Source organism: Chrysoperla carnea, chromosome X, assembly GCF_905475395.1.
Source record: "Chrysoperla carnea chromosome X, inChrCarn1.1, whole genome shotgun sequence".
NCBI lineage: Eukaryota > Metazoa > Arthropoda > Insecta > Neuroptera > Chrysopidae > Chrysoperla > Chrysoperla carnea.
In genome coordinates, this window is record NC_058342.1 from 15,002,703 (window position 1) to 15,054,162 (window position 51,460).

General features: G+C 31.3%; 2 protein-coding genes across 2 annotated transcripts; both read right to left on the bottom strand.

Annotated features, from left to right (window-relative positions):
• Positions 1-498: 498 nt before the first annotated feature.
• On the bottom strand, positions 499-11,489 carry LOC123302959 (protein-serine O-palmitoleoyltransferase porcupine). Its single transcript, XM_044886052.1, has 6 exons — positions 11,285-11,489; positions 7,964-8,168; positions 6,562-6,775; positions 4,372-4,675; positions 731-1,136; positions 499-508 (listed from the first exon to the last, which is right to left on the bottom strand). Exons 1-6 carry the CDS (start codon positions 11,487-11,489, stop codon positions 499-501), a joined length of 1,344 nt encoding a protein of 447 aa, XP_044741987.1.
• Positions 11,490-14,771: 3,282 nt separating this feature from the next.
• LOC123302960 (glycine receptor subunit alpha-2) lies at positions 14,772-28,366 on the bottom strand. The gene is made up of 7 exons (XM_044886054.1): positions 28,254-28,366; positions 27,856-28,030; positions 24,811-25,037; positions 23,314-23,396; positions 21,351-21,485; positions 17,920-18,302; positions 14,772-14,927 (listed from the first exon to the last, which is right to left on the bottom strand). The coding sequence occupies exons 1-7, from the start codon at positions 28,331-28,333 to the stop codon at positions 14,772-14,774; spliced, it is 1,239 nt and encodes a 412-aa protein (XP_044741989.1). The 5' UTR covers positions 28,334-28,366.
• Positions 28,367-51,460: the final 23,094 nt, after the last annotated feature.

The following is a 51,460-nucleotide window of genomic DNA, read 5'->3' on the forward strand; positions in this document are numbered from 1 at the left end:
ACAAATTTGGTCTAATTTCCTGCACGGGTAAACATTGATGTTTACGAAAAAACGTTTCAAATTTTTTTCAAAAAAAACGTTTCAAAAAAATAGACAAACTTTGAAAAGCTGTTTATCCGAAACCATCGGTCTTATAAAATTCGGCTTGATCTCAAATTGTAGCAAATTTAACCTTCTTTAAAAATAAATGCAACAGTTTTTGATGAAAAACCAGTCCTTCCAGGTCAAAATCGGAAAAATTTGAAATTACATCAAAATTTTCGGGGTTTTTCTTATTTTCGTCATAATCCGGTCGTTTTCCGAGGTCGAAAACTTGGATTTAACATTGCCTTTAAACAACATATTAAAAAAAAAAACTTGATTTTATGCAAGGTCCAATGTTTAACTTATTGAATTATCGCTCCTTGCAAAAAAAATTTGTTTTCGAACATTTAGCTAAGTCAATTATAAGGAATTAACATTAAAAAAAAAGCGTCGAAAAATTATGGCAAGCGAAATCTAAACGCACCTGAGTAAAACATAATTTGAAATCTCAAAACATTCGAGTTCACGCAATTTAATTACACTAATGTCTTACAAATTGCATACATTAATGCAATGGAATTCATCTATAGCAGTTTTTTTCACTATGATCCAAATAAAAGGAGCGTAAACTACAGCAAATATCAACATTGCATAAATAACACTAACCACCAGGAGCGTATATTACAGCAGCAAATAAATAAAATACTGTATTCCAATAATAATATGACTAATAAATCCAACATCCGCCCATGTTGATATCGTGTGTGTTAGGGGATTTGTAGCACGCATCAACGATATATCCTCAAAAATAACACCTAAGTACGCTAAATGTAGTATTGCTAATCCAGTAAAAAATAAATTCACTAATATTGTTAATGTACTTCGTTTTGTGTACGCATGTCCACAATTCTCCTTGCAAGACGTCACTAACGTACAACTATTTAATGCAGCACTAATTTTTGAGCGTAACATGTACTCAATGTATGTGTAAAAACCTAATGATAACAGTACTAAGGCTAGAGCTGCACTGAAACCGTGCAAGGCTGATGATGCAAGGTACACATTTAATACAGCTACAAATTTTCCTATATGCTGCGAAGGTCGAAACACATCTGTAAAATAATGAGAAAAAAATCAATAATACATTCACTAGTCAAATTGTACATTAAAAGGGGGTGGACCTTGCATGAAATCAGGTATTTTTGTTTTTTGATATGTTGTTTTCAAAATAAAGGGAATCCAAGTTTTCGACCTCGGCAAATGACCGGATCATGCCTACAACTAAGAAAAACTTCGAAAATTTTGACCTTATTTCAGTTTTTGCTGATTTTGACCCGGAAGGACTGGTATTTTATCAAATCTGTGGTATTCTCTTTTAAAACAATTTGAGATGAGGCCGGCTTTTATAGATAGTTTCGGAGATATAGCTTTTCAAAGTTTATCTATTTTTTCAATTTACATGATTTCACGCAAAATTTCATCTTTTAAACCGTTAAAAATAGAACAAAAGTTTAAATGAAAAAATTGTTTCTTATAAAAAAATTAACAACTTTGGTTTGGAACATTTTTTCATAAACACCATTGGTTTTCAATAATCATCAATAATTTTTCGAAAATTTTCGAAAACCAGTGATGTTTACGAAAAAATGTTCCAAACCAAAGTTGTTTATTTATTATAAGAAACATTTTTTAAATTTTTGTTCGGTTTTAAAAACGGTTTACAAGATGAAATTTTGCGAAAAATCGTTTGACTTGAAAAAATAGACTGTATTTTGAAAAGCTGTATCTCCGAAACTATCGGTCCTATAAAAACCGGTCGGCCTCAAATTGTTGCAAATTTAACCTTCTTTAAAAATAAATACCACAATTTTTGATGAAAAACCGGTCCTTCTATGTCAAAATCGGCAAAAACTGAAATAAATACAAAATTTTAGAGGTTTTTCTTATTTTTCGGCATAATCCGATCGTTTTCCGAGGTCAAAAACTTGAATTTAACATTGCCTTTACATTGAAAACAACATATCAAAAAAACAAAAGTAACTGATTTGATGCAAGGTCCAACGTTTAATTTGGTTGAATTAAAAATAGAATTATCAAACAAAAATGGCATAATGATTCGGTCTTTTCCCAAAATTTTTCCATTTATTTTGATGAACTTAAGGTAGTACCAGCATGAAATCACTTTTCGACAGATTTGGCCGAATTTTTTTTCTCGGGTTTATAATAGCTTTATTTATGAATTCCTAAAATTTCATAATTTTTGACCGTTTAGATCGCGAGATATTTAAAGACAAAGTTCGCGATTTTGAGGGTCATGTCCCATTTAAAGCATGTAAAATGTCCGGTCTCTCCAACTATTTTTTATGATATTATTATATATTGAAGAAAAAGTAGAAAAAAATGTTTATACAATACAATTCTAAAAAAAAAATTTAGAAATTAATTTTCACTTTCGAGATATTAATTTTGACGTAAATTGATCGAAATTGGGACGTTGGCATAATTATTTCCCATTTTAAACGGTCAAAATTTCTGAAACTTTGGGAATTAATAGTAAGCATTATTAAATTCTTAAATTTAATTTTTCGTTAAATTCTGTCGAAAAAAAAATTGTACCATTGCTTTAACATAGAAACTGCAAATACCATGCTGGAACATCGTTAACACTGTTTTCTACAAATTTTTGATTAGCGTGAAACATTCTTTGATTGGCGTAGAACTTTATTATTTAAAAAAAATCCTCTTAAATATTCTTTGCCCGAAAAATAAATTTATAAAGGAAAGCGAAAATTTGTTAATACCACTCGAGAGCTTGTTTATTTGTCTTGAAAATGAGTAATAAAAAATTCCCGTGTGTGAATTTTCGAGATATTCACTTTCTAAGCAAATTGACTCTTCTGGATTTAAAACTTTGTTTCATCTGAATTAATCATCGCACTGAATTTTTTTTCATATCATTCGAAAACTTAAACTGCCTTATTTTAAGCCTCACATATTGTTTCTTAAAAATGTTTACCACTCTCCTAATTTTAGTTATTAAACATGTCCAGAAATTTTTCAATATTTTAGGCGTTTTTTCACCTGGTCGCCAATTTATAAAAAAGGCGTTATCTAAACTGTTATCGTGCTCATGAGAAAACTTGTACTTTCTAGTTTTGGAGAAATAGAAATTGTTCAAAAATTTGTATCATCCTCTGTCGTTTTGTACTGAGGATTGAAATGGTGAGAAATTCGAGTACCGTGGTATTATTTCGATTATCGTTGTATTCATTTCAATGAGTATCTTCCAACTTGCTTTTACAAAGCTTAACTTTTTAAATCGATCAATTGCATTTCTATAGATCCAATATCAACTCCAAATGGCTCAATGAGGATTTCGTTACTATTTGCTTTGAGAGGATTTACTATGAATGCTAGAGTGGTTTTGTTGATTTATGATTATTTTTATTTCGGCTGAGATATAGAAATGGTGCCTTCTAGTTAATCGATTCAGAACTTTTTCTTTTTTTTTATACAATAAATAATATTTGCGAGTGGAACTAAAGAGCCTCAGCTTTACATGTGGCTAGAGAACCGCAGGTGACTTGTGAACCGTAGGTTGCCGACCACTGGACTATAGGTTTTCATATTCTACCTGCACTGGGCACATTTAATGCAATTTTCCTAATTTGCATTATTAACATCTAAGTACTTTTTCTTATCCCACTGTACCTGAGGATGAGCAATGCAAATTGGGAAAAATAACAGGATTTTCGAGAAATAAAAGTACCCAGAGCAGGTAGGATGTGACTACCTATAGTCGTATAACATATAGAGTGAAGGATACAATCGCAGTTCTTGAAATTCAATCGTAACTTTAACCATACTTATCTGGAAAACCGCTTTTCTTTATAAATTTTTTGTCTCGCCAATGGATATTTAAGAGGATTTTTTATTAAATTATACATTTTTACGCCAATCAAAGAATGTTTCACGCCAATCAAAAATTTGTACAAAACAGCCTTAAAAAGTGAACGTAGAGTGCATAATTTTTGCTATAAGTATTCATATTCTACCTGCTACCTGCTCTTGCACATGAAAACCGATATGACTATTTACAAGCTTGTTTTTTAGTTTAAAAAAGCTTTTTGAACGAGTTGGTAGCTGCCAAATCGCAATTGACACTTTTGGCTTTAAACTGTAGCATCTTTTTTCGATATTTTTAGCTCTAGAGAAAAAAGCAGACATCCATAATTACAACCTTATGATCTATTTTCGGCTTTATTTCTTACAGTATACTGTTCTCCGATACGCCAGAAAATTCCTTGATTTTTTGATAATGGATAAGATTGAAAATTTTATACTTACAGTGTTTAAGCCATCTATGCATTGGAATATTCCAATGTACAACCACTTGACTCAATGATTTTGGGAATTCAATGGCAGTTATATGTACAACATCCGTATAATGGTAGCCGGATGTAATACTGATTGCCTTCGATAGATGCGATATAAAATAATGGCTAGTTCGAAATAGGAATGCATCACGATAGACCAGAAGCCAATCATTACAATCGTCTGGTATTAACCAATATCCAAAACAGTTGCTGACCAATAAACATGATAAACTTATAAAAACATGTTTTACTGTAGTTATGAATGATGTAAAATTCTGTTAAGAAAAGAAATATATATTAATAGTAAAATTAATAAACTCGCGAGCAGTAAAGTTCCATCACAAAGTAAAATAACCTCAAAATCTCAAGAAAACCGCTGTAACTTCATATTTTCAACTTTCTCTGATAAATTTTCGAAGAATGAAGGAATTGAGTTGAAATTCTGAAAAAAGATGTAACTTATGATCATAAAAAGGCTGCTAAATTTAATAAATTTTAGTCAATTTTGAGAAAAACTAATTTTTCTGAAAAATTTCAACAGCTCGTACAGTTCAGATAAATCATCTGATTTTAACTGTTTTTTAAATTGCAGTTTTTTATGTACACTTTCGGATTGTGCGAACGACTTTTTTTCAAAACCATATTATGAGCCGAAATATTGCAAAACAAAAATGTAAAAAACTCGAAAAAATTCAGATTTGCATCATTAAAAATGAAAATTTCCACTTTTGTCAGGTTTTAAAAAAAAAAAAAAAAAAAAAACCGTATTCAAAACCTGAAAAAAAATGAAAATATTTCATTGCTGTACGAGTTTTTTTCATTTTTGTTTTGCAATGTTTCGGGCTCATAATCAGGTTTTGAAAAAAAAAAAAAAAAACTATCCGAAAGTACATAAAAAACCTGTAATTTAAAGAAAAAGTTAAAGTCCGGTGATTTGCCTGAAGTGTACGAGCTGTTGAAATTTTTCAGAAAAACTTGTTTTTCTTAAAATTGAAATTATGTATCGGACTAAAATTTACCAGCCTTTTTTATGATCATAAGTTACACCTTTTCCAAGAAATTCAACTCAATTCCTTCATTTTTAGAAAAGTAATCAGAGAAAGTTGAAAATATAAGGTAACAGCGATTTTCTTGAGATTTTGAGGATATTTTATTATATTCAGGGTTCGATAGCAGGCAAGGTCGATGTAGAAATTCTTAATAAACAATTCTTATTTTTATTCGTATCAATTTGATTAATAGAAGCAGAGATATTGAAGAAAATGTCACCAAAGAAAACAATGTTGAGATAAACCCGCGTAAAGAAGTTCGCGCGGATCGTTTCGGAACCGGAAAAAATTTGCAAAAAATTATCGTATTCTTTATCAAAATCCGTTAGATTTATTCAACTAATAGTATTTCTATTTAAAAAGGAAGAAGGGTGCTTGCAAGTTGACACCTTCAAAACCAGTTCCATACACCAAATCGACTTATATACATACAAATTTACAAAAAAAAAAAAAAACCAATTTGTGAGAGGATGTGGAGATATGCAAATCCTTAAAAACAACAAAAAACATATACTTTCGATAAAAGAAAGAGGGAAGAAGAAAATAACATGGGAGCTCAATTCGGAATGGCTGTGGAAATACGCAAAGCCTTAAAAACAACGAGAAAATGGTTTTTCTCTCGAGAATTCCTGCCAAATTACCGCAAAAAGGAGAGTGTTATAAGTTCAACGTGTGCATTTGTGTATCTGCGTGTCAGCCAGTGGCATCGTAGTTCTTAAACCGGTTGAGCCGATTTTGATTGTTTTTTTTTTTTTTTCGAAAAGTAACTTGATCGAGTGCTTTAAGCTATTTTTCAAGAAAGCTATTATATTTTTTTTTTTTTTTTTAAGCTATTTTTCTGTTCAGTTTTGAAAGATTCCTACAGTAAAAACCGCATTTTTTGACGTTTTATGGATCTTGCTCATCTCTGTAGCCCCTTCAAATTTCGATAAAGCGTTGAAAATTTATATGTAAGTTCAGCCCCTTTTTATTATTGCACTTCCAGAGTCAATTCAAATTGAGATAGAAGATTGGAACTTTTGATGTGATTTAAATTAGTACCCAGGATTTTCTATTAAATCGGCGGTGGTTTTAAAATTTTGTAAATTTCCCTTATTTTTAAATGTACTTACCAATGAAACATTAATCTTTGTATACTCTTGGAACGACATCCATGGCCCAAATAATATATTCGAAACAGAATAAATGTATCCAAAGTAATGAAGAAACGGTGGCATATTTATAACTTGCTTCTCGACATCAAATGCAATACTGACCGTTTTCATAACCATTATCATTTGAATACTGCTTATTTGACGCCATACTTGACTTTCCACCAGAAATTCGCTGAAATAGTATCAAATTAGATCCAGATATTTCTAAATGTTTTGTAGCGAATCTATAATATTTATGTAAACACGTTTAATAATAACAACAACTCATAAAAAGGACACCGCAAATAAGTCCTTAGCATCTAGATCAAGGGGTCCTCTGTGCCCTTCTTGACCTGTTACCCGAAAGCAAAACCTTTCCGGGTAAGAAATTCTATTTTATGCAGAGAAGCTATAGGATTCTGTTGAGGCCAAACGTCACACTGAAAGTCCACAGCTTCTCTGCTGGAATGAATCCCAAGATCCAAGGTTTCGGACACAAACATTCTAAAACTAACGACCTGTGGGTTTCTGCTGGTGAAAATAACATGTATAAAGATTTCATCGTCCTCCGTACAAATGGGGTCGTAAGAGATCTCCATGTTATGGAGAGGGTATTTCAATCGACAGTGTCCTGTTAATAGTCCCACCACCCTTTTTAACTGTGCTCTAGTGAGTTTCAGGCGAATGACCTAGTGTGGTTATACACAGTTTGGTCGGTCGCATGCCCTGCGCAAAGCCCTAGTAATTAAGATGGGCTTGTCGTAGCCATTCCTTGATTCGGTAAATTACGGAACAACTTTCTATGCAAATGACAGGCTCAGGTGAAAGAGACGTTTCAGTCTCATCGCATATTGCCCATCGGGAATTTATGTTTTTAACCTAGATTTGGAAAGGACCCCGCTAGATTAGATAGGAAAATGGCTTTCTGTGAAACTTTTTCAAACCACCCCAAAATGTTCTTCAGATCGTTCTTGTCAAAAACTCTCACGACTACAAAACTTTTTAACGAGTAATTTTCGAGTTGCATGCGAAAGCCACGAATATTTTCTAGATTTAGTATATGACTAGGAAAATTGCTTCCTGTGAAACTTTTTCTAACCGCCTCCTAGATGTTCTTCGGATCGTTCTGAAAGCTTTCACGACCATAAAATTTTTTAACCGGTAGTTTTCGAGCTACGGGCTATATAACTATAATGTACGTGCAGATTTGATCGCCCGTTTGATTCCCGTTAAAAAATTTTGTATCCGTGAGAGCTTTCGATCAGAACGATCGGAACAACATCTTGGTGCGGTTTGAAAAAGTTTCATAAAAATTATTTTCCTATTTAATTTGCGAGACTCAAACTCAAATTATAACAAAAATTGAAAGATTTTTACTTACCATAATAGCAAATATGAAAAACAATAAAGCGCCATCGAATATCCTTTATATTTACTGTTCAAATAATGGACTAATATTATTAAAAAGACATATGTACTAATCCCCAAATATATGACATGCGTAAACGTCGCTATATTATTTTTATACAGCGTACCAAAGCCGCAAATACAGGATACCACGTGCGTCCATCGATTTGGTAACACATCTGTAAAAACAAAATTGTATATTAAATCTCTTGGAGGATATCAAGTTTAATTTATCATCGCGAACAATGTTTGAGAGGAAATTAAAAGGTAGGAATCAAACCCAAAATCTTTTCCACCGACTCCAATATAAATCTACTGACGAGGAGTCAATTCATCAGTTAGACTGTTTTTTCAATTTTATTTTCTCGATTAGTAATTGTAGTGATTATTCTAACCTCTCACCAAAAGGTGAGCTTATGAGATATTTGTACCGTGGCGTATTCTATCACTATATATCTGACACTCCTCATTATAGGGCTAATCGTGCTGGCTACTAACGAAAAATAGACTCACTGTCTAAAAAAGTACCGCTGAGGAAAAAACATTCTAGATATACAATATTAAGATATAATTTTGTTCAGTATGCAATTTATGTATCATATCTGTAGTAACATTGCCTATAAATAAAAAGAAAGTAAACTACTGCTAATATTTATCTTTTTATATTTGATTTCTTTGTTTTTAGCCACAGGTACCACGCTGTGGAATTCCTCACGGGTCGAGCTAGTCTCACGTATTTAAATAAGAATGTAATATTATTTAAAATCAAAATCGATGGAATAATTTGTATAATATAATTTTAAGTTAACCCTAATCTTCAAAAGACATGTATATAAATTTGACAGCTGTCGTACTATTAGTTAGTGATATATATCATTTTGAGTGAAGAAATTTGCTGTTTCATCAAGACAATGCAAACAAGTCAATGAAAACGATGGCAAAATTGCATGAATTGGGCTTGAAATTGCTTCAGCATCCACCGTATTCTCTAGATCTGACCCCCAGCGACTTTTTCCTGTTCTCAGACCTCAAGAGAATGCTCGCTGGAAAGAGATTTATCGCCAATGAAGAAGTAATCGCCGAAAATGAAGCCTATTTTGAGGCCAGGCAAATCATATTATAAAAGTGATATCGAAAAATTGTATGACCGCTATAATCGTTGCATCGCCCTCGAATGCAACTATGTTGAACAATAAAATCGAATGACATCTAATGTGTTCCCTAGTGAGTAAACAGTGATGTTTACAAAAAATGTTTCAGACAAAAGTTGTTTATTTTTTGATAAGGAACATTTTTTACATTAAAAATTTTGTTCTATCTCTAACGGTTTACAAGATGGGTCCTATGGATCCAAGACCCAATTGACGTATGTTGCTCATTCGACCTCACTTCTTTTTTCGTTTTTGAGTTATCGTGTTGGCAGACAGACGGACAGACAACCGGAAATGGACTAATTAGGTGATTATATGAACACATATACCAAAATTTTTTTCGTAGCATTAATATTTTTAAGCGTTACAAACTTGGGACTAAACTTAGTATACCTTGCATATTACATATATTATGCATGGTATAAAAATATATTTTACTATGTAAACCTACGAACTTTTCAGCCCAACTGTTATTTATGCTCATTCATTTTAATTTCAAAGTATTAAATTACAGGTCAAAAGTTTGATATGTCAAAGAAGATTTTTTTTTTCAAAGGCACTGAGAATATTTTGGGATGATCAGCTGCCCACCTTAGGAAAAATCTCCAGTTACGCCAATTATTTTATTCTTTAAAATTTTAATAAAAATTTATTTTTGTAAAATGCTGAAATTCGAGAATCTCTGTAAACAATAATTTTTGCATAAAATGCAAAAATAATTGCAATTTATATATTTTTTGTAAATAGTGACAAGGTATTTAAAAATTATGTTTCACCTTGTATACCTAATTGTGTTTTTGAATAAAAAATAATAATCAATGTTTGTATTTTATTTCAATTCTTTCGAATCAGTCAAATTATACATGGAAAGGGGGGTGAACCTTGCACCAAATCAGATATATTTATATGTTGTTTGCAATGTAAAGGCAATGTTAAATTCAAGTTTTCGAACCCGGGAAACGATCGGATCATGCCGAAAAATAAGTAAAACCTCAAAAATTATGACTTTATTTCAGTTTATGCCGATTTGAACCTGGAAGGTTTGTTTTTTCATCAAAAACTGTAGTATTTATGTTTAAAGCAGATTAAATTTGCAACAATTTAAAATAAGACCGGCTTTTATAGGACCGATAATTTTGGAGATACAGCTTTTCAAAGTTTGTCTATTTTGTGAAGTTACACGATCTACGCAAAATTGCATCTTGTAAACCATTAGAGATAGAACAACAGTTTAAATGTAAAAAATGTTTGTTATAAAAAAATTAACAACTTTGGTTTGGAACATTTTTTCGTAAATATCACAGTTTTTCGAAAATTGTCGAAAAATTAGTTTCCAGAATTATTTTTATGTTTGTTTTTTCTAGAATGTTTCAAAAGGCTTTTAGTTGAAGCTACCTGAAAATTTTCAACTCCCTATGTTATATAGTTTTGGAGAAAATTGACACCAAATTTTGTCCTAATTTGCGCCGTCACGGTTTCGTAAACATTGGTGTTTACGAAAAAATGTTTCAAACAAAAATTGTTTATTTTATAAGGAAAATTTTTTTCATTTAAACTTTTGTTCTATCTCTAACGGTTTAAAAGATAAAATTTTGCGATAAATCGTATAACTTGAAAAAATAGACAAACTTTGAAAAGCTGTATCTCCGAAACTATAGACCATCGATCCTATAATAATCGGCATGATCTCAAATTGTTCCAAATTTAACCTTCTTTAAAAATAAATACTACAGTTTTTATGAAAAACCTGCCCCTCTAGATCAAAACCGGCAAAAATTAAAATAAGGTCAAAATTTCCGAGGTTTTTCTTATTTTTCGGCGATTCGGTCGTTTCCCGATGTCGAAAATTTGGATTTATTATTACCTTTACATTGCAAATAACATATTTAAAAAAAATGATTTGATTAATTAACTCCTACGGCTATAAAACATAATTTTGCAATACTCTGTATTAATAGAAAACAGATTAAATATTTGAAGTCAGTGGCGGAACTAAGAAAATTGGAAAATTTTTATTCAAAATCAAACTATATTATTTAAAAAAAGGACTAATAAGATCAAAGGACTAATAAAGCAATGCGTATTCCTAGTTACACCATTGGTAAAACTAAAAAAGGTTTTAATATTGAAAATAAACTACTTGCAATGTGATAGACGATAAATTAATGCCCAAACTAAAAATCCAATAACAGAAACAAGTGTTTTTTCTAAAACAGGAAAAGCACAATTATTTAAGGAACTTAGAAAACTTTGATGTTCGATTAAATGATTAATATTTGGATCCTCATCGTAATATTCCATGTCCGGATCCGTTTCATAAACGTATAAATTTTCATCAAAATTATCCATTTTTCTAAAAAATATACAAAAAAAAAAATTTAAGTATTCAACCCAAAAAAGGGTAACAGCGTGGCGATCGAATTGTACTTCCCCTTATAAAAATTCCCTTACTGTTTTTGTATCATAATTTGAAAAAAAAAAAAAAAAAACTTCGAAAAATAAAGAAATATCATTTTGCGTCATATCCTGATAAAATTTATTAAGATAAATTAAACCCAAATATGATATTTTTGTGTTAAAATTAGTGCAGAATATATAAATTCCAAGATACTGATGAAGAAACAGATTTGCGAAATTCAATTATAAGAGACTCGGGATATTTTATAATTTTTTCTAACCCACATTGAAATTTCCTAACTTAAAAGAATATCAAAATCCGCTGACTTTTCTAGGTTTTCCAGATCGATTGCCACTCTGGTAAAATATGTTAAAAATTTACCTTTACATTGAACTGAGTCATTTAATTAGGAAAATAAACAAACCGGCTTTTAAGAATTTTTAGGTTAAAATTTTTACTAACGTTTTTAAATCTAATACGAAATTAGAAATATATTATTTTTTGTAAGTAATCATATTTAAGTTTTATTTTTAGTTTTTATTGGAAATAACTAAGAACATTTTAGTCAAAAATCTAAGTTATAAAATTGGGTTAAGTGTTTATTATTTTCAAATTGGTTTATTATTTTTTTTTTTTGTATGTATTTAGAATAAAAATTGTTTTAAATTTTTAATTGTGCGTTGAATTAATTGTTAATTTCAATTTTCTTCTTTTTGTATTCTTAAAAAATGCATAAATTTATTGAAAATTAACTTTTTAGTAAGAAAAAAAATTGTCAAAACTAAAAACATTTAGGTCGATAATACAGATTTATTATATGTCATTATCCGTATATTCTATATTTGGTTTGAATCTCTGTTGAAATTGAAAAATAAAAACGTTGCAGTTTTTCACGAGTTTATTATAACAGGATGGTTTTATTGTATTTACATCCCCTTAATATTAAAAGGATTATATATAAGGAGTTGAAGTAGATCAAGGATATCAAGTTTCAAGCCTCTCTTTCGGCCCTTTATTTTTAGTTTGTTTCATTGCCTACTAATACTGAATAGAACGTTTGGTTTAATGGGAAAAGCACGTAAATCTGTTTTATTTTACGATTGAACTATAAGTTTCTCTGATATCGACTGAAATTGCTCCGGGTTATCGCACTTTATATAAAATTTTGAGCGAGAATTCAAATTTAGATGCCTAATCGTCAAATGGATCTGTTTTTTTTTGCATTTTCTGGGTTAAATTTATTCTAGAAAATAATTTGTATCCAATTCGGAGATATAATAATTGTTCTTATTTTCTTAGAGAGATGGTGCCAACCTTAGAAAATCAAGAAAACCATCCAAAAAAAGTTTGTTCCGGATTTCGAAAATCAGGTTCATTTAACGATTGGATGAATTGATTTTGAGATGTCGCCTAAAATTTTGTGTGATATAATTGTATTTCGGTCTTCGGAGCGGTTCTTTAGATATTGAAAAAATACTCATAATTTAGTACCTACACTCAAAGATGTTACAGATTAAGAAAAAGGTAATAAACCGCCCACTTTTTGCTAAATTCTGGTGGAATGTGTTTCTTAGGTTTCAAATATCATTCGTAAATCATGAGTTAGTTACGACAATATTTGTATTTGTTAATAAACAATAAATTGTTAATTAAATGAAACGGTTCATATAAAATTTAACTGAAAAAATTAATAAATAGCTGCAACTTGTATTACGCATATGTTATACATGTATAAGATTAGTAGAAAATCTAAAAAAATTTTGCCAATAAAAGCTTAACTTTGTTTGTACAGTCTATATATATATAAATATATATCAAAGCATATTAATTTTAGTCCCAAGTCAAAATTTTGGTATAGGCGTTCATAAAATCACCAAATTAGTCCATTTACGATTGTCCGTTTGCCCGTTATTCCGTCCGTTTATCCGTCATTCCGTCAAGATGTAATTTTTATAGCGTGCTCAGGATGTAAAAACTAAGTATGAGTTCGTAAATGAACAACATAGGTCAAATGAGTCTTGAGTCCGTGGGACCCATTTTTAAACTGTTAGAGATAGAACAAAAGTTTAAATGTATGAATGTTAATTAAATGTTATAAAAAAATAAACAACTTTTATTTGAAACGTTTTTTCGTAAACATCATTGTTTACCCGCTAGGGTGAAATTTAGGACAAAACTTTTGTGTTCTTTTCTCCAAAACTATAAATAGTCCAGGAGGAATCGGCGGAGAGTACCGAAAACTATTCCACCTCAATTTTTTTATGCGATCCTCTTCAAATTGCCCTCCTAATGATATAAATGCGTGTTGCCATGGCGCAACCCGGTGCCATATTGTTTAAACCGAAATTGTTTAAACAATTGCAAGGAATTGTTATTTTTCAACCGGACAAATTTTTTTTATATTCTTTATTGAAATACCAATAAAAAAGGTCCTATGACTTTTCACGATAAAGTTAATATTTTTAAAGATATGAATTTTTAAAGGTTCGAAAAATCTCAAATTTGGGTACTTTCGACCCATGAAAAATATATTTAAAAAAAACATAATGTCTAAGTAATATCATACAAAAGATAGTTAATAATATTGTTAATAGAGATTTAAAAAAATTTCATTGTTTATATCTTTTTTTTAATTGTTAATTTCGCGCCATGGCAACATGCATTTATATCATTAGGAGGGCAATTTGAAGAGGATCGCATAAAAAAATTGAGGTGGAATAGTTTTCGGTACTCATGCGCCGATTCCTCCTGGACTAAAAAGATAGGGAATTGAAAATTTGCAGGTAACTGGCAGCTTCAACTAGTGATCTTGTGAAATATTTTCGATAAACGAAAAAATTCTAGAAAACATTTGGCGCTCGATAGAGTACTTGTGTTATTTTTTTAAACTCTTCAGATTTAGAAAAAATTATGCAAGCACTGACATTCAAAACTTTCTATACAGGGTATTTCAGGAATTAACACTTTCAATTGTTTGTTTTCACTTGTTTTTATTATTTTTATAGATAAAATTAAAATATACATAAAAAAATTGTAACAATTAATATAGAACACATATTGGAATTTAAGATCACGAGCAAAATCTTTGAAACGTAAGTCGAAATTATTTTAGTCCATGCAATGATGAGCACATTTCAATCGATTTTACTCCCTAATGAAATATTTTTCCAACTAAAAATTGAATCTAAAATTGATCTAATAAAAAAATTTAATGGCAGTGAAAAAATATTTTTTCACGTTAAAAATGTACACCAATATACTATATTTAAAATGAAAAATGAAAATGGAAAGAAAAATCTAGACATTTTATCAATGTAAACAGCAATTTCACGTCCATTACAGAATGTTTCGTATTGTGGTAATACTAATGATGGTCTAGGCTCCACATCCTAGAATCAGATAAAATCACTTTTTAGAATATGATCAGTTCTTTATCATCCTCCATATTGCATTAAATAAAGCACAAAGTGTGAAATTAGGCAAGTGAAATTAAGCTATAAAATGTTCTCAATCGAGTCGGTTCGATTGTTTAGGGGCTACGACGCCACTGAGAAACACACAGACGCACACAAACACTTTAAACTTATAACCCTCCTTCTGAAATCAATATCAAAGTGATGGTCGAGGACATCAGATGAAATGAAAGGGATACTTAGAGAGCTATCATTTTTTGGGACAAATTTTTGGAAAAATTTAATTGAAATGGAAATATTTGAGTTGACTTATTTCTTTTGAATTACTTAATTATTTTACCATTTCACTTTTCGAAATGAATGGAGCCAGGTTTGTCTCACCATTCATTTCCATAGTAATTATTTATATGTTAAAATTATATGCCATGCCTTTTCCAAACTGAATCAATTTTGAAGATCATCGCCAATTTTGTAGTCTTTTCGGCTACGGAATACTAATCTCGACTTGAAACATATCTAAGAACACTTTCCGTTAAATTACCTTTCAAATGAAACCAAAATAATTAAAATCGGTCACCCGTTTAGGCGCTACGATGCCACAAACACAGAGACACACACACATAGCGGTCAAACTTATAACACCCTTTTTTTTGGTTCGGGGGATAAAAAAGGATTATGCATGATACTTATATATTGTAACGAGTCTGGTATAGTGGGTGGCTTTGGAAAGGTCTATTCTAGAAAAATATATAACTATTTATCAAGAGCGTCGCCAGCCGATGGCAAATAGGGGGGCAAGTTGATTTATGGAGAATGGGAAAAGTATGAATTCTAGGTATGTTCAATTTATTTTTTATTCCTAAATTAGACTTATAAAATTTATATATTAAATTTTTGGTTAATTTATCTGAAAACGGGTGTGGAAATAGAGTTGAATTTTGGGGTTTAGACACTGGAGTTCGGATTTGTAGTGGTGGAAATCGTTTCCCAAAAAATTTATTTTTCTGCTACTTCTTTTTTCCCGTTTCTTTTCCTAAAAACTTATTTCAAAGTATATTAAGTTTAGTAACAAGTTTGTAACGCTTAGATATATTGATGTTAGAAACAAAAATGTGATATAGGTCTTCGTAAAATTAACCTAATTAGTCCATTTCCGTTTGTATGTTCATCAACACAGTAACTCATGAACGAAAAGAGATATCGAGCAGAAAATTTATATCGTGCTCAGGACATAAAAACTGAGTATAAGTTCAAAAGTCAATTTGGTCTTCGATCCGTGGAACCCATCTTATAAACCATAAGAGATAGAAAAAGTGTCAGTGTAAAACATGTTTCTTATAAAAAGTTTAACTTTTGTTTGAACTATTTTTCGTAAATAACTTTGTTTTCCCTTGAGGGTTCAAATAAGGGCAAAAATTGAGTCTCCTTTTTCTCAAAAACTATAAAAGATGGTGAGTTGAACAATTGTAGGTAGCTTCATTGATTCTTATTTCATACTAGACCCAATCGATAATATTAAAAGGGTTAAATGGGTCAACTTTTGGGAGAAAATTTTTTGTTTAAAAATTCGTGGGTGCTTTAAACCATTTTTGTGAATCTCGAGATTAGGGCAGCTGCCCCTATCTACCCCTTTGGCGACGCCCATGCTATATTTGGAAAAGTGCAATTGTAGATGTAATATGAATATAACAGTCTTAGCAGATATTTTGTAAATTGATTTTGCGGAAAAATTAAATGTAATGTAAACAGTAAAATATATCATAGTTTCAAAAAAATTCACCCAGTGGTGTTTTTAATTATATCGACTCTTCGGAATATCTTTACAATATAAAAGCTTCGATCAAACTGGATGATCGATGAGTAAATTCATAGTTTCCATGGACCCAATTCTCTAATAATTTGAATTATTGAGATATGGATAATCAATGTTAGAACAGGAAGTAAAATACGCGCAAAGCATCGCCTGAGATGAAAAGCATCTGAAAAACTTTTCTTATCTGTTTTGTAGGACAAATATTGTAAATTAATTTTGTGGAATAATTAAATTTAATGTAAACATTAAGATATATCAAAGTTTCAAAGAATCCATTCAGTTAAATTATATCGAACCTAGGGAAAATCGTTACAATATAATAGCTTTCGGTCAAACTGAATGATCGCTGAGTAGATCAATGATTTCCATGGACCCAAAGCTATTTTGTGGCATTGCTGAACAGGATTTGCAATGAAGATGCGTTTCCAAATGCCTAACAAGTGCTTCGCGTTCTGGCAGTTTTACCTGTATCAATAGCGACGAATTAACTTTTCTTTTCAACTTTGCGTTGTCTCAAAACATACTTTAGATCGACAATGACTTCCCCCCTTGGATGATTCCCGCTCATGAGCCTGCATTCGTTTGTCACGCAGCGGAATATCTCTCCTGTTCAATTGTGTTCTACAGCTCGAAATTTACTATGCAAAATTGAAAAATCTACTGAATCATAAGAAGGACCTAGACTGCATAACCACTGAAGTTGTTGCAACAAACTGTCCTGTCGAGATGAATATGGGGGGTCATAAATGACAACTTCTAGGGGGAATATGACGAGAAAGAATAATCTACTGTGTCACTGTCCGTCTACCCGATAGTGGAAAATAGTATAAAATCGTGGTTTGTTAATGCAATGGAAGGGGTGGCGAAAATGAACTTTGGGAAAAAATGAGCTTTAAAAGTTTGAAATTCTTCAAGTATCAAGTATGAGTTTTTCAGATATCTTCAATGAATTTTGATACTATCGACCGAGATCTAGGTCCAAACGAATCCTTCAGTGGCTTAACGCTAACCTAACCTACATTCCATTGTAAGAGATTTCGAATATTTAGGATTTTGTACCCATGGAGACTCATGATCTGTGAGAATCTTTAGTTTTAAAAAACTTAAAGCGATAACGATTTTCTATAAATATTATGCGAGGTCGTTTGTATTCACCTTGTACTCATCTAGATCCGATGGTATATCATCATCCGAATATCCTTTCATAGCTTTGGTTGCAACTGGTCCCATATAATTATTAACCACCGCAAATTCCATTAACGATAGAAATACAAAAACGGAACAACTTGACATCCATACATCAATCGCTTTTACGTATGATACCGGTGGTAGAGATTGCTGTGATTGCGTATTTTGTGTTGCCAATGTTAACAATGACGTTACACCAAGTGTGACACGCGCTGGTATTGCTTCAGGTTTTATCCAAAATGATATCCATGACATAACGACAATTAACGCTGATGGAATATACGTATGGAATAAGTGATAGCCAAGCCGACGGCGTAGATTAAAAACAATTGCTAAACACGTAAAATTACCTGGAAGAAAAAAAAATTCAGTCAAACATATCTTTTTAAAGTACGGCTTTTGTTTCACTAAAATGAGTAAAAAAAAATGTTGCATTGATTTATCAATAGTCAAATATATGCTAGTGATGTGCCGGATCGGTAAATTTGTAGATCCGCGGATACAATGTTTGCTATAACTCTGACTATATGTTTTTTTAGAATACAAATTTGAGCTACTTGTGTGGAGTCTCTCCAAAGAAGAACTCCACATTTAAGCCAGATATAAACGTAAACAAAGTACAGGTTGCTCATATTTTGCTTAGATTTTTTTCAAAAATTTTTAAACCTTGTTTTCTCAATATTTAGCAACAGTTTGTTTGCTGTGAATCAAGTTAATAATTTCTCAAGCAATAACTTAGTCGGAGCTATTTCATCATATCTATGTTGGCTTTTGTTTAGGACTGTTATGCCATCTGCATATAAAATGATATCGGAATTCTCCAAAAAAAAAGATGGAATATCGTTCACGTATATAAGAAATAGGAGGGACGACTTAGCGCTTTGGTAGTTGTTGCTTATTGGAACATATTGAGATCTATTTTAAAAATATGTTTTTAAAAGCGGGAGGGATTTTCCTCTTACACCATACCTTTCAAGTTTGTTTAGTAATATGGCATGGTCAACGCAGTCAAACAATTGATTATTAGTGTATCTTCTTTAAGTTCTAAAACGAGAAGTTTCTCAACTTTAAATTTTTAGTTTTTAAAAAAGACTTTCTTGACCCATACTCTCTTAGGACCTAGCAAATTATATATTTATAAATAAATATAAAATGAAATAGATACAAAAAGATACAGAGATGTAGTTCAAGAATGATTCTAACCACAAAATTCCAGTAAAACTCCACAACAAGATTTTGTCATTATTGCAGCATCTATAAGTTTGTACAAATTTGCGAATCTTTGAAGATTTTTAGACAACTTGTATCATTTTTTTGTAAAAATATCGCCTATATTAAAAATTATTTGGATAAAAAAACTTTCTAGATATACAAAATTTATAGTACTTGTTGAGATTTTTAAGTTCACAGATATTTTAGAATGTTGATAAACAAAAAATTTTTTTACCATTGTTTTTCATTAAAGAGAATTGAAAAAAATACATTTGCACCAGTACTCGAAACCAGATCTCTTGGATTCATGCCAAGCGCATGATCCAATTTGGCAATACGAGCTCTAGATCCCAGAATGTAATTTTTCAACTTATCGAATTTTTGTTTGATTATCAACAATTAACTTTATTATTATTTATGTTTTTTGTTTATTTGCTTCCAGGGCCCGATGAAGCTATTTAGCTGCTCCGTACAAAAATAATTTCTAGCGCCCTTAACACTCGATATACAAAGTGTCTTTTTTAAATTAACATATGCTTGAAACTCGATAAATAAAGAGCGAGGAACGAAAACGAAAAATATTAGTTTCAAAGGAACACATCTTATACCGGCATCGAATTCAATCTAAGTTTTCAGGTTCAATTTAAACTTCACTTTGATTCATAACTGACAAACAATAGATTAACGCTTTTAATTAGAAAGTTGTTCTTTATAAATACGGAAACATTTTTTGTTTGAAACAATTTTTGGAAATTGAATAGTTTTAGCAGTAATTGTTTGCAAATATCTAGCTTTTTGTACGTTTGTTCATTCAATTTCAACCAAAATGGTCTTTGTAGAAAAACAAACTACTTGTACTGTAGTTATTGGAAATTTTTTTTCGAAGGGAGCCTACATTTCGCAGAAACAATTATACGAAATAACAATTTTGATATGAAAAAACAATTTTTCTAACAAAAAATGTTACTTTTTAAAAATGTTGTCGATTACCAATTATAGAGTAGAGTGAGCTTGAAAACCTAGGCCAAGTTTAATGTCTGCGTAAGATGTGCGCCTATAAAACCAACATTTTTCGCTTGAAGCATTTTTATCGATAAAAGCTATTTATCGAGTTTCAAGCATATGTCAACTTAAAAAAGCATCCTATATACAGGGTATATGTATTAAATGTACAGTTTAACGATTCCAATGATTTTTTTTATAAATAATAATAAATTATTCCATACAATCCCAGTTTTCAAAATAGCCCTGGTTTTATTGTGTCTCGATTGTCGAGATTACTGTATATCATATTTTAAGGATTTGTCGCTCCGGGTGATTGATAATAATAAGACTCCATAAATCGTGTTCTAGGCTTCTATAGGGATTACACAATTGTACAGGCTGTTCTATAACTGTGTGCAGAAATTTCGCTTCCTGATTAAGCTGAGAAAAAAAAGAAGAACATGTTCTTTACCAGATTTGGATCTGTAGGCTTATTTACGTGATAATTAACCTACTATTATATTAGTAAATTAATATTCATCAAAATAAAAGTCATCCAATAAAACACTACTTAAACAGAGGATGTCTTTTATCATAGGAAGGAGTGACCTAAATGCAAAATTACTACAAAAAAAACTCTATTTGGCTACTTATAATACTATAAAAACTAACCCACAAAAACCAAGTTTTATTACACTGTCTTTTTTTATAAATTAAGTTTTGTACGAATGTAATTTGCGTGCGAATATCACATAACGTAAGCATTTAGTTGATAGAAACGGACCGTGTACTCACGGCAAAACCACACTATGTATATTGTGTTGAAGTTGTAGGTTGATACGATGCATAAAATTTTGTTTTATAGTTTTTTTGCAGTAATTTTGCATTTAGGTCACTCCTTCACACTATGATAAAATACATCCTCTGTTTAAGTAGTGTTTTATTAGATGTATTTTTTATTATTTGGTTATATATGAGCAGGATGATTATCTCGTAAATAAGGCCTCTGATCCAAATTTGGTAAAGAAAATTTTCTTATTTTTTCTCTCAGCTTATTCAGGAAGCGAAAGTTCTGCAGGCAATTATAGTATAGGCAACACCCTGTATAATGAATTTATAACACGTCTCTAACCTTCTTAATGGACCTTCGATATAGGACATAATTCAATATTTTTGTATGAAAGACACTTTAAAATTCTTACCAGTTGAATATTCAATGGTGCAGTCAGCGGTATAATTTTGTGAGATGTCTAATTGAGGTAACTCAATATCTGGATTTACAACCAGTGGATCAGTTAGATTCCATAGAAATACCAAATCATGATTTGTATGAGATACTGAAAAAAAAACTTGTTTTGATTAATATTCACAAACATTTTCTTATTGGAATTAGTCCAAGCTCATCCCATCGCACAGTGGTTCCGTCATAGGGCAAAAAAGCAATAATCGACATAGAAAATTTGTAATTTTAACACCTAGAAAGTTCAAACTTCATGTAAATATAATTAAAAATGCTTCACTAATTATTTTCACTACAACATGGAAAGTGCAAACATACACAGAACCAAAATATTAAAGGAAAATTTTGTTAACTCAAAATTTCAAACAGCTGTATCTCTGCGAAAAATTATCGAATTTGGAACAATTATCGCTCGTTTGAAAGCTCGTATTTTCTAGTTTTGGAATCTACTGTTCAAAATAAATAATATTAACTTTGATGGTTGTGTCAGTAGCTGAAAAGTATTTTACAACAAATTTAAGGTCACTCGGAAGCTTGTTTATTTTTTGAAAATGGGCTATAAAAAGTTCTCATGCGAGCTTTTTAGACCAAGGTATTTTTGCTTTCTAAGTCAAATTGACACTTCTGGATTAAAAATCCTGTATCATCTGAAATAATCATAGTAGTGACATGTTTCTGATATCATTCGAAAACTGATACTGCTTTCTTGTAAGTCCTTGTATATTGTATTGTAAAAAATTTAGCACTTTCTCAATTTTTTAAAACAAGTCAAAAAGCAGAATTTTTCCATATTTTAACAATGTATTAAAAATACGCAAAGTTAGTAAAAACAATACACGCTAGATTAAACATTTTCATAAAAACTAATTGCTTCCAAAAAGCTCGTACGTTAACTTTTTATAGCTCATTTTCAAGAAAAATAAACAAACTTTCGAGTGGTCTAAATAAAATTGTTGAAAAATAATCTTTTAAAATTTTTTGTAAGCTTTTAAATTTTTCTTTTCAACCTTCCTTACAAAGCGGCAAGGGGTGATAAATATTGTTGAGCAATAGATTCCAAAACTAGAAAGTATAAGTTTTTTAATAAGCATGATAAAAATTTAGACGCCTTTTTTTTACAAAATGGGGGCCAGGTGAATAAACGCCTAAAATATGGAAAAAAACTGTTTTTGCCATGTTTTTAAAACGAAAACAGTTTCGGTTTTCGAATAATATCAGAAAAATTTCAGTGCGATGATTATTACAGATGATACAAGATTTTAAATCCAGAAGGGCCAATTTTGCTTGGAAAGTGAATATCTTAGCCCAAAAAGCTCATACCGAAAATTTTTAGCTCGTTCTCAAGAAAGATAAACAAGCTTTCGAATGGTCCTAAAAAATTAGTTATAAACCAAATTTGTAAAATTTTGGTACGTTAAAGAAATTTCTAAACTTAATATAAAATTTAGTGATAACATTTCTAACCTTTTTCTCCCTCCGTGCACAGCGGCAAGGGATGATAAAAATTGTTAAGCAATAGATTCCAAAACTAGAAAATACAGTTGTTCCCAAACGAGCTATAGTTGTTCCAAATTCGATGATTTTTCGCAGTGATACAGCTGTTTGAAATTTTGTGTTAAAAAATTTTCCATTAATATTTTGGTTCTGCATATATAATAGCCGTAGTAACAAAAAAAATTTTAAGAAAAAGTTTCAAACAAGCATTTTATACTTTTATCCCATCTTTACATGGGCGAGGACTGTGCAATAGGAATAAGAGTTTGGTAAGATTATACACTGCAATTCAACAGTTCGATAGCTCAAATGGTAAATAAAGTGCTGGTCTAGAAAGCCAGAGATTGTATTTTCGATCCCCATTTGAATGTGTTTATCTTCATACAATCATTGAGGTCAAAAATGTGAATTTTCAAAATTTTTCTACTTACAACTTTCAATCATCATTGAACAAATTTGAGTATCATGTGGATACGATTCAAACTTCATGGCGCATGATAAAACCAATGTTAGCCTAAAAAAATGCAATTATCTATTAAATTTAGTATACTGGCAGGAGATGATAAAATTAAAGCTCTAGTCCATTGAAATATTACATTTTTTTGGTCTTAGACCGAGGTAGAATGTTGACTAGCTTCGCCTCTATCGAGGTAAAATTTTTACTAACTTTGACTTATTTAGCATGAATGTGCATAATATGGCGTAACATGGTTAGAAAATAAATGTCTTTAAATAGAAATGTCTTCTAGCAAAAATCGTTAGAGAATAAATGTCTTTGAAACACGAAATAGAGGCTGCTTAGTCTCTAAATTTTAATGACTTCTTTGAATGAAACAGTAAATAAAAAAAAATTTGGCCTAAAAAAGTAAAAAAATTTGGAAAACGGTTGACCCTGCAGGTCATCCCTGTAACTTAACCCGCTAAGTATTGACTCATAACGTGTAAAAAATTTTTTATGGCATTATTGCTAAAAAAATCATTTTTATCGTTTTTTTTCGACAACAAACAAACCGATTATGGCGATCGATGTAGTTATTACACGTTGAGAGCCGATTAGTTTTTGAAATCGATCGGTAGTTCTCTGAGCTCAAAAATGAAGATGTTCGATGCTTTTGAGCTTCTAGCTCAAAAATTTCATAGACGTTTGATAAAACACTATTTTTTTAATTTTCAAATCGCGATAATTTTAGAATGAATAAACCGATTTTCACGCGGTTGGTGACATTCGACGCAGTTTTTGAAGCTTCATGAAGAATCTTTAAGTTTCAATTGATAGAACAAAAAATTTTGAGGTTATTCCGAAAAAACGATTTTGGCAAAACGGGGTGAAAACAATAACTTCCCTATTTTCTTAGCGGGAAGTTAAAAAAGTTATGAAAATTTGAATTCCCGTGATGTTTTAAGAACTGAATTAAGAGGTTCTTTAAAATGCTTCTACAATTTCCAATACAAAATCCATTATAACGGAATTATACCTTTTCAATTCCTTTAAATTTATTATTATTTGGGAGGAGGGGGGTCCGCTTTGTCCGAGGCGAGATTTTTGGGACAATTCACCTCGCCTTGCCTCGGTTAGTAACGAGGATTAAAACTTTGAGCCTCTCTTCGCTTCGCCTCATTCCTCGTAACCGAGGCGAGGCTAGGCTACCTCGTAGCCTTCGTGAAACCCTACACAGGACGCTATTTTATTTTTTGGCTGTCAAGAGGGCGTTAGTGATAAGTTAAATTCGCATCACTGTAAAACAATATTACTCTATAAATCGAGTTAATGCGGTCAAAATGCACTCTCACCCCTCTAAGTTGACCTTCTATACAGTGCATGAAACTAAATTTTTGGGGGAAATATGACTACAAAAAATGCATTTCTCTAATTGTGTCCATAATGCATACCTGGATATTCTACAAATAATTTTTTTTTAGACACTTACTTAGACATATATAATAATGTTTTATCATGATACAGCCAAAGATAATGATTTGGAATGCTCATTTCATGAAACGTAACTTTTTTCGCATTTTTAAAAAAACAATCAGGTCTCCATATGCTATGCAACCATTCTACGTCCAATATACGATATTCTTCACTCATATTTTCCGGTAATCGTAATCGTGGATCTCTCCAACTTTGAGCCAAAAATATGTCGGTTACATAAGTCTATATTCAGAAACAGAAAATGCATACATTAAAATTATTTTTGAGAAATCAAAAATTATTTTGAATAAGCAAAAATTGCTAACAAAACGGTAAATAGACAAGAAATCACGGATATGACAGTATGAGGTAGATCGACACATTTTCGCGTTTTTCTTCGCTTTAATCATCTCTTTTGCTTAAAAAGCGTTAAATAACGTTTTTTAAGGTCTTCTAAATAAAAGGAGTGGCCAAAAAATCCACTTGCTCTATAAAAAATAGGGTATGATCAAGAAAATTGGGGTAGTAGGACCAAGTACCGCGTTATAACCTTTGTTATACCATGTATACATGTAATCTATATCAAGGTAAACTAAGTTTGGTTCCAAGTTTGTAACGCTTAAAAATATTGATCCTACCAACAAAATTTGGATATAGGTGTTCATAATCACTTAATTAGTTAATTTTCGGTTGTCTGCCTGCCCGTCTATCTGTCAACACGATGACTCAAAAACGAAGGACATCAAGCTGAGGCTTAGTTCGTTGATGAGCAGCATAGGTCAATTGGGTGTTGGATCCGTACGACCAATCTTGTAAACCGTTTGAGATAGAACAAAAGTTTAAATACGAAAAATGTTTTTTAAAATAATTAAATAAATTTTGTTTGTTTGAAACATTTTTTCGTAAACGTCACTGTTTACCTGTGAGTGAGCCAAATAGGACAAAACTTTGGTGCCCATTTTCTCCAAAATTAAAATAAATAAAAGATAGGGAGTTGAAAATTTGCAGGTAGTGGTTCTTTAAATATTCTCGAAAAACGAAAAAAATTCTAGAAATACTTTCGAAAACTTTCGAAATTTTTGAAAAACAAATAAATGACAGGCAAAACGCCGCCATAATTGAGTAATTTTTTTAAACTCTTCTAATTGATAAAAAAAATAATGCAAGCACTGATATTCAACACTGTCTATACATGGTATTTCAACAGTTAACTCAGCCAATTGTTTTTTTTCTTCACTTTCGTAATTTCAATAGCTGTCAATATTTTAATCCAAAATTTTGCAAGCAAAACGAGAAATATGAAAATTTACATTTGTTTGCAAAAGTTTGTTACAAACATTCCCCTCTGAAAATTCGTCGGCGAATCAAAATACTAAGTAAAAGCTTAGGTGTTGCACTAAGGGGTCAGATATAAATAATCGATTTCTTAATGTATAATACCATTTTTAAATCATTTTGAAAGATTAAAAAAATAGTAATATGATATATGAATTATATGAACAAAAATCCCAATTTTATATTACAAAATGTTAACAAAATATGTAGTAGAATTACATGGATTATCTTGCTTATCACTAAAGGGACATTCATACCGAAATTCACAGTTGAAAAGTGTATAAAAGTAGGGTTAGAAAGGAAAAACAAGTGTCTAGCGAGATTTAAAAAAATGCAATCATGCAGGAACAGTAAGACACGGTAAGAAACGCATGGCGTTTACTACAATGGTGGCAAAGACAGATTAAAGCCTTTTATTTAAATAATTTTTAAAAGATACATAGGTAAAATTTGAACATTTAACCGGAAATAATCGAACAAGTGTTGTACAAATTTTAAAAAAAAGGTTTAGAATAAAATTGATAAAAGTAACTAATATAGAATAAATAAATAAATGGGACTACACATTTAAAGTGAACACTTTAAAATAAAGTAATATTAAAACAGCAAATTAAAGCGAAAAAACAGAACATAGTAAGTGTTATAAATCACAGTTTTTATATCACAATAGATTCACAATATTCACTATCACAGAACTTCACACTGTTGTGTGGCGGGGGGGGGGGTGGATCAGATGTTCGGGCCATCGAGTACCTTTGTGCTTGGTCACGGGGGCTGATTATGGTACTGCCTCTGTCTGGTTAGGTGTTCGATGTAGATGTCGCGCGACCAGCGGATCGAGTCCGACACCATCAACCGAGCCATGGTCTGCGTATATTTCAGTGCTATTCCCAAAGACTTCGTAATCCCATAGTTATTAGCTAGCCAGGACCCGAGCGAACCAACGAAAAGTGCATCCAATGTCACCTTTGTCTCTGTCACCTTTCGTGGTTAAGTTCAGCAGCAAGTTGGTTATATTTTTCGAGCTTTTGCTGCCAAGCAATCTCTAGAGCATCAGGAGTATCCTCAAATGAAATGCAAATGCCGATGATCTTTACTTCCTAGATTCATCCAGAACCACCAGGTCAGGACAAAGAGTGCTCCGTACATCGGGTACTTGTCTATTGATGTTTAAGACAGCACCTGGAGGAAACGCGATCCACGAGCAAGACGGTCTTGAATGGCGTTATACCACCGTTGCCACACCGCTGAATGGATGGTACAATGATTCAGTACGTGTGGTAATGTCTCATTGACATAACCACTCTCATTGACATAACCACTACCTATGTACCTATGTTAGCTAATATTACAGTATTGAATAGGGCTATCCATCAGAAGTATTGTGGGTACCGCTAAGCAGTATGGGCCTGACGCCCATAATGCATTGAAGCGTCCGCCATGACTATTGCTAATGTTACTATTCCCTCAATACAGTACACAGTATGGCGTTCACAACGTTACTGACAATGATATACATAAAAAATTTCTTACAATGTAAGTGCTACCGGAAATATCCAATATTAAATTAATTACTTACATCAAAAAATTAAACAGATATTAAAATTTACATTCATATCTACATATTACTCTAGTGGCCGCATAGCTTTAACATAAACACTATTTGCTATAGATATTACTTAGCATTTTGACATCTAAATTTGGATCAAACACTTTAAAAGTTTACCATTGACTCTTCATTAATTGAATCCAATGATAAAACTGTTACATGAAAATATACAACCGTTGCTTGGCCAGATAATTTCGGTGCACGATTTTTATCATAGTGTTTCGAACGTAATGGCAATATATCTCGCAACGATAAACTAATTTCTTCACTATGATGTATCGTTTCATTTGGGCTATAACATAAAAAAAAGCACTTATCACTTAAATTTATTTCCAAAAATAAAGTCGTCTCACGATAGTTCGCACTTAAAACTGCATCACCATCTTAAAACTAAAAAAAATCGACTTGTGGTTTCCGTTACTTAACCAACTCAAGCAAAATTATTTAAATTTTCACAGTAGGAAAGTGCGAAGTGTCGTGACACATCAAAAAGGGTAATTTCGTCATCCACTTACAATAAATTACAGTAGGATTCACAGATATGTCCAAATATTGTCAAAAATATGATCAAAATAATAAATTTATAGCCAAACATTGATTTAAGATTTTCACAACGAATTTTTTTAATTTTTTTAATTTTTTTTTATAAAAATTTGTGTTTATTGAATTTATATTGACGATTTCATGATATTTTTTTTCAAACCCTTCATAAACTGATATTATGAAGTTTATTGCTTTGTCAAGCATAATGCGTGTCTATTTTTAGGGTTTCTCAAACATTTTTTATTATTATTAAAACACAGGGTGCTTAATGCATCTCTTATCGTGTTATAATATACATTCACTACAAAATTTCATCCAGATAATTAAATTACACTAGCCGATTATATGAGTCACAGAAATATGAGTCTACTTTTCACAGAAATATGACTCTACTTTTCGAAAGGTTTGGGGCCGGATAAATCTGAATATGATCTTAAAATTGCTTCAAAAAGTCACGTTTACTAGAAATTCAACTCTATTCGAAGTCATGGTCCGCTCAAAATTATGTTTTTACGTGAATTTATTCATAGGCAAAAAACAAACTAAAAAAAAAAGGAAGGTTTCGGTATCTAATTTAAAACCCTAGTAACGTGCAGTCTCAAAAGTGCTAGGGTTGCGTTAATTAACGCTATGTGTACATAAAAAAACGATTTTTTGCTAATATCTCGGAAACCATCAAATTTATGAAAAATAGTTTCAAACAAAAACTGTCGGAAATTTTTTTCCCTTTAAATAATGTTGCATCAAAAATTTTGATATCTTCGGGAAAATCAGGAAAAACGGCCAAATATATATATTTATATGCTAATTAACAATATCTTGAAACTAATTGATTTTATAAAAAAAATTTCAAACGAAAGTTGTTGGAAAATTTTTTTCCTAAAGATAATGCAGAGTGAACAATTTCGATATCTTTAGTCGTTTTCTATATTCCCATACAGAAGATTTGTAATAGTAATCAAAAGTCAATTTGAACTTTAATACCTTACCATAAAATTTAAGTGTCAGTAGAGGGGTTCCGGGGAAGCAAAACAATTGATTGACGTTAGTATCGCATAAAAAAAAGAATCGACTGTTACTCGGAACGAAATTCGCCGGGTCAGCTAGTATGATAATAAATTAAAAAAGGTCTTTTTATTTTGAGATGTTTCAGACTCTCGAAAATGGGAGAAGGTGCATAAAGGAATTTATTAATAAAAATATCTTAAATCTCGGGTTAGGTTAGTATTTTGATCTTTTTAAAATCTTTATATTATAAAATCTTAGTTATCTGACTTACTTTACGATATAAACCCTCTCCACCCCAACGGCGTGGAGAGGTGGTTTAAAGTAAAACGGTCCGCTTTAGGCCATAAAAACTTTTTTTAGGATAATTTTCTGAAGCTAATGCAAAAAATCGCAAGTCGTTTTCAAAATCGCACCCAGAAACAATTTTTTCGTAAGAAAAAGGTTCGTTTTTTATATCAATATGCTTACATATAAGAAAAGTGCGATGTCCTTTATTATACCAACAATTTTAATCCTCTCGTTCACAGAATGGGTAAGGATATCCCCCTAATAAATGCAAATGTGTAAATATTTAATTTGATTACTTATCACTAGCGGCGCCACTTATCTTGTTTCGTCTGTTGTTTTTTTTTCAATATAAATATTCTCTAATCGCGAAAACAACAGATTAAAATAACCGATATATTTTTATTGAACAAGAATTAATTATCAACAAAAAATATATTTAATAATTAATCAATAAATCAGGAATAATAACCATTGGATCAAATTATGGAATTATTTAATCTTTAACAGTTTAACCTACATTTAAAATAAATTATCAGGCAGAAAAAAATTATCGATATTATGAATAATAAAAACCAATATCCAGTGACGGATTTAAACAGTCGGCAAAAGATAAAAGCAGTTCTCTAGCAGTTCAAATGACTCTTTCCATTCAGTTAGCTTTGGCGAATTGATCAAGACTTGAGAGAGAGTTGGTAAACCATGGCTCGATTTAAAACCGGCAATCCAAGAATTGGAAAATTAATGTCGGTCCAGCCTCGATTCCATAGAGAATATTGGCAGAAAATATATGGATATCATAGGGTCAAAATTTGTGATTATTTTTTGTAAAAGAGTCACCAAATTGGCTCCGATATTTCTATTTGGAAGATATCTAAAGTTGTATAAGCGAAATTTAAAGGGACCGCAAGATCCATTTTCGCTTATAGAAGTATTTCACTAAACAAGATTCTACTTTTAGTGGAGTCAATAAGTGTTTTTACTTGGAAGTCCTCAGGAACAGCTCCGATTTTGATGATTTTTTTTTCAGAACGATTCTTTTTGTATATTATTTAAAATCAGAAACATTTCAGATGGGGGAAATAATCTGGAGGGGGAATAGCCAATGTCGTGACTGATATATCGACTCCCAGCCTAAATCGCTAATGATAGAAGTTTGAAATTTCGAGAAGTTATTGATTTTATACTGTAAATGTCACATAAAAAAGGATTTTTCGAAATTCATCCCCTAAAAGGGTGAAATAGGGGATGAAAGTTTGTATGAAAATATATAAAAACCGTCATTTTTGAGTTCATTTCTTAACCGATTTTAAAAATTCTTTCACCTATGTAATGCTACATTATCAGCAAGTAAAATGGGCTATATTTTATTTTCAAAAAAATTAAGGTTCCGTAGCAAAAGTTAAAATCAATTAAATACTGAAACCGACATTTTTGAGTTCACTACGTTACCGATTTTAAAAATTTCCCCCATCTGAAATGTTTCTGATTTTAAATAATATACAAAAAGAATCGTTCTGAAAAAAAAAATCATCAAAATCGGAGCTGTTCCTGAGGACTTCCTAAGAAAGCCTGTTTTATGTATTCATTGACTCCACTATTTAAACAAGGTATACATGAATGGTTTTTTTTCATTTGTAGAGGTTTTTAAATAAAGACAATGTTAGTTCCACGGAATTGAAGAATGGATCATGCTTAGCATAGACACGATAAAAGTCGTCATCAAGCATGAATAATTTTATTATGGAAAATTTTTGTAGGAAACCGTTTAAAAATACCCCCGAACGTAAAAATGTAGGTTGCCGGTTTGTAACCCGGTAGGAAATGGAAGTAATATTGGCTAAATCGCTTCGAAAAATTATTTTATCTGATAATTATTGTCAAAGTTAACAAAAAATGTTCTTAGATATTTTTCTCTAAATCCTCCAGCTTTCGAGTAAAATTTGAAAAAAAGGATTTTTACGATTATTATCCCTCAAAAAGTGTATGAAAAAATCAGATTACTAATATGTATAAAATTTTTATTTGAAGTGTAAAACTTATTCAACAACATCCCGCAAAAATTTTTGGCTTAATTGCATTTTAAGTCAGTGGTGACGAGGAGGAGACAATGTATTATCTTCTCTGTCACTGCCAAGTTCTTGTCATGAGGAGATGGACTTACTTGAGCCAGCCTCTCTTTGACGACCTCTCCGACCCAAAGCCAGTCGACGTCAAAGCCCTCCTGCTGTTCTTAAACAGCTCCAAATGGTTCATGGAGTAGTGGCCGGGGATGGGCCAACCCATTTACGGTATCACAACAGACCCTATGGTCTAAGTGTGTCCCACCCCAGGACAGCCACTCTAACCTAACCTAACCTGCATTTTAAGTGCTTGGTTATTGATTGTTACGAGAGCGTGACAAGAACCACACAAAAATAACGATTTTCTGTTCTTTAAATTCTAGAAAGTTGGGGCTTTCAACAGTCGATTCGAAATTAAGAGAAAATCGCAAAACTCGATTTCGGAAAAACTGCTGCTTTCGATGAGAAAATTATTCATGCTCAATGAAGGATTTTACCGGGTTTATATATGCTTAACTGCCATTCATAAAAGAACACGCAAGTAGCAGTCTCAGTTATAGGAGTCCACGAGAAGAAAAAGATGCAAAAATTTTCTCTGATAGAGACTCCTGTGGAGGACTTAGAGGGTAAAATGCCGGAACCTAGCAATTACCCTCACTTTTATATTTTTCTCACTTATCCAGGTTTTACTCTTCCTGATTAACCAACCCAAGTTTGTATTCGTAATAAATAAAATATAATTACATTATAATGACATTGGTCTTTATAACCGATAGTCGATATAGGCAAATTAAAGTTTTTTTCAAATGTTTCTCGAATTATTCTAATATTTTCTATTAAAAGTAAATTGATTCTTTTTTTCCTTAAACCCGTCACTGCCCAACATTTTGGATAAAATTTTTTATAAACGTTTATTAATAGCCAAAGCTTTTTTACTGATTGAGGTATTCTGTTTTTTATAGAGAATGCTTTTCGAGTTTAAAAGGTGTTTATTTTAGTTTTAATAGGATTTAAAGTCTTCACGTATGCTATACAATAATAGGTTTACCTATAGTTTCGTACAGGGCTGGTGTTCAGAAAACACAATTAATTCAGCAAACATACAGCTACGTGGGATATTTTTAGTTAATTATATGTTTATTAGGGGCTGAATGCAAAAAGACTATCCATTTCCTTATATCACGTTAGGCGTTCTCACAAAATTGATTTATTAAATATTGGAAATTTGATTAATTGAAGGGCTTAGCAGGGATAACACTAGCCTGTGCAATTGAACTGAATGAAACTTGCCCCTGAATTATCAATTTATACGCTTTTTTGTCTTTAAAACAAGCTTATTTTTTTATATTTGATGAATTTTTTAAGTGAAAACTTCTATAGACTTCTATAGACTTCTATAGACGCCACCTCGGTCAGGTCACTCGCCCGTCACATTATGAAAGCAGTTATGTGGGGAGGAGGGGATCACAGTGCGAAGCGGGAAATTATTTCAACTACATCAAAAATATAATAGTAATATAAATATGTTAGAAATTTGTACATTTTGTCCATCATTTTGCACTAAAACTATCAGTCAGTTTGTTTTGGCATTAATACTTAAGTATCTATCAACGCTTAATCACAAGGTACAGACAAAAAATTTTTACACAAGCATGAGTCGAAGAAATCGAATAAACATGAAAACATCTGCACGAACATGACTTAAATAGAAAGAATATAAAAGTTTGACAACTAACTTGTTATCGTAACACCAACAAAACAGGCTGAAAAGTACTATAAACACTAAAATCATGAAAAAAATCAATTCTCACTACTGTAGTTGCTGAGGTCAAATCCATCGGGGTGCCGATTCAGCAATCATAATGCTAACTTTTGCATTTTCGACCCTGGTCACGAGGTGTCCCGACAAAATTTTCAAAAATCCGGCCTCCCTACAAAACCTTCTAAGCTCGTCACAGCCAGGCGAGACCCGTGCAGGTGGCAACCCTATTTATGTATAATAAATAATATTTAACATGGTAAAATATTATGGTTTCGTCATCAACATGCTATGATTATAACTACAGATATGAGATCATAACCTAGGAAAGTACAATTTTTTTCAGTCGGCCAACCAACACCTATGTAATAATAATTAAAGCTATACAATTAACTCTCTTTAAAGTTCTAAAATTTTTAAGTTTTCACTTCCGTCAACAGTCCCCATGACTGTGTTTCACGAGAGTTTTGGCACAAACTAATCAGGTGTCATTAACTTTTTGGAATACAATCAACTGATAATTTCTAATATTGCGAAATTTTATCAGGATTCAGCATTCGAACTAATATCTCATTGAATTCCTCGAATTTCCAAATTAGTTTTTTAAGAAAACCCGAGTATAGGAAACCTTTCTGGGGAAAAATGGTAAAAGTCGCACATTTTTGTTCAAAAAAACTTTGTTTTTTTTTGTATTTACATACTTGAAACGAATTTTAATAATGTAAAATTCTTTTACGTGAATCTTTCAAAAAAAAGCTCAAAGGTCTAACAAAATCATACAACATAGGGATAAACTATGACTCATATCAAGCGAATCACTCATAAATTTTTCTGCGTTTCAACAAAGTCAAAATGAAAAAAGAAAGCTTTCATAGATTCATTCGCAATTCATTTTCAATAACCAGTGGTATTAGGCGCTTTTGCGAATTAATTTCGAATAAAATGAGCGACCAAATTGTAATGAAATTTAGCATGCACAATCTGAGTATCAAACTGGAGAGGCAAAAACGATTTTTTGAAAAATAATTCCAAATTTCTAAATTTCATTAACACTTGGTACTTATTTTAAGAGATATTGATGCGTGAAATTATCGAACTTGCTAAATTTACCTAGGTTTTTTTCAAGGCCAATTTTTACTTAAAAAAAGAGAGACACCCCTGTGTTCTGACAACATGTTTTTATGTGTATAAAATTCTTGCTAATAAAAACGGTGTATTAATGCGCTATTAAAACTAAAATTTTCTGAAAAAAATAGTACCGATTTCAAAGTAAAATGCTCAAAGGAAGAAAAGATATAGGTAATTAATTATAATAGAAGTAAATACTTCTATCAATTATATAAGGCTTTCGAATGAATTAATCCGTAATTAATATTTTTCAACATTTTGTTAAATGATGTCCAATTTTAGCAACATTTTCTAACCAAGCGTTTGAAAATTGTGTTCCATATATCAAAAAAAAAAAAATACGTAAGAAATAATTTGGTGCAATATTTGGCCTCGATTAACTACGACGAATGTTTCTTTTAGCTTCCATTCTCATTTTTACATCAAGAACAAAAATCGATTAAACTAAATGATTTTGTTAAGGATATTCAAGCATAATAAAATTAATTAAAAAAAAAAAAACTTATTTAAAAAATCAAAAAACCGGACTTAATTTTGTACAAACTCAAAAGAAAAAAACAAATAAAGTAGTTTAGTACCGACTTTTACAATCGGGACCCATTATTGGGGAAATTTTAGCCGGTGTAGACTTTAATGGGTGCCGACGGTTAAAGTCGCCATGTAAACTGCTGTATTTGTTTTTTATTTTCAGATTATATTTATCTCAGTCGGTTGTTTTGATTTTTTAAAGAATTTTTTTTATTTAACCATTTTTAGTAAGGATTTTAAAATACCTATTTAATAATACCCCACTTAACAATGTTCGCCGAAATTAGTTTTTTCTTTTTCACCATATGGCGTCTGGTGGTCGCCATATTGAATTTTTATTACTGCATATATTCAGTAGCACTCACAAGGTTAAGAAAAATCGGGTGATGACAGAATCATCAAAATCAGCCCACGAGTTTGGTCTATAGTGTGCCACATAGGAACACACATAAATACATAGACTGATAAACACATTAGGCTACTTTTTTGCGTTGCTCAGTAGGGTAAACAATTTGGTAGGCTTAAAAATTTCTTTTTTAACATTGTTTAACTATCACAACGACTGTTTTTGCGATTTTTCGAACACTAAAGTATATAAATCATAAATGGAAAATTTAACAAAAAAACATGAATAGAAAAGCCTCAAATCTCTGGACCAAAAATTTTTTAAACCGCTTTTGAGGCATTTTGGAGTTGGCAACACAAAATTTTTACGTATAAAATTTTTGAAGTTGGTTAAAAAGATGTAGATTTAAACCCAATTATTAGCAAAAAAAAAAAAACAAAACAAAACAAAACAAAAATGTCAGATTAGGCATTATTGTTTCAAACATTAATTTCAAATCAATAAATTAATTAGTACAGCTTTATTGTAAATATTACTTGTAATTGATCTCATTAAAGATGATCGTTATTCAGATTTAATTTATTCACTCATATTTTCCCAAAAATAAAAATTTATACACGAAAGGACGAAGGTAGTGAGAACTAGACCCTAAAGAAGACAAGCGAAAGTCAGAAGATTTGAAAGTAAAGTGATCCATATAATTTACGATCTCATAAGAGTAGATGCAAAAAAGAAGATTTAGGTTATTTTTAGTGAAAGGGTGGGCATTTCTTTCCGATAACATGACCATAAATGTACGGTTTCTTCAGTGTCGTTATTCTCGGTTTTGATTGAAGCTCTTTTAAATAATTCGAAAGAAATCCGCCACTGAGCTCGATATATACATAATCATGGGCGTACCGAGAAGGTGGAGCAGGTCAGTGCAAGTACTTCCTTCTCATGCTTGCGGACCATAGATTTTATTGGATAAGTATGTATTTATGCCAAAAAATATATTCTAGCACAGCAGGTCTCAAAGGAATGTTCAAAATTCGAATTATTTTCGGAGATACAGCGGATTTTCTGGTAACGAAGTTCGAATTGATCCTTCTGTACTGCAAGCTTCTGCTACTTCAAAAGATAGCAAAACAACGGTTAACAGAAATAACTTTACAAGACATTGCATATCAAGTAGAAGAAGGCGCAATGTTTGGATCTGGGATCGCCGATTAATCCAAAGTGCAGAGTAACATTATTATCCGAGTTACTATACCGGTATGGCCTCTCAAACTTAAAACTCGTTTTTCTGGATACACAATTTTTCGAGGTAGTTGACATTATATCTCAAGTTATACTCAACCGATTGGTGGAAATATTCTTTGTAAATCTCTCTATTATGAAATTTGGATTTAAAAAAATTTCATTATGAGTGATTTTAAAAAATTCGAAAAGGTCGAAAAAAGGGGTCAAAACAAATTTTTTTTAATCATTGTCTTTATACCGATCTTGATACCATTGAAGATAACAAGATGATGAATGTACTGACGACCTTGCTTCCTTTTTGCAGTCTGTTATTAATGCCAAAATACCGTTGAATTTACAAAATTTTTAGGGCAAACATTTCTAATGTGTCCCCTTTAGGATAAAATCTGAGTACGCCAATGGGAATAATATTGCATAAATTCGAAAATTACTCATCTTACAAACTATTTTTTAAAGGTTGACGATCTCTTTTAACCTTAAATTGCGCATTGACCTTGCGCGTTCAATAGAATTTTTTTTAAATTTTAATCTATAAAAAAATAGGAAGGTCATTATTCCTCCCATGAAAGACTGTTTCATTGTCGAACGTCGTCGCGTCATTTTGTCACAAAGTTGAAGGATAATTGTCATATCATGTTCATTCGTATTTAAACGATTCCAGATTTTGGCATAATTACATTGAAAAAAAATTTGGCATCAAATCAATTCTCGTGGCCATCAAAAACTAGTTAAATACATTTCAAATTACATAGCAAAATTTTTTTTTTTTTAATTTGATGTGAACTCCACGAAACCTCTATGCAGATACATTCCTATTAATTATGGGGGTATTGGCCCCCTTCAAGTATATTTACAAAAAAAAAAAAAAAAAAAATACCCCCTTTAGCTTAGATTGTTGATTAGGATTCAGGGGAGAAACCATTTTTTTCGATGTTGTTGAAGCTTTGCTAATATCTGTAGATCCTCCAAATTGAGCTTGAAGGTTTAAAACGGATATGTAGATTGTGTTAGTGTCAGGGAAATTTTTGCAGGTGTCAACTTCCAGCACCCTTTTATTGTCCATTTTTATGACAAAGAATTATGGATTTTTGTTGTTTTTAAGGCTTTGCGTGCCACCAAAGCTCTCCAAATTGAGCTAGAAAGTTTAATTCGTGTATGTAGATTATGTTAGTCTCAAGGAAGATTTTCAGGTGTCAACTTCCAGCTTCCTTTTACAAGTCATTTTAATGACAAAGAGTTATCGATTTTTGTTGTTCTTAAGACTTTGCGTGCCTCCAAAGCTCTCCAATTGGAGTTAGAAGAGCTGTTCCTTTAACTTTAGGTTTATTTTTCATTTTTAGGCTTAGTTCTGGGTGAAAATTATCAAAATATCCCGTCAATTAGCCGCTTTAACATAAGACCAATGTTAAATATGCCTTCTTTTGAAGTCAATTATTTATATTAATAATCGGATAACCTTCTCTCAAATTTTCAGAATTCATTTAAACGTATTGAAACTACATTTTAAAAAATATTTTTCTGAAAGTTACTACCATGTTCTTCCTTAATGTATGGGTAAACTTAAAAATTTTCTTTTTTATCGTTTTTCATTTCCTTGAGGAAGAAAAAATTATGAATTCTCTTATCGAATTTTGGGTGGAAAATTAATTTGCACATAGAGGTAAAGATTAAAGTAGGAGTAAAGAACAAGATATATAAGTAATTACAGTTATAGACAGTTAAAACGTCATATACAATGAGAAGCTTTAAAATAACGTAGATTCCGCAGATGTGTTTATAGCGTCAACTTTGACGTAAAAATTATAAGGCACACGTAATTTTGAGGTCAGCTGCTATATGCGATATTGTGATTCAGTCCACCACACATAAAATCTAGGACGTACACCGTTCTCTATCATGCACATGTATATATGCATATTACGTATACTTATCTTAATTTAAATACAATACTTAAAGTAGTTCGGCTGTTTGAGCAAGTGCGGTGACTGATCACTAATTTTTGCGGTAATTGATTGATCAAAGCTCTTTGGTCACAATAAACACTGTTTCGAGGCCTCTTGCGAGGCCTAATTGTGAATTATTTCATTTTAAAATTGTGATTTTTAACACAGTACATGTTACACAGTTATGGAAGAACTCATAATAATGCTAATTGTAAAAAATACATCGGTGAATAAAGCTTCAAAAAAATGTTCATCATAAAGAAAATATATCACAGATTCTGTCTATGCAAGAAAAGCATTACCTTACGGTGCTTTCATAAAAGAAAACATAAAAAACTTTGGTTTTTGACGTTTAAACGTCAATAACTAGTCAAATTGATGTATAAATTTTATCTTTTACGATATTTTTAAAGCTGTAAAAAACATTTACGTGATACAAATATTATTTTTATTTATAACATTAATTTTATTCATAACTTAGATTTAAATTCAAGGAATATAAATTAGTTGCTAACTTGACTAGTCATGTGACGGCCGAACTACTTATAACGACAGATCGGTTATAGGACTCATAAAGAATTTCTGCCATCTATTGAGTAAAAAAAGATGATTTGGGAAACTTAAAACAAATGAACATATTTATCAAAAATTATATTTAATTTTAAAATTATCAAACAATATTTCCAAACAAATTAATGAGGAGTTTTTAAATGTTTTTAAGAAAAAAATAGTTATAAGTTTTCAAATTACTAATTGATTTTACATGATTAAAACAAAAGAATGTCATTCGTTAAAATATGCTTTAAATTTCACCCTATTTATAGATAGATATTCCTTCTTCGAGGAAATGAAAGCTCGGTCGTCAAAAGAAAAGCTTGGTTATCAATTGATCGGGACCTTTTAGTATTCCAGCTTGCTTATGGACTAGTGAGCTTTCATTTTTTTTTTTTTTTTGGAGAATGATGATTTCTAGTGAGAAAGGAATACGGGAAGGTGGTTTAAAATGACCCCCCTAGGAAAAAATGTAATTTATAGCCAAACAATTCGACACATGTACAACGTCGAAATATTTTCGAATCATTTATTCAAATGTTACAATATTGGTATGTAAATTTCTTTTGATCTGTTCAAATTTATAGAATTATTCAATATTTCTCAAAAGGAATCGTTTTGACCGACCTTATAAGGATAGTGGCTAAAATGATCCCATTGTATTTTTTATCAAACAGTTCACATAAAATATTAACTGTTCTTTTACATTACATCAACGATTAGTATGAAAACAAAAATCACTGGTAAATTCATCTAAATCAACACATTCAAGACCCGTTACATGATGAGGTATCATTTTCTCTATTATAATTTTACACACAAAATGGGAATCATTTTAGCCTATATAAAGGGTATCATTTTACCCGTAACGACATATTTGAATTTCGTCATAAAAACTGACCTTAAAATTTATTATAAACCTATCAAAATGTGTTATAATATTATTAAAAGTCAACAAAAGCCAAGAGTAAAAACAGCCAGCCGGCAAAAAATAATCCAAGAAAATAAATTTTACGTTGTTTAAGTCTTTGTTGAACGATTAATTTGATCGCGCGGAAACCATCTATCGATAAATATACTAGGAGGCTTTAATGGTTTACTTAAAACAACGAGGGATCATTGTACCCTGAGAGATCATTATAGACCACTTGCCCTTATTTGTAGATTTCTTCATTGTAATTATAAACAGTTTTTACTATATCACGTACATCATAGACATTGATAAATGAATAATTAAAGTTGCATTATTGTAATTATTGACAATGGCATAAAATGTTGATAAATTACTTGAATTCAGCCTTGAAGAATAAAATTACTTCTTTAATAATTTTACTTTTTACAATTACCATCAACCGCTGTGTGATATTTGAAAAATATTATTTTGTTCAAATGGACTTTTCTTTATTTATTTTATTATTTTTCAGAAACTTTGAAGTCGATAGACGGTCCTAAGCTCGAGATAAACTTAATTACAATTCATTTTTTACTCGGAAAGTATTGGAGAAATTGCGTTTTAAACAAGTTTTGTATAATTCTAGAAAAAAAAAAAAACTGTTAGAAATTTTCAAAAATTATTGACGATTTCTTGGTTGAAGTTGAGTGGTTCCATATTCGCACCGTGTATGAGTTTTATAGGAGGCGTTTCCATGGTAACGATACACTATTACTTATAGAATTGTATGTATGCATATATAATTTTATGGATTGCATTTACGACTTACATTGATAATTTAATATTATTCACAAATTTAAATAAACAATTATGATAATTTACATTTGAAAAATAATATTTGTGCAATTTGATTTCTTATTTTCACAATTTTTAATGCATTAAGTTTAATTAATTCGTGTTTTTCAATAATTTTAATTTTACATTTTCTATAATATTAACATCTAAAGAATTGCAAATTAGTCATAACAGCCTCCTTTATCGCCAAAATTTTTCACTGGAAGCGCTGGCATCGATTTTATTGTCCCTACCATGACTACGCACACAACGAATAGAAAAAATTATTCATTTTCATACTCTTACCGTGCTTACATTAGATTAGTTATATAATATTAAAAAAAGGCGTCAGAAAAACGTTTAGAAGCATTCGACCCTGCTGAATCCAAATATGCCGATTGCCCAACCGAAATCTCGACCGGAAGTGATATATTCAACATGGCGGCCAGCTTTTTGCCCACTTTTTCAGTTTTCTCAATATAAGTCCAAAACTATGCTTTTTGTTAGAAAATATTTTCTAAAAGCTTTTTAAAAAGAAGAAAATTGCTACAATTTGAGTATTAACAACTAGCAGATCCGGCCACGCGTTGCTGTGACTAAGTTTCTTGTTATATTACATTGTAGTAAACTATTCAAGGGGAACACTAGAAGTACATAGATGCCATTTGTAAAAAAATATGGCGACCTCCATGACTGATTTTCTACTACCGTTACCTCTTAAGACAAAGAAATTATTATTTCACTGTATTATCTTCACTATAATATGAATTTAATTTACACTTCAGTCTAAGTAACACGTGGTCGGCTTTGCTAACACCAAAAATTGAAAAAGAAAGAACAATTGAATTTCACTGTTATACCTTCGCCTCAGCAACACGTAGTGGTTATCTTATATGAAACGTTTGTATTTTTATCATAGCGCCATCTATTGAATACTTACTCAATCCAGTCAACAGATATCGCCTTCTGTTAGAATCGTTTGGAGCTAACAGATAATTGTGACTGTCAAATAATAGACAATTAATTTGCAATAAAATATAAATTGAGATGTAAGCTACCTTTCAAGTTGAATCAAATTGCACACAGTGTGCAAATCAAATTTGAAATCCTTTCCGTAGTTTAGGAGTCCATAGCGGACAAACAACGTGATACGTAATTTTTATATATAAATATTATAAAAATTGGGAATCAAGGAGTCAAAATATTGAACGAAATACGGAGCGAACCGCCCTTGGCCTCTGTACTTAAATAAAAATAATCTTCTAATAATATTATATGATACATAGTATAATTTTATAAATAATCATGGTATTCCAATTTTAATCTACATATGTGTATTAATAAATGTATAAAGATATCTCAAATTAGATAAAAACATAATTTTTGATCTTTAAATCCCAAATTAATTACACATAATTACAATAAATACCTATTTTTTAAGCTGCTTTTAAGAATTTAATTGAATTTTAAACATAAATGTGTTTTTTTGTATTATTATACATTTATATTTTATACAAACAGTTTTCAAACAATTTTATAAATGTCCACGAAAAAACCTTATGACATTTGGTTCCCAACTAATAGTATAATAAACGAACTTTTTTCTTACGAAAAACTTATTTGCTTTGCATGGGAGGGGTTTCGGGGGTTGAAACCCCTCCCATTGAGAATCTACTCACATAAATATTGAACTAACAATGTAGTCCTGGAAATGCACCCCTTTATGAGACGTATTTGCACGGACGAATCAGATATCCACGCATATTTTGAGCTCGGTACATTCTTTGACTTTGTCTTTGAATCGAGTACTTCAAACAGAAAACTTGGATCTTGACGAGGATATCGAGCTAGCTGATACCGCGAAACATATTTATCTGCGATGAATTCGACATAGAAGTGCGAAAGCCAAGGTTCGCGTCATAACAGACTCGACGCTCGAATATACAGACTAATTCAGTTGAATTATATATCGAATTTTGAATCATCACAATAATTTATCAAATTTAGTTTTGGCAGTTTTGCCTTTGACAACAGCGACAAATAAACATACCTTACAATACACACCTTAGATCGACAATGTCTGAAGATGAGCTAAACGGTTGAGTCCTCGCTCAATATACATCGCGGTGTAGAGGTCGATGCACACAGAGTTTTGGAAAAGTTTTTTCAATATTTCGATGATTATTTCATCATCAGTTATGAAATTCAGTACGTCAACTTATACCGCCATTGGTATAACACTGTCCAGTTTTTCTTGTCTCAAATAAAGCCTATTCTAACCCCACTGAGCACACAAAAGATTGGTAATGTGTATATCAGTCTATGCCTGTTCCTATGTGGCACACTAGAGGCCAAACGCGTCGTCCGAGTTTGATGATTCTTATCTCAATCGATTTTCTTAACCTTGCGTGTGCTACTGAAGATATAGTGGTAATGAAAATTCCAGATGCCATACGGCATACGAAGCGCGACGGACGCTTGAAATATATTAGCGGAAATTCTTCTGAATTTTCCTATGGCCATACCTCCCCTGATTGAAAATTTCTTTCAGAATAATGACCATAATTATAACTCCCTTCAATATCTTATAACTATTTATTACTGACTTTATCTGTTATAAAATATAAATATTTAAACGATATCCGTATCACCCTGTATTTTTTACACACAGTAGGATTTAATTTAGCAAAACTTGATACGATCTTGTAAATTGCGTAAGTTACCTACCATACAATTTTTTTTAAGTAGTTATTTTATCAAAAAAAAAATTTTATCAAAAAATTTCATTCAATTTAATTATTAAACAATTTTTATGAAATATATTTAATTATAATTCTCGAAAGTTCGAAACCATGTTTTTTTTTTAAATTTTGTTGACGTCAATGTCCAATTCCTGAATAGGTACGTCAGAAAATTCACAAAATCGATATCAATATGGATTGTTCAACAAACTAAGGAAGAAAATGAGTCTGACGAGTCAAAATTTTTGTACATTCTAGTTGCGAAATTCAGTCTATGTTTTATGGGCTTACATGCTTTAAAACGTTTTTAGTGAAAAATGTTTTTTTTTTTTCGAGGAATTATTTATGTGGGCTTAAAGAGGGGGTTGGGGGTGTACAAATCAAACATTTTGATTGAAAATTCGAGATCAGCTACCCCAAAAACCCAATTATACTTCATTAAAAGTCTTCTTTTAGACCCCCGAAAGGGAGGGGGAGGTGCATAATGGAGTTAATATTAATAAAAATATCTTATATTTCGGGTTACTTTAGTATTTTGATCTTTTTAAAATATTTAAAAGTTATCTGATTTATTTTATGATTTAAACTCCCTTCACTCAAATGGCGAGGGGGCTAAAACTAAAAAGTTCCGCTTTAAACCATATAGACTTATTTAAGGATAAGTTTCTGAAGCCAATTCAAAAAACCACAAGTCAATACACCAAGCAAACAATTTTTTCGTAAGATTAAAAATTCTTGTCTCGTTTATTGTACTGTAGGTATACCACTAGTTCGATTTACATCTAGGCATATAACTATCACGAGTATGACAGAATACATGCGTTAAGCAATGCATCTAAGTAAGAGGTATTATAGATGTTATATGAACTTGGTGTGAATGAATTTCTTAAACTCGGTGGTGACAATTTAATTAATATATTGACATCTTTATTCAACACTATCATTTCAAAAGAAAACATTCCGGCTTCATGGAAGCAGGCAACTATTTGTCTTATATACAAGAAAGGGGATAGTGCTGATATAAAAAATTATAGACCAATTAGTTTAGTTTCTAGTTTGTACAATGTTTTTTCCAAAATTTTATTAAGGCGCATACAAACCGATCTTGATTACCACCAAGCATCAGAGCAGGCAGGCTTTATAAAGGGGTTCTCTACTAGCGATCACCTGCAAACTATTTTCCAAGTCATAGAAAAGAGTAGAGAGTATAATATACCAGTATTTATTGCTTTTATAGACTACTATAAAGCATTCGATACTGTCGAACATATATACATCTGGCGTGCACTTAAAAGATACGGTGTTCAAGACAAGTACGTCCGTTTAATCCAGAAAATCTACAACAACATGACAGCAAATTTGCGATTGGAAACATGTGGGCCGAAATTTCCCATCAAACGCGGCCTAAGGCAGGGAGATACTCTGTCACCAAAGCTCTTCAACGCGGTGCTTCAGCTTGTATTTGACGCATTAAATTGGGAAGGTTACGGTATCAAAATAGACGGGGTTTATTTGTCAAATCTAAGATTTGCCGATGACATTGTTTTGTTTGCATCTAGCCAAAAACAACTGCAAACAATGGTAAACCAAATTAGCGTGCAAAGCAAACAAGTAGGCTTACAAATAAATATCGACAAAACGAAAGCTATGTCAAATGTAAGATTAGGCAAAAAAATTTCAATTAATGGGACCGATGTAGAAACCGTAACAAGTTTTAAATATCTAGGGCAGATTCTATCCTTTGAAAATGCGGCCGAAGCTCAGGTGCAAGCAAGAACGTGTAACGCGTGGAAGAGATTTTGGGCATTAAAACATATTTTCAAAAGCAATTCATTACCATTAACTCTTAAGGTAAAGGTTTTAGACACATGTGTGTTGCCCCAACGTATGTCTTAACGTATGGCTCCCAAACAAGCGCCTATACAAACAAAGACTACAAAAAACTTCTAACGTGTCAAAGAAACATGGAACTCTCTATTCTAGGTATACGCAGAGTCGATAAGATAAGTTGCCACGAAATTAGACGGAAAACTAAAGCTAAGGATGTCGTAGTCAGTGTAAAAATTCTTAAGTGGAGATGGGCGGGACATATTTCACGAATTAGAGACTGCAGATGGACACTGCGTTCTACTGTATGGACACCGTATAATCTCACTCGAAGAAACGATGGCGGGACGAGTTGGTATCGTTTGCAGGAAATTACTGGTCAAAAAAGTCTCTCAATAGAAAAGAGTGGTGTATTCTGGAGGAGGCCTTTGCCCAACCTTTGGGATGATTGGCTCTTATTATTATTATTATTATTATTTTTATATGAACTTGGTGTCTTTTAAGCTATACAACAGTTCTTCTGTTGTGTGCCTGCAGAGAGTCAGGGCCAAAACATGTATACATGTATATAATACCTCTCACTTAGGCACATTGCTTAACGCATGTATTCTGTCATGCTCGTGATGTTTTTATGCCTAGATGTTAATCGAACTAGTGGTATATTTCTTAGAATCCTTAGTTCTAAACATCATTATTGTATACAGGGTTTTTTTTAACTTAACATTTGTAAAAAATGTATGAAAGAAATTTGAAAAAATTCTCAATGATTTCGTGTTTAAATAAAAAACACTTTTTCACATTCTACGAATTTTCTCGAAAACATCAGTTCTCCCGTAAAAAATCAATGAAAATCGCATCAAAGCTAGCAAAGTTAAAACTTTTGGAAAAATGTTTTTCACGTTTCTGTAGGTAGATCACCAATATAATTCAATTTCTTATGTTAAATACTATCTGTAACTGAATTTTCATCAAAATCGTTAAAGCCGATCCCGATATACATAAGGCGCAACCTAAATACTTGCCACCGGCGCTATGTACTATCGTTACGGCCCTGCTTATTTCATCTCAAAAGGGCTTATCTGAACATTAAAACTTCAACTAGATATGGTAATATCTTAATTTGAAATGAATGTGTGTAATTTTGTGTAGCGAAAGATTAAATCGTTTTCATGAAGTGTACCTACTTGAAAATGCAATTTTTTTACTCGACTACATCAAAAATTAAAAAGAAGAAATATATATTTAACAATCTAGTCTATTAATGTTTGTATGGATATGTTTCCTTACTTTGCCTAAACGACTGAATAATTTTCAATGTATGTTGTATCGTTAGATTTGAGTTCGACAGATAAATCTGTGAACTTTAAAATAATAATACAGTAGAACCTCGATAACTTAAACCTCGGTAACATAAAAACCTCTGTTACTTCAAAAAATACTATGTTCCCTTCCCATCAGAGCCTAAAACCTCTATAACTTAAAATACGCAACCTCTATAACTTAAATAAATAATCTCTGTATAGGTCCTCAGTAACTATATAGAAACATGTACATACCTCTATATTAACTAGGGTACATAGAAACATGTACATACCTCTATATTAACCTTTACCTAACATAGACACTTGATAACTTAAAACCTCTATAACTTAAAATATTTTGTGTTTCCCTTGGACTTTAACTTATCGAGATTCTACTGTAATAAAAATGGGATTTAACCTCCGTTTCTCTGACATATACGCCTATAACAGAGGCAACCCACATCATTATTTGTTAATCTTTATTAATTTAACTACATACATATTGATGTGGGTGGATTCGGTTACTTCGTTCTTATCCAAGCGACGACAATGTGATCAATTCTACCGCCCTAATTAATTATAATTGTTCACACTGCCGCTGCCTGGATTCGAACCCGCAACCTATGTCTAGATAGACGAACGAGCAAACGCTAACGCCTTAGACCGCTCAGCCATTTAGGCTCTTGTGAACTTTAAAAGGAAATACAGACAAATATATCATGTTTTGTATCAAATGAAAGGTATAGATGAGTAAATTCTAATTAAAACGTTATGTAACCATTTCAGAATATTACGTATCCATAAACCATTTCCGGTAAAATTGAACAAAAACAATCATAAGAGCCTGTGCATTTCTTGATGAACCTTTTTTCTTGAAACTAATATTGTAGCTGAGCGGCTTTCGTATGTATTTACAGGTCCTATCGAACAAGGATTGTATTTCGACGTATTTTGACCCGCTGAATCTGAATTTTCAACTTGCTCATCGCTCTGAGTGAGGAAAAATTTTTTATGAACGAATTAGTTGTTTATACTGCCATAGCTAGTAAACTATTGAAAATTTTAGTAAACAGTTTTATTTTCTACATGAAAAAGTAAATGTTTCAGCGTCTACACAATGAGGGCAGCTATGCTCTAATAAATTTTTTTTAAAAAGTGGTTTACTATGACCCTCGATACTGCTTAGCCACCTTAAACAATTTAAACTCGATTATAGAAATGAGTTTAATTAGTTTTTTAATTATATACAAATACAACTTGTAATTATAAATTGAAATTTTTAAAAAATTTTAAAAAGTTTGAAAAAATTTCCAATGATTTCTAGTCACAGGGCTTAGCAAAATGAAACTGCATTTTATGAAGAAAGCAAACCACTTTACCCAGTGATACTGGAGACCAATATGAATGATTTCATCCAAGGAAACGAAAATTTCATTCACTCAAATTCAAGATGGCGGCTGCATAGTTTTAAAAAATGAGTAGTTGGGTAGGGCTGAGGTTATTATTGGATCTAGAAAATCGTTTTCCATACCTCTTTTTAGCAAATTTAATGTTCTACAACTTTGTCGTGAGCTATAGAACACAAAATGGGCTTAAGTAATGAGATATAAGCAAAAAAGTGAAAGAAGTCCGAAAACTTTGGGATTTTGGACCCCCCTCAAATTAGGACAGGGTCCCCGGGGTCGAAAAGGATAGACATCCTATTGCAGGCTACCCCCAAATAGCCAGCTAAAATTTCATTAACTTCAGGTAAAAAGTACATATCTACTGGAGTATGTACGATGTATCACATTACGTGCAATGAAGGCTTCCAAACCACGCGCAGCTTTTGTAATGCGTATAGTTTGAAAACTACTCCACGGATTGTCAAGCAATTTTTTATTTATTTTGTAGCTAAAATTATCAGGTTTTATTTAAATTATTATTGTTTGTTGTTCTTTTCACTAGAATGAAAAAATTAATTGAAAAATTACACACTTTTATTAATATTCTTCCTCCATCTTTAATTTTTTAAACGGTATGTTTTTCTTTTGATTAGAGGTGTCAATAAGAATTGATTCACACTCCAATCACTTAAATCGGTGCAACCGTTTTAAGTATATAAATTTTTTAAATTATACAGCCGCCATTTTGGAAAAGGTCCACCATCTTGAATTACAGTGAAAGAAATTTTCGTTTCCTCGGATTGAATCTTTCATATTGGTCCCTAGTATCACTGGGTAAAGTGGCTTGCTTTCTGTATAAAATGCAGGTTCCGATGAAAATATCGCCGTAACCCCTAAGACTATTCGTGTTTAAATAAAAAACATTTTTTCACATTCTACGAATTGAAAACAACAGTCTCGCGTAAGAAATCAATGAACGTGTATGTTACTTTTTACTAAGATCAAAAAAATAAAAATATGCATTCCAAAAAAATTTTTTTTTTTCAGATTAAAGTTATCTTCTCTCTCCTATAAAACAAAATATATTGTTCCATTTGAAAAAATGAAGTAGATGACCATTTAACCTAGAAATTATCCACCTAAAAATAAACACGCATTTGGAATTGATCGAGACTTTCAGATGATCAAACTTTTATTTCAATTAATTTTTTGTATTTGACTCATTTTTTTTTTTTTGCAAATGTCTTGTTAAAAAAACATAATTTGACAGGATATCCTGAGAATTTTTAAATAATAATTAAAAACAAGTGAAAACAAACAATTGATTGAGTTAATTGTTTAAATACCATGTATAGACAGTGTTGATTACTCTATCACATTACACATATACCTATACATGTCACACATACATAACTGATATTCCTATAATTACATACTATACAATTTACGTCTGATTTGCGCCCGTACGGGTAAACATTGATATTTACAAAAAAAAGTTTCAAACAAAAATTGTTTATTTTTTTATAAGGAACATTTTTACATTTGAGTTATCGTGTTGACAGGCGGACGGGCGGACGGCCGGGCAACCGAAAATAGACTAATTAGATGATTCTATGAACACCTATACCAAAATGTTTTTCGTATTATCAATATTTTTAAGCGTTACAAACTTGAGACTAAACTTAATATACTATCTATATTTCATATAAACATGGTATAAAAATCCATTTAGAACATTTAGTTTTTTAACTAAATTAATTAAATTATAGTTTTTAATTAAAATTTGCATAGCCGTGGATTTCTCTTTCAATAGGCCACCAAAAATTCAATCAATTGAAATTTTAAAATAGGTCGGACGTCTGTAATGCAGAGTTATTTATATGCTATTAATTTTCCAAACAAGTAATAGATATTTAAAGAATTGGAAAATTTTTAATATTTGTTTGATGTCACGAATTTGTGTGATATTTTATAAATAATATTTTTATGACATTGAAATTGTTATACCTTTTTTAAAAAAAACATTTTTTCAAACCATATATATTAACACTAACCAGATAATTTTAGTTCAAACATAAATCTTACAAAAATTTCAAAGACACAAAAATCTGTACATATTTGTCGTAATGTAATCTAACGTTAAATACATGAAGCAAACAAATCTTCAAGGCCATAGTCAGCCATAGATCTCGAAGCTAACAACTCCCCCTTCCATTATTCTGCAAATTCTAAGATTTTCCTTTAAATGTAAATCATGTCTTGAAGAGATGTGAAACAACAACATCCTGTTTTCTGTTCCGGTTAGTAATAATTTCTACGCTGAGCTTTTTCGATGATATTCTCTAAAACGTAAAATAAGCCCCAAAGAACTCAATAATTCTTGGAAACTAATTCATTCTAATGTTAACTAGTAGATAAAAATTCGTAAAGTTGCAGGGTAGATTTAGGGTTGAAAGTATTTTTTTCTTATTTTCAACTTTGTCTTCTTTATCTAACTTCATTATTTCTATCTAACTCTTTCTCTACCTAACTTCACGAATGTAGTTATGTTCTTCATGAATCAAAATTTAAAAACTGTATTTTTTTAAAATTTGTTTACCTGAAATTTCTTTATTACACACGCTCATACATTCTTAATGGTTATATAGGACTAATTCGAATGATGATTAGTCGCTATAACCGATATACCATTTTATTCGATGTTATTACAGGCGGTATGTTCACCGCATGTGTATTTGTGCAGTGGAACCTGGTTAAGTGGGACTTGGATTAGTGAGAAACCTCCATAGCAGGAACTCATGTTGAGGTCCCAACACTTTGGCACTGAATTACCTCTGTTAGTGGAACGAAGCAAACCTCTATATCTGGGATTCGTTCTTTAGAGTTTATCGTCGTAGTTACCTCTATAACTGAGGCAGCGTGTGAATTTTATATGCCTAAAGCTCTGTAACTGAGAACTGAGATAACATCGTCTTGTTTGTTTACTTATTTATTCTTATTCTAGCCGCACATTCCACGTTTAACTAATTTTCAGCCTCAATGACTTTCAGTTTTAGTTTTGCTTTACTATCATACTGATGTTTATTTGGCATTGGCCGAAACGTTGTTGCCGAAACGAAACGAAAATTCTCAAATCGTTATCAATACGTGAAAAACTGAAGTTAATATCCCTTTATGAAAGTGGGAAGACACGCGGTAAAATCTGTGTCGAATTAAATGTGCCATAATCTACTCTTTGTAAAATAATTCAGAATAAAGGTAAAATATATTCAGAATTCAGAATAGAATATTCCAGTAAGTGGGCCGATGATTATAGAAAAGGCACAAGATTTCGAGCGAACGAGT

Coding starts and splice junctions, on each gene's coding strand:
- LOC123302959 (XM_044886052.1), bottom strand. CDS start 11,489: ATGGATAATTTTGATGAAAATTTATACGTTTATGAAACGGATCCGGAC. Junction 4,676..6,561: donor CAAAGATTAATGTTTCATTG/GTAAGTACATTT, acceptor TTTTCTTAACAG/AATTTTACATCATTCATAAC. Junction 1,137..4,371: donor GCATAGATGGCTTAAACACT/GTAAGTATAAAA, acceptor ATTATTTTACAG/ATGTGTTTCGACCTTCGCAG.
- LOC123302960 (XM_044886054.1), bottom strand. CDS start 28,333: ATGTTTGGCTATAAATTTATTATTTTGATCATATTTTTGACAATATTT. Junction 23,397..24,810: donor ACATTATTATATATGTCTAA/GTAAGTGTCTAA, acceptor GCATTTTTTTAG/GCTAACATTGGTTTTATCAT. Junction 14,928..17,919: donor CGGATCTAGATGAGTACAAG/GTGAATACAAAC, acceptor ATCTGATTCTAG/GATGTGGAGCCTAGACCATC.